This window comes from Coenobita brevimanus, chromosome 30, assembly GCF_032717465.1.
Source record: "Coenobita brevimanus isolate Jiangsu-jjx chromosome 30, ASM3271746v2, whole genome shotgun sequence".
Lineage (NCBI taxonomy): Eukaryota > Metazoa > Arthropoda > Malacostraca > Decapoda > Coenobitidae > Coenobita > Coenobita brevimanus.
The window spans coordinates 16521011-16593099 of record NC_136983.1 but is presented as its reverse complement, the minus strand read 5'-3'; positions in this window follow the sequence as shown (position 1 = coordinate 16593099).

Genomic DNA, 72089 nt, shown 5'->3' with positions numbered 1-72089 from the left:
TCACCAGAATTTAGGAAGCAGAGTCAGAAGGAGGCTAGCGATTGAACCGACAGGTAGTGGAGAGAGTGAACAATAAAAGAGGGGCTCAACTAGACTTACTTATTATATTGTCTCTGTAAGACATACCCTTCTCAACTTAGATTTCTCTGAAGATAATAAATGAAGATCAACTCCTTGTATTCATCTTTAATTCCTACTACAAGAAATCGAAAGTGAGAACTAAACCACAAAACTTCTCTACAGTAACTACAAAGTCTTTTATGACATTTGGTGGCAGCGGTGGGATGTTTAGCATTGCTTGATTCTCGCAGACATAATACCTTCTCATCATCTGACTTCCTGCTTCTATCTGTCTCTCTATCAATCTATTTATCTATTATGATTTGTAATTATAATATGGAGACCTGACACTGCTCGGCCGCGCCACTGAAGGTCCTCTGACAGCAATTATCATTGACATATGCTAATCTATTAGTACATAATATTGATTATAATATTGTATACATATAATATTCATAGTAAATTGCATTGATCAAGTAATATTACATTTTAAACAAGTTGTATACATAATTGAACAAATGCAATGGTTGTATGACATTTTGTAAGATGTGTATGTATAACAGACATACGCATATAATTGTGCATTGGTAATACTGCTAGGTTATACATTACATATTGAGTTATCCCTTTAGTAATGTCTAATATTTCACCTAACTTGTATGATGATACTGGTAATACAGAATTGTGGTATAATTGTATGACTTATAATATTGTAGTAACATTGTGGTAATACATAATTGAAACACTGTGAATTATTACATAATTGTATTGTAATTGTTACATTGTAGTAACATTGTAGTAATATATAATTGTAACATTTTATGAATTGTTACATAATATTGTGGTAATGCATAATTGTGTTGGCCTTATAATTGTAGTTACATTTTGTTAATGCAACTGTTACATAATTGTGTTGGCCTTATAATTGTAGTTAAAGTTACATAAAAGTTACATCTTGTTAATGCAACTGTTACATAATTGTTACATATTGTTTGTAGTTACATAATTGTAGTTAAAGTTACATAAATGTTACATCTTGTTAATGCAACTGTTACATAATTGTTACATATTGTTTGTAGTTACATAATTGTAGCAAGTGTAACATAATGCAATCGTTTGTCATTACATAATTGTTACATATCGTTTGTAGTTACATAATTGTAATAATTGCAGTCCTGACATTGAATCCGGTCATGCTGCGGTCGATGATATGATGTGCCATGCCACTAGCTTGTGGAGACAACCGTTTGCTTTTTTGTTTCACTTATAGGAGTTTATGTGGTATTTTGGCATTTGTAGTAACACTTACACTTATTTTCATTTGTTTGTTATGTGATCTTACTCTATTTCTTTCTTTTTTCATTTCTTACTTTTTCTTTCTTTCTTTCTTTTTTTTTGTATGTATTGATTTTCTATAGTTTGTTTTTCTTCGCTTGTGTACGCTTTTTCTGTGTTGTTCATAGTTGCATAATTACTGGCTAATTTCCTAGGGACCTTTTTTTAAGGTTTAGTTTATATTGCACAGATATTACTGAAAATGATATTATATAGTCCCATATTTTGTTATTTTATATAAAAAATATATATACGTTATATACAGTATTAACTATATACACTGACTTGTTGTTCACTTGTACCTATCGTGGGCAATATATGTGTCAGCATTGTGTGGAAATCTTCGTCTTCACGATTGTGTTGAAGATGTTCATTCTTGCTAACGTCATCTGTGTTGGCCATTTTAATTTTTCCCTTTCTTTTCTGGTTTTCCTTGTAACTTAATTTATCTGTTTCCACTAGGTAGCTTTAATTAATAAATGTTTAATACAGTTCTTTTAATCGCTCACTGAGCAGCTGTGATAGTATATTTTCTTTATTACTTTGTGGATGTAATAATGTATAGCTGTATGTATGAAACATATATTTTATGTAGGTATAAATGGTAACACTCGTTGGTAGTAAATAACTGCTATAATAAATGAAAGAATATATACAGTGTAGAATATTTATTGTCGGTGATTATCTAGTGTTTGAGTTATGGAGATAACTGAAGTAAGAATGTGTATGTAAGTTGTAATTATACGGCAGGTTTTATATGTTTGTGCAGAAGTTTTTTGTCTATCACTGTGTATTGTATAAATGAAGTAACTCACTAATTTTTACCGTGGTGGAAATGGTGTTAGTGATGGTGCAGGTGGTGTGTTGACTGACGTGGCGTCTTTTCAGCAAGCATGCATGATGACGTCGACTTCCCACACTGGTAGCTGTGGTGAGTGAATGAGTAGCGATGAGTAACTTGAGTGAAGGTGAGTGAGTAAGACGAGTTGTGAATATGGGCTTGGTATTTGCTTCATCGTCTTGACCTCTTGACTCCTGCGTCAGCGGTGGAGGTTAGGTGGATGTAGCAGAGAGAGGAGGGTGAGGTCTGGTGGTTGTGAGTTGTGTGTCGTATCTCACTCTTCGTTTGTTTGTTTTGTTTTTTCTTTCTTGATGTATTCTTGGTCCTTTTTTCTTGTGATTTACTCGTTGTGGGATGAAGACTGCTGCTACTTGTAGGTGCATGTAGAAGATTATACAGATGACTTGTAGAGTTGTTTCTTGTAATTGATTGTAGATGGTTGTAGTTCGTTGGTTCGTCGTAGAAATTGCAATACTGTTTGTATCAGTGCTTTGTTGAACTACTGGCAAGGCGTCCTGTGACCTCTTCACCTCTACATCAGCGTGATGATCGGGGAGACGGAGGGGAGGTTGGAGAGAATACTGTCAGGAGCTGGTTGTGAGTTGTCGGTTGTGTTTTTTTTTTTGTTTTTTTTCAATCTTGATATTTTGTAGGAATTCACTGTTGATTCGTAGACGAGGTTCGTATACGTTCGCTGCTACCAAATGTCATGCAGTTGTTTTTGTCTTTATCCCGTCAAATAATAATCATTGTTTAAACACCTTCCCACAGATAGTGCCTGCCATCACAAAGTATACTTCTCCCATCCTGACCCAAACCCATGAACATACATCCCTGCTTGCCAGCCTCGTTGAATTTTGCCCCTATCCTCCTTCACTTAATTAAAAGAAATTTATATTATTTATTATTCTTTACCCATTACTCCTTCCATAATTTACCGATGACTCCGTTGACTTCTTTTCCCTCTTACCCAACCTTATGTACTCACCCTCACTTACCTACACTTTGATGTTCATGGACAAAGATTTAACCTGCTGCGTCTTTTTTCGGAGGGGATACTCTGTTTCATCCCACCCAATACCTTCTCAGCGCGTCCAGTTCACTTTTTTCCGTCTTTTTTCACAGAGAATACTCCCTCCCTTATGTCCCACCACTAACTACCTCTCAACCTGCCCTGCCAACTCCTACCTTTATATCCTGCCCCTATCATAAAAAAACATTATATATATATTGTAAACTTCGATATACCTGTACTTCAATATCTAAGACTGCAGAGTTTTTGTGCGTGAATTTACAAGCTTGATCCCCTCACTATTGCCATCCCACCCATTCCCTCCCTTCTTCATTCCTTCGCTCACCCTCATCCTTATCCTTCACCTCCCTCATTACTCACTTCACCCTTTACTCTCACTTTCATCCCTTCTCTTCTCCTCACCACTCACCCTGACCCTTCCCCCCTCACCACTCACTCTCATCATTCCCCCTCAACACTCCCCTTTTCCCTCACCCTCATCACTCATCCCGTCCCTCTACTCACCACTAACCCCTTCCCTTCTCCTCACCATTCACCCTTTCCCTGCCCCTCATCACTCACCCCTTCCCTTTCCAGTACCATCACCCCTTCCCTTCCCCACACCCTTACTCGTTCCCTCCTTTTCGTCCCTTCCCTCCCCCTCTCCACTCACTTTTTCTCTCACCCTCGATTCTCATCCCTTCCTTCTCCCTCACCACTGACCCCTTCCCCCTCACTACTCACCCTTCTCCCCTTTCCTCCTGTTCCATCTCTGCCTTGTAACTAGTAATATCAAGAATAAGACACTGGCGTTATCTATAAGAAGCTAAGCTGGTAAAGATCAATTATATTAATAATACTGTCCACGGAAACTGCCATCTTAAAAGTATGTAATAAACTAGACAGTAATGTGGATAACAGAAAAACAATCTCTGCTGTCTGTTAGTAACTTAGCTAAGTCCGTTGATAGCGTTAGCCATTAAATATTAATGCAAAACTGACTCAAGTTAAAAGGCTCATGTTAGTGCCAATATTATCTTAGTGACAGAACTCAGTCTAAGCTTTTTGGAAATACTTTACCATAAAAAACAGAAGTGTCATTTGGAGTGCCCCAATTCCTTTGCAGAGTAATTCAGTATGCCATTGAGATCTCTCAGTACGTAGCAGATTTTCTTATACAGTTTATACACACAGAAAGCATTAAAAACATACCAAACCTAGCTCTTAGGTCAGAACAGACTTTGCGCAAAGTAATGCACTTCTTTAACAAACACTCTCATTCAACTTGGGCATAAACAATGTATGTTTATTGGCACAAAAGCAGTCATATCAAAAATACCAACAGAACACAACAATACAAACTAATGTTCACATTCAACCTAGTTCCTATATGACAAACTTTGGTCATTGTTTTGACTGCCATATGTTGCTTGACATACATGATTACTGACATGAGTAACAGCCACTGAGCTCTAGGCTATAGTATGGAGAGGCTATCTCCGCCGCGAGCGTGTGATTTTGGCCGCCACATTGAGACACCTACACTCGTCGCTTATAATTCAAAAACATGTATGGATCGTGCCTTTTTTTTTTTTTCGGCCTAGTTCAGCGAATTGTATGGGGTACATTTAGCCATTGAGTATAAAACAACGCCATAGGTTGCTGCAGTACAGAATTTACCCTTTACAGCACTAAGGCTGATAAAGGTAATGGCAGAAAGAGAAAAGATAGTGTGGTATTAATGTTGAAATGATAGTGATGCTGAAGCTGTTTTACGTCAATGTAATGGTTTTGAAATGGTGTGTCCTTAGGTTATCTATGTCATGAAACCGAATGTCCAGATTGATAAAGGCCGGAAGAAACATGGAAATATCTACAAGAGAGTGTAAACAGAAAAGTAGAGGACATGGGGGGAAAGACTGGAGATAAATGGGCCCTTTTAGTGGCCTCATTCATGCAGGGATACTGGGGAAGAATCTTCCCATCTCTCCCCAGGGGGCAGTAATGTTATAGAACTAGCAACAAGATATATGTCTTACTTGTGAAATGTAACGCCATCTCCCGTCGATGAATTCCTGTGCCCATTTTTGTATCCGTAAGTTGCACAGTGAACCATGACACTATACTTTCCGGAATCATCTGCTGCTTTCAAAAACCCACAGAGCAGCTCAGTACAAAAACGCTGGCATCAGGCGTGGTGTAACATGGCTGCCGCTACACCAGCGTTGCCCTGGCGGCGGCTACATAAATTATGCGGTGCTACCCATGAGAAAGCCTCTGCATACTATAGAGCTCAGTGGTAACAACGTAGCTGTGAACCCAATGTACAGTATATAAACAATGCATAGGAAGTGTTGATAAGCAAAAAAATAATTCCAGTAGTTAGAATACTTGCTCTCAGCCTTATTATGCTATGACAATATGGGGTACAACTAATAGGAGCCCCCACAAACTCCTAAAAGTTGCCAGTGTTCGCCGGATCACTAAATAGCGTGGGGTCACTACCCGTTCACAGCTGACGTACCTTCCTTGAAAAAAATCCTATCGGGATTATTACTCATGCATAAAGCATTATACCACTATTATAATCGTCTTAGATATTTTACTGATGCTCTAAATGAGATTAATGCCGAAAAGTTCTCCACAGCGTTTATTAAAAGCCATGTAAGCTTATTGTGTGTTTTTGCATTCAGCAAATTTTTACTAAGTTTTATGATTCTCAGTTGTTCGAAAAATTTATCATACGGTTTCCAAAGACCGTAATCTTTCATTTGGCAAATCCTGACATGATTCTATCTGTTATACACTTAATAATAGTACGAATTGTACAGTTAAAATCTTACGTACCCGATATCAGCGACCATAGTTTTAAAAGGCACGGTATTCCTCTTGCTTTGAGAAAATGTCTTAGTTCTGCTACAGTCTATTTTTCCACATATACTTTAGCTGCGCAGTCGACCATGACACTTTATTTTCTGGATTTATCGGCTTATTTCAAAAGGCGCAGGCGTCAGGTGTGATGTATACTCATCATCATCGCCGCCCTGGGCCCCTGGCGGAGGTAACACAAACTCCTCCATATGAGCTCAGTGAGTTCATACGATCTTCGATTGTTTAAGTACCATATTTCCTTCATTTGTTATGTAAGATAGAAAATCATTATATTCATTTACCATTTTTCCTTACAGATGTACACTCACCACCTAAAAACACGACAGTGTTCAATACTCAGGCAACATAACACTCGCAAGTAGGCTGTCCCTAAACTGAGATGGACGCAACATTAAGTTATGTTATATTTTGAAAACGAAGCCATTTTTTTCTCCAGCATTATATGCAGATAAATCAGTAAATACCCTATTTTCAGCTGAGTAACACAAAAATTGTATAACAGAGGGTAATTCAAGTTGACCCCAATTTTGCACTTGACATTAAGTAATCTGGCGAGAGGTGGCATCTTTTGCCAGTTTGTGGGGGCTCCTATTCATCGCAGCTAAGCTGAGTACAGAAAGTACAAATCTTTGCTGCAGGAACACTTGTGGATGGAATATCTAAGTCTGACCACGTTACTTTACTCTTAGGAAGACTGCAGTTGTGAAGTCTCAGAAATGTATTGTTGGGCAGTGTAGGCTATAACGATATTTAACATACTGAGAAAGGGGTTTCCTACTTTACTTCTTATGAACCAGGAATTAGTATTGGTTATGGTCAGAGATCTGTATTAGTCAGAGGTCCAAAATTATGTAATGCCCTACTCTTATGTATATAGGAGGCGAGCAGTATGCATACATTTTAGAAAAATCTGATGAGGTAACTCCTCATTCACAACATAGCTGTATAATGGTTGCTTTAAAGAAAAACCTGATTAGTTATCTACTCAGAAATGAAATAGTTTTGAAAATAGTTACTCAAATTTCACAAGACTCGGGGCGGACTACTAGTACATTTTTCATGTTTATGTTTTACATATGAGGTTAATTAATTAATTACAATTTATACCGTTACTAAGTATTGTGAGAATCTTTGTATTTTTTTTTTTTTATAGTTTGATTTGTAGGCAGATGTCCGCTTGCACTGCACGTACATACAATGATGTAAGTTAGTACGAGAAACGCAAGTTTAAAAAATCGGAAAACAATTTGATTTCATTTGGTTTTGTATTATCAGTCGTCCCTTCAAAACACTCTCCATATCTTACTTCCCCAGTTTTGTTTCTTTCTCGTTCCCTCCACTTTCTCTTCTCTCCATCCTTCCTTCCCTGTTATTCTACTTCCCTCCATCCTATCCATCACCATCCTCACCATGTCACTTACTGTACCTCACACCCTCGCTCTAGTTCCCTCTCCTTTCCTGTTTTACTCTCCATTTCCCTTTCTCACTCCTCTCATCCTTCCCCTTTTCGCCCATGCCTACTCCTCTCCTCCTTCCTATCATCTCTTGTCCTCTCTCCTTCTCGCTCCTTCTTCTTGCTAAATCTTTCTGCAACTCTTCCACTCTGTTCCTGCCCCTCTTTCCCTCCTTCTTCTTCTTCTTCTCTCTGCTCATTCTTCCTTCACCCTTCCTCTCTCTCCTCTCCTTGCTCATCTTGTGTCAGCTGTGCCTTGTAACTGCTTATATCAGCATGTAGGACAGGTGGAGCTCGAATGCTGTATGATATTAAATGCCACGACACACTATATTACCCAGTTTGGTATCAGTGACTCTCTCTCCCTCTCCACTTCAGTATTATGGTTGTATGCTTGTGCGTTCTCGCTAATTCTCTCATATTGCACTGAAGTACCCTCTTCCCCACTCATTCACTGCAACTCATCCCTGCCACTCTTATCATTCTCTTTTCCTCTCCTTTACTGCCGTTGATTCTGAGTACAAGAGGTCCTTTCTAAACAGAATAAAGATGCCTGGCGGTAACCAGAATAAAATACATATGTTTCTTGTTAGTGAAGGAGTTTGCTGTAATGTAAGTATTAACCTTATCATTATATCGACGCTTTTTTTTTTTTCCTATCTCCAGACGTTTTCATTCATCTTAGTGGGAAACTTTGGTAACGATTGGGTTAACGAAGACTGTATCAGGCCCTTCCTGTCCAATGTCTCCCATAACAGAAAGCAATGATCTGGAGGAAGCAAGAAAATAATTCAAATAACAAGGTTTTATGAAGAGACTAATTACAAATAACTGAATGACAGGTGAAGATGATACCTGACTTTGGAGACTAATACTTCATGAAAATAGTAAATGATCGGTAAACATACAAGATATAAGATCAGCTCTCCACCATAAAGTATGATGAAAACATTAAATTACAATGTGAGGTGCCCGACAAACACAACTTCAGATGTCAAGACCAAGTGATAGCCTCTCCTGGCATGCACGAACGGTTTTATTATGAAAGAATATGAAAGAACTGGCTGAACCGTGATTAATACCAAGAAAAGTTTGTGCAAGCTGGGAGCAATGTAAATTAAGTACGAATTTTGAAGAATGAAACACGATTTAACATTTAATCGAGTTCAAAGGAAAGCTATAAATTTATTAATTACAACAAAATGAATGCTTACTTTACAAAGAAACTAATCAAGTAAATTCACTCACTTATGCAATCGAGCAACCTAACACTTTTAAATTTAGAAAACAAAAAGAAAATATTGGTAAATAGTGGGACATGGAGTCAGAACTGCGAAGAGGCTAAGTGAGCCACTGCTCACTCACTGGTCACTGCTCTTCCTATTGTTCTCGACGTCCGTCTCTCAGGCCTGCCGATCTCCAGCTCGGGGGAGAGATAAGGAGTCAACTGTAAGAAGACTGGGTAATGTAGCCACGAAGGCACCAGGAGTAGTCTTCGGTGATCACTGCTACTTGCACTGCTCTGTCGAAAACGTCAGTCTTTCGTGGTCTGTCAGCCTGTCAGGCACTAAAGTCCCTGTCACACATACGCGACTCAAGGCCCGACCGCGGCGCAACTCAAGGTCGTAACGGCTTTTGTCATCGGTCGTCCCTTGATTCTCTGATAAAGCCCGGACTCTGGAGGGCGGTCGTGAGCATCTTGGACGACTCTTCGAGCCTCACGAATTTTTAACGCGTGCGTTAAAAAATCGTGGCCGCCTCACGACTTGCCAAAAGTCTGGTCACAGTTGCATCGTAGTCGGGAGTGTCGTATGTCGGTTGTGAAGCAGTCTTAGCTCAAATGGATGTGTCGTGATATGGTTGCTGCATGTCGTGATGCTATCGCTGACAAAAAATCCGTTATGAATGCGTGTACCTCATCAACTGACTAGACACAGGAGAAGTTCATGGTGATGCGCTGGGTGTCAATGGTGGTCTGGGTGTGATGCCCCGCCCCTCAGTGGGTGTCACTGGTGGTTCAGGTGTGATGCCCCGCCCCACGCTGGGTGTCAATGGTGGTCTAGGTGTGATGCCCCACCCCACAGTGGGTGTCATTGGTGGTTCAGGTGTCATGCCCTGTCCCACGCTGGGTGTCACTGGTGGTCTAGGTGTGATGCCCTGCCCCTCGCTGGATGTCATTGGTGGTCTAGGTGTGATACCCCGCCCCATGGGTCGGTCGTGGGGGGACGTGGGGTTGTTGTGGGGGGTTGGGGTGGATTCCCCAAATGCGTCACGCAGTCGTCTTGTGTTAGTGGACGGTCGTATCATGGTCGTGGCTGACAAAAATTCGTTAAATTTCAGTTTGAAGACTCGTAGCTCCGTCGCCTCGCGGTCGCCTCGTGATCATGTCGCGTTCTTGAGGACGTCACGACAGGTTGTGCAGCAGTCCTGACGTGGTCGTTAGGCAGTCATGAGCAGAGCAGATTTGGGGCCAGTCGGGAGGCATGGGAGCCAACTAGGACAGGACCTTGAGTCTCGCTGCGGTCGGCCCTTGAGTCGCATATGTGTGACAGGGGCTTAACTGATGTGTTCTCACGCCTGCAGGCTTGCCCGTGAGAAGAAAAGGGGGCGAAGCTTCACTCTCGGCGGTTCCAGAGGTAGGGCAAACGGTATACACACACTGATTTCGCTCAGTGATACACTAAAGTCTGTGCATAAAGACAGTCACTCCTGTAACAATGACAAATGTTTTGAAAATCTATTCCACTCGGAGTGCATATGCGGACGGTTAGAGATGAGCAAACTTTTCTAGGATTTCCCACTGCCTTCGTGGACCCACATAATAGTATGATGTCGTGATTTTGTCACACCATGTCGTAAAAAAAAAAATCATTGTTTAATCTTAAAGGCAAACATAATGCCAAGGCTTACTTATCAATAAAACCAACATGTAATAAACATCCACACTCAAAGTGTGGAATGTGTTCAAGAGAGCGAGAAAGCAAGTCAGATAGTGCTGAATTTTGTCTCCTGGCCTTTCTTCCTCTGATTTCCTGACCAGAAAATAGTAAAAAGAAGTTATTTGATTACACCAAAAATATTCCCTCACACTTCCTAAAACCAATACACTTCTTTTATTAATTTTAGGTCTAGGGCTTGGGACCTAGCAGGTTAATAATGACTTTGCTTTTTGTTCACTCACAAAATTACTTTCACCAAATCTCTTGGTGAGCTCCGATTCGACCCAGAAATAAGAAATTCAGAGTTTCTTTCGTCGATCACGGTACTGTATTAGTCTGATTCGGATTCAGTCAAAAACTTCCAAAAAAGAGCCAAACAGAAGATATTATTTGTTTTGAGAAGGAAAAACCTGCCAGGTTGCTCTCAGCAATTGTCGTAAAATATTGCTGCCCTGCTCACGCAACTTTAGACCGTTACTTCTTGCGCAGCCGGCTGTTACGCTAATCTGCCTCATAAAAAATCGTTTCCTCGATTTACGGAAAAACTTTTGGGAATTACGGGTTGTCAATGAAATGAAAATAATTGAGGATTTTTATGCGATTTCCAAATTGGTGTCTATCTTCTTTGTAACTTCAAAATTGGCTGAGCTATCCAAAAAAGTTCGCTACTGTACAACATTTTTCCTCCTGATACGTGCCCCCATTTCTTGCTGATGCGATAAATATTTTCTCTCGGGTACATGTGTTGGGCGTCCAAACTGTGACTAAGTTTGGTGTTCTCCCTCGCTTCGCTCGTTCGAACAATTAATCAGGGCACATTCCACTTCCTACAACTTTCACATGTGAAGAAACAAAGAAAAACAAAAAACTTCAGAATGATAGATGAACATACATTACCGTACGTACATAGACAGTTAACAAAAAAAAAAGATGGTATCGATGGATAAATTACTGGACTAAGATACAGAGATGTTACATAGCCTGATAGACAGACAGATAGATAGATAAATAGATAGACAGACAGATAGACAGATAGACAAAATAGAAATGCAGACAATAGAGACAGACATTACATACAAGTTTGTAAAGAAACCTAGAGGCTGCCCATGACGCCACCATCTATCTGGCGATGCATCTTTCCACTGAGTCAGATGAAGGGGTCCTTTTTAGTACGAAGTTCCAATAGGGTGCAAAGGCAGATTTTCGGCATGCCGAGGGATGTAGTTTTTTCACTCCTATATACTCGGTTGAGAATGAACTGTATCGTTCTGTCCACAGGTTTGCTGGTAAAAAGACTTTCGACGTTCAAAGAAGCGATGACATAGTCATCTGCAGGGGGTGTATCCTTCAAAATCTCGAGGAACTGACTAGCTGATGTCAGGCTGTAGTCGTCAGGTACGTAAGGTGTGAGCATTTCATTCAATTTCTTTGCTATGGAGTAGGTAGCAGTTGGGATCTGCAAGATGATGGGACGAAGGGGGTTGCCTGGCTTATGTGTCTTGACGTTGCCATATGCATAGCCAGGGGAACATTCAACTGTCAGTTTAGGGAAGTGGAGGCCGTTTGTAGTGGCGTTCATTGTTTCAGTCACAACGTTAACTTGTTCCTTATTTTTTTCTGTAGAATTGCGATTAAATCTCGTGAACTTGGAGTGTAAGAGAGGATGTTGTCCAATTATTGGAGGTGGTCCAACAAAAGCTGCGGTCGTGTCTGCTCTCCTGACGACAATGTTCTCATTTGATCGAAGTTTTTTGGTTACTTGCAGGTGTCGTTTGAGGACGAGGTTGCTTTGAAGGCATCCCTTGTTATAGAAGCTTCAACAATAAAGGAGGCTTGGATTTCTCTTGTTGTTTCGACTTTACTTTCTCTATCCAATTTCTGAATATCATCTAGGAGAACTTCAATCTCGAACCTCTTGCGGTGGGGTCGGGGTTTAATCATGAAGTGGCAGTTGAGTCCCATATTTATTTATTTTATTTATTTTTTTTTGTTCCTTCGTCAGTTCAGGGATGGGGACACGGATAATAAATCCTATGTTGAGGGAATTTAATATCGTTGCCATACATCCTGGAAAGCTTGGCAATATTTCTAGCTTCCACGCCTTGATAGTGTTGCTACTTGTTTTGGTGTGACTCATATGCTACGGATTCTCGTATATATTCGGATATATAAGCTTCTTTCCATCTTGCTCGAACTTCACAAAAGACTTCTTTACTCTGAGTGTCAGTTGCTGCTTCTCTTGCAGCATGCCTTCCACAAGTTCTTTCCTAAGCCTGCGGGTTATACCAGTATCCCTGGTGTCCTCGTCACAGAGTTTTATATTAAATTTGTATAGCCAGGTAAGATATTATCTTGTAAGCAGACGAGGTTAAATGCGACTGCTGTCTCTGCATTAAGCAGAAATTAAACATTGCACAAACAACAGTTGCATTCAACTTAGATTGCTAATATATATATATATATATATATATATATATATATATATATATATATATATATATATATATATATATATATATATATATATATATATATATATATATATATATATATATATATATATATATATATATATATATATATATATATAAATCCGGTACGGCCTGTGGAAACGTCGCCTGTGGCATTTTGGAGCCGCGGACTGGGAGGCCCTCAGGCAGTACTTCTTTGATTTTCCCTGGAATGATTATTGCTTCCATGGCTGGGAGCCATCTGAGTGTGCCTTCCGCATTACGGAGGTTATTCTCTCAGGCATGGAAGCATACATTCCTTTCTCATATCCTTTATCTAACGCAAGAAAGCCTTGGTTTAATCACGCTTGTTCTAATGCTGTCCGCAACAAGGACAGGGCCTACAAAAGGTACCGGAGCCAACCCACCCCTGAATCACATCATCTTTACGTTTCTGCATCACATCAGCTTTACGTTTCTGCCCGGAATCATGCTAAGTCTGTTCTTCGCTCTGCTAAAAATAATTTCATCCGTACTAAATGCTCTCAACTCTCCAACTCGAAATCTTCCCGCTCCTTCTGGCACCTTGCCAAAAACCTTTCTAACAACTTTACCTCATCATCCTTCCCTCCTCTTTTCTACTCTGATGGTTCTGTAGCTATTTCTTCTACTGATAAAGTAGATCTCTTTGCACAGACTTTCTCCTCCAATTCCACCTTTGACGATTCCGGTGCTGTTCCTCCATCACTTCCCCCCTCTGACTTCCTCATGGCTGACATTAAAATTTCTTCAGCTGATGTATTTTCTGCTATCACTGGCCTCAATACTAAGGCATATGGGCCTGTTGTTCTCAAGAACTGTGCTTTTGTGCTTACACCCTGCCTAGGCAAACACTTTTGCCTTTGTCTGTCTGCTTGTACCTTTCCTTCTTGCTGGAAGTTTACTCTCATTCAGCCAGTCCCAAAGAAGGGTGACCACTCCCAACCCTCCAACTATCGTCCAATTGTTTTAACGTCCTGTATTTCAAAAGTTTTCGAGTCAATTCTCAATAGAAAATTTAATGCATCTTTACTATTACAACCTTCTTTCTGATCGTTAGTACGGGTTCCGTCAGGGACGGTCCACTGGCGATCTTCTCACCTACCTTTCAGAGTCCTGGTCATCCTCCTTTCGGGACTTTGGTGAAAGCTTTGCCATTGCACTTGACATCTCAAAGGCTTTCGATCGAGTCTGGCATATATCTTTAATTTCCAAACTGCCCTCTTGCTGTTTCTATCCTTCTATCTGTGCCTTCATCTCTAGCTTCCTTTCTGGTCGTTCTATAGCCGCTGTTGTAGACGGCCATCGTTCTTCTCCTATAACTATCAACAGTGGTGTTCCTCAGGGCTCTGTCCATATCACCAACTCTCTTCCTTTTACTCATCAATGACCTTCTAAGCTGTACATCTAACCCTATCCACTCATATGCTGATGACTACACCCTTCACCTTTCCATTCGGTTCCCGCAACGCCCATCTCAGCAGTTACTTCAACAAACAAGAGATGAGGCTATGGCACACCTAATGTCTGACTTGGCTCGTATCTCTGACTGGGGTAAAAATAATCTGGTTGTTTTTAATGCATCTAAGACTCAGTTATTACACCTATCAACCCGACAAAATCTTCCACAGGTATATCCACTAATGTTTAATAATATTCAGCTTAATCCTGCATCATCCTTGAACATGCTTGGGGTTTCATTTACTCTGGACTTATCTTGGAAAGATCATATTACATCTCTCATAAAGTCTGCTTCCAAGAGATTGGGTGTGCTAAGCTGACTCCGTTCTTTCTTTACCCCTGCACAATTGTTGACTCTATACGGTGGTTTTATTCGCCCCTGTGTGGAGTACAACTCTCACGTGTGGGGAGGCTCCCCACATACAGCTCTTCTCAATAGGGTGGAGTCAAAGGCTTTTTGTCTCATTAACTCTCCTCCTCTTACTGACTCCCTTCAATCTCTGTCTCTTCGCCGCAGTGTTGCATCTTTATCTCTTTTCTATCGCTACTTCAATGGTCACTGCTCCTCTGAACTGTCTGCATGCATTCCTCCACCTCTACGATGGGCGCGTAGCACCCGTCTAGTAGCAAAATCTCATCCCTTTTTTGTCCAACTCTCTAATGGAAAAGTTAACCGTTACTCCCAGTCCTTCATGTATGCAACAGGTCAACTCTGGAACTGTCTCCCTCTGTCTGTATTTCCTGCTGCCTATGATCTCCAGTCTTTAAAACGCAGTGTGTCCAGGCATCTCGAAATGATCGGATCTTGAATTTGGCTCTCTATTGTATTTTGTTTATCTCTTGGAGGGAACTGTTATTGCGGGCTCGTCGCCTTTGGTTCCTTCCTCCTAGCATTAAAAAAAAAAAAAAAAAAACAGATTACAGGTGTCCCCCATTCATAAAATATTTGTAACTATTGCAAAGCCAATGGAAGAGATTGTAGGCCTTGTCGAAAAGAAACTGAAAAGCGATGCAAAGGAGGAGGTGAGAATATTTTATGCAGTGACATACATAGGACGGTCTTTGTGTGACAGACAGACAGACAGACGGTGAGGGTGATGGCGATGGTGACGGGTAGGCCATATGCATTTCTTCGCCTTTGTTTGTTTCCTAACTTCCTGTCATTCCATTGCTTTGATGGGACTTAGGGTAGGACTGGGGATGAGGAGAAGGATGCTGCCCACGTGTGTGTGTGTGTGTGTGTGTGTGTGTGTGTAATTCACCGGGTCGGTCAGGATCACCGGGTGGTCGTGATCGTCAGCTTTTATCCTCCCGGAAGGGAGCTTAGAGCTCATATAGTCCGATCTAAGGGCAAGGCTGTGACCTTCACACACGCACACACCCGTCCCCTTGCTCAAGGGGGACAGTAACCACCCACTTCGTCAGTGAAACTTTTCGCAACCTGAGCGAGGCGCGAACTCCCGTCTACCAGATGGCAAGCGAGAACGTTACCACTGCACCAGCGAGCGGTGTGTGTGTGTGTGTGTGTGTGTGTGTGTGTGTGTGTGTGTGTGTGTGTGTGTGTGTGTGTGTGTGTGTGTGTGTGTGTGTGTGTGTGTGTGTGTGTGTGTGTGTGTACATAATTTTTGCGTGAGAGTTAATATATGTGACTGCACTGTTGCGTATGTGCGAACATGAGGCGCAAAATAAGATCAGCATTATCATACCTTTCCTTTTGATATAGTTTTAATGCTTGAATTTGGAAGGCCAGACGAAATAAACAGATAATTCGTTCGCTTTTCAAGGCTCAAACACTTCATCTCTCTTTCCCTGGGTAATCGCATCTTGATCCTCTCGCCTTTATCTACTAATCTGCTTTTCTGTGTTGGCATTTGTCTAGTGCTTCTAAAGATAGTTTTTTTTCTTTCTTTTTAATATTTCTTAATCAGCAGCTTTGACAATAAGTCTCTTTATCATAACGTTTCAGAGCCAGATTATAAAACCTGATCCCACACACACACACACACACACACACACACACACACACACACACACACACACACACACACACACACACACACACACACACACACACACACGAGTAGAGGCATTTCCATCTGCGCATTAGAGTAAAAGTGATCGATTGAGAACAGGGTGGATGTGAGGGAAGGGTGAAGTTGGCGTGTCATGAGAAATGGAACTGTTACTGAGGAGGGAAGGAAATTCCTTGAGGACTCTTTCGAAGCTTCCCTTCACGGGGCATGGTAAGAGGCAGTACATACAGAATGTTTAGGTTGATGATCATTATGATGCTGCTGCTGATGATGATAATGGTGTCATGCACTCTTCTCTTAGGGTATTGTCCCTGTGTAGAGGATTTTATTGAAATGTACACACCTTTGCGAGCGGATGCCCTTCTTGGCATCAACAAATAGCCATGGAGTGAAATGAAACGCATTGTTGATGGCATGTGTCGAAGCTTACCACACCAAGGCGGATGAGACGAGGTTATTTAAGATGGTATAAATATCATATGGCAATTTCTTACTTCAGCTGAATCCGCAGAAGAATACCAAGAATACCACAGAGATTTCATATCCTCTGTACCCTATATTAGGTACCGGATCCCATGCTGCCTCATTAAGCAGTTTGATGATTGTAAATATCGTAAACCTGGACCACTGATTTTGTACAAGATCCACTGACATGGCAAAAAAACCCACTCTTGCTTATGCCCTCACACCAGTCCTGAATGATGCAGCCCTGGTATATATGAAAGGTGGGGATTAACGCTGAATTTGTGGTATGTGGAAGAGTATGGCATATAGATGGATGGCTGCACCTCAGGGACAGCAACCGTCAAATCTATAGCCAGAGTCAGACCATTAAAAACGAAAAGAAGCTACTGATCCTGAACACCGCCATCAAGTCATCCATCTTAAGCCAATAAAAAAAAAGTTATTAGGACTCCACTGAAGTATGGGAAAGCTACCGTGGAAATATTGTAAAAAGGGACGAATTTAAATGATACTTAAAATGCATTATTAACTCCACCAAGGAGGTTATGTTTTACCCTGTGTTGGTTTCTTCTATTTGCCTGTCAGCAGATTAATCCAAAAGTTATGAACGGAGTTTGATGAAACTTTGTGTGAGGGTGGGCACTGGGTCAAGGAAAAAAATGATTAAATTTTGGAGCCGATCCGGATCCAGATACGGCGCATCCAGCACAATATCTCCAAAAGTTTTCATTGAATTTCAATTAAATATTGTGAAAAGGTGGGACATGGACCAATAGAGAATTGATTAAATTTGAGGGAGAATCCGGATCAGGATCCTATACCCACGGATCCGGATCCGGATCCTATTTTAATGACAGTGGCATTGGCATTGGCGCGCTCTGAGCTCTCTCAAGTTTAAATATGTAGATGAAAGTATCGATGACCGCACAACAGTGTTTCTTCCTGCGATTTGCTATTTCATTCGTGATCTGCATGACAGATCCACAGTTTTAGATGCACTTTTTCATTATTCAGACGTGAAATTGCTTAGCTGGGGATTTGAAACTGGATACTTGTCCAACAAACATTCTAAATTTTGTGTCTTGTTAGTTTAGTCGTGGGTGGAAATTATTGTTTTTTTTTTTTTCTATGTTTGCTAATAAAAAAAACGCCCTGCTTCAATCGACTGAAAACGTTTTGGCTAATAATTTGACCGATCATCTGTTTTGAAACATTTTTCAATTGCAATAATATCACCACCTTTATAATGAAATAAATAAGCATCACTGAACATTGCCTCTTACATGAATACAGTGACATTAAAGAAGAAGTGTATTTTTTATTTTCCAGTGACTATAATCCTTTCGTAATTATCCAGTGACCATGAACTTTATCGTAATCTGACCACGTCCACAATATTTTCCACTGCCATATTTTCATGGGCTTTGGAAATTTTATACAGTATATTTGACAGTACAACAGGGAAGAAGGGTTGCTGGTTCCTTGAAAGCGGTGATCAGTAACAGGAAAGTGAGCACGGAAGTGAAAAAGCTACTACATGATAGTATTGTGATTCCAGCTCTAACGTATGGAAGTGAAGCTTGGCCCTTGTGGGAATGACAAAAGTCAAGAGAGAGACTAGTGGAAATGAGTTATTTGAGAGGAGCATGTTGAGTCACATGGAGAGACAGGCTGACAAATGAGGAAGTGAAGGACCGTTGTGGTGTGGATGTAGATAGGAAGCGTTAGGAGAAACACGCGGAGGTGGTTTGGCCATGTGGAGAGGATGGAGAGTGAGAGACTGAAGAGGAGAGTGTATGTGAGTGAGGTGGAAGGGGGGAGAGGGAGGGGGAGGCCAAGGATGAGATGGAGGGATGAAGTGGAGAGGTATATGAGGGGGGGGGGGGTTGTGAGCTGGGAGCAGGGCAATGAAATGGCGGGGGAAAGTGCGACATGGAGGCGATTTGTTTGTGGCCACCCCTTACGTGATTAAGGCGTCTGGCAATAGATAGACAGATAGAAAGATTTTTGACAAAATCGTCTACTAGCCGAAATATAATGAACAGTAGATTATTAGCCGCTAAAGGCTTTACGCCATCTATTTCAAATGTAACAGACCATTATAAGAAGTAGTTTCACACTCAAGTAGGACCTCGAACAGTGCAGGCTGCAGTAAAACAATAATTCTTAAGCAGAAAATGAGCAATGCAGGTATTAATGGCATCCATCAAGGGGTTTTCAACAGCATTGCCTTTAAGTATTACAACTCAATTCTTCCTATCCCTTGTGAACCATGTATTAGTGCTTGTATGTTAGGTAATGATATAAAATCGAAATATATAGGAATGAATGATTGTATAATCATAATGGACTACTTAACCTAGTATTATGTGGAAGGTGGGGACATCATCCGTCCATTCAGTAACCTTTAGATGCCATCACTAAGTAACAAGTAACAGTTTCTTGTATTCTAGCAGATCATTTGCAACGTTGAACCTTGCTACTGTTCTTCTCATTACTTCCTCAGTCTCTAGCTATGATTTTACATAATGCATAATTGCCATTTACTCAGCAAAGCTTGTTTGAAAGGTCACGCTTTCACTTTTACTTAGAGAATAATGTGCATTTGCTCTGATGTTGAACGGCCACTGCAATATCTTCTCTGCGTTGTTGAGTAATTTTCATCATCATGTCGGGAAAATGTCGTGGTGGTGGTGGTGGTGGTGCAAGTGTTGGTGATGGTGGTGTAATACTAATTACATTTATAATGACTTTAGTAACAAATTAAAAATGACATGGAATATTTATCGGACCATTATTTTTAACCCTCCTATATCGATTTTCGTACAGTTATAGTGAATGTGAACTATTTGCGAAAGTCGAATTAGCCCAGTTTACCCACAGAAGAAGCTGAGACTCACGAGATTATATTTCATAATCACACCCGTTGCCCTGACCACCCTATACGTCACTTTATTAATCAAGTACTAACCAAACTCCCCAGCAACTATGCCGTCAAGGAAACATTGCTTATTCTGCACCAAGATCGTCCCATGTGACTCGAGTTAACAGGTAGGCTACCATCACGAACAAAAATACATCGACACTCCTCTGCCAGCACTGTGTCATAGATTCTATAGTTTTTGATTCTGTCCAAACGTCAGAATGTTTTTACTTGTTATTCAGTAGGATAGACTGGTGTAAGAATTACATGTCATCATAGTGAAGATATGTTTATAACTCTTTCATTTTAGTGTTTTAACGTCGATATAGATTGTATCATGAGGAGGTAATGATGACAGTGTAAACCTTCCAGAATTAGAGAGTTAATTATGACAGTGTAATCCTCCCAGACATTAAAAAGGTGACGGTGACAGTGTAAATTTCCCAGACATAAGAAAGAAGTGTAAGCCTCCAGTGAAAAATTTAACTGTAACAATGTAAACCTCCAAGACATGACAGAGTTAACGATGACGGTATAAACCTTCCATATTCCTGTCACCTACTCACAGCTGATAAAATAACCTAGTGTTAGCTAGAATACATTACAAGAGTTTGTTCAAATCTCTTTTAGTTTTTGAGTAATCCTGCTAACAAACAAATAAACAAATAACAAACGGGTGAAAACATACTCCCCTTGTCGGAGAGAATTAAAAAAAAAAAAATATGTCACCTGAGTCAAAGGATTAATGAATGATATATACGGAAAATAAAGTATTATCCCTCAAGCTCCAAAAATCTCCCTTATGTTTAGGATAATCATTCAGGTTTAGCGAAGGCTGTATCTATAATTCTTCCTGTTCCAAAAATTTCTACCAAGCTTAGTAAAATTGACTGAGGGCAGCAAAAATAAACTGATCAAGATGTCCTCAGGCTGAATGGTTAGTGTATGACAAGTGTGATGTTAACGTGTGTAACTTGCAATACTTTGGTGATAGAAACTCCGTGTACAAACAGCTAGGTAAGGAGTTTATTACGAGCTCTGACAAAAATAGTCTGCCCTTCTTGAGTGTCTGCTCAGAACTGACGCAGTAACGCCCTCTGCCCAGGCTTGGACTCTGGGAAAGCGTGCTAGGTCAGCAAGTTTAGTGGGGGCATGTATGCATGGGGGGGGGGCATATATACATCGGGGATAGACATATTGTAGGGGGGGTACACTACTCCCCCGGGTAGCTGAGATGGTGTCTCCTGACACCAGGAGTTATATGGTTTTTGATTATATTACTAAGGCAGGGTCGGGGAGGTTTGTACAAGGGTTAAGTATGATACAGGGGCAGTAGGGGAGACATGGCCATGTTTAGGGGAGGTAATTAGAAGGATATATACATATAAGATATACAAGGATTAATTGATAGGTATGTGCCCAGGAAGGGTCGAAGGTATACATAGACATAATGGGGATTATACAATAATATCTTGATACATGATAAACAAGGAGTAGATATGAGAGTTCTTTTGTTTTTCTTCGTTCATTTTTTTTTCTTTTGTTAGTTTCTGTAGGATACACTGTCACTCAGTAATGCATTAAAGAAATACCATCATGTTCTAATAGGAAGAGTTCTGTTCACACTTTGGTTAATTGTCAGATGGCATTGGTAGTCACTGAATGTGAGGGCACTAAGTACGGGGAGTTTCTACGTCGTGTGTAGGGCGTACTATGCCTGTAGCGACTCTGATTTCTTGGAGTCGGCGGTCCATTTTCCTGACACAACAATGCACTGCACATATGATGAGTAGAAAACCTATGAAAACGATAACCACAGGGGGAAACACAACTGTTGGATGAATCCATGAATGGCTGAAGGCCAGAGAAAATTGATCCATAATGAAGTCACTGTCATTGAGCAATGTTAGCATGCGCAAGTTAGGGGAGGCGACGGTAATGTTGGCAGATGGTAGGGTTGAAGGCATGTCGATTGTTTGAAAGATGTCATAGGAGTGTTTACGGACAGCTTGGTGATAGCGAGTGGCGTAAGTGATGGCGGACTCTGATTTGACGGTACAATAGTCTGGTGCTTTGTAGAGACCACTAGCGGGGACGGATCGAACCGAAGAACCAGGACACATGATTGTGACAGAGATGGGAACAGCAAAGAAGAAGTACTGGACATGGTGGAGGTAAGCATGGTGGACCGGGAGTTCGGGAGCTGGTACAAAGGAACAGGCCGAGTAGATGGAATGGTTGCGAACTAAAGCAGACTCTCAGGGTGTAGCGCTGCTAGGGAAGATAGCGAAAAGGTGGGCAGCACAGAGACGAGAGGTCGGAGTAAGGGAGGAACATTTCTGGAGGTCTGTGGAAGAAAGGAAGGCAACTGAAAGATGATCATGGGAGAGGAGGAAATATTCTGAAGGAACAGATACCTGTAACAAGGAGTTGTTGAGGCAGAAAGAGAATGGAATGATGTGGAAAAGGTTAAAGGTTATGGCAGAACGGAGAGGAATACAGATGATGACATATTTGGTGAGAAGAGTGGCTTCGAGAAGAGGATAGTAATATTCGAGGGAGGAGTAGGGGAGGACCTGGGATTGACCGAAGGTGGAGTGAACCTATTCCAGGACAGAACGGAGAGCTGAGACAGGTACTAAGTCGGCAGTGACACGTCCATTCATAGCATCGACCAGGATACGAACCAAGGTAGAGACTTGAGGCAGGAGAGAGACAATGGCCAGTTGGAGATTATCCATGTTGAGTTTGAGGTAGAAGAACTGAGAGATAACATTGAGATCTGAAAGGTGTTGTCATAAGATATCGGTGATTGTTTATAGTGGACGTTACTTCGTTTAGGTGGGCCGTAATCTTCTGTAATATAGTGTGTTGGATTTTGATGACTCGGCACTGGGACTCTAGGGCTGAAGCTAAATGAGCGAGATCAGATTTGAAGCCAGAAATGTCATGGGCTGTAGCAACGCCAAACAAGCCACTTAGAATCTCAACTCCGAAGTCAAAGGATCTCGTTTCACACGTTACGACCAACAGGTGTCTGAATGGAAAATGTGTCATTGAGCTCAGTGAATTTGTTACTTCTGTATTGCAATTGCCAGAAGAGTGGTAGGAAAAGGTTATAGAGATACTGATTTGGGTTGTGTGTCCCCATGATGGCCGTGAGATGGGTCTTGATTCCGTGGAGCTGGTGCACGTAGGCAGGTAGGGCAATGGCTACGTCGGCCAGGGGTGCAAGGTCGTAGCGCAGGGAGACTACCTCGCCTCCTGAGCTGACCAAGGCCCCGGGACGTACTCCACCATCGTCCTGACCCGACCCAGACCCCAAGAGGGTCAGCACTGCCAGCAGGTAGATCGCTAACATCGTACCTAGAAAATCAGGGTAGAGTTAATGGGAGAGGCCCTGAAGAGGTTGATGGGCAGAGCGCAGTTTGGACCGATATTGATTGGTTGATGAATGAGTAGGTGTAGGTGGAGATGAAGGAGACTGAGGGATAGGTGGAGATGGAGGAGATTGAAGGATGTGTGGAGGGGAAGGGGGGTCAGGAGGTTGTGTAAGTGACTCTTCCAACACGAGGCCATGGGGTGCTCACTTTAAGTCATCGATGTGGACCCATTTGGTGTCCTTAGTGGACAGGTCCTGGAGGTGAAATTTGTTGCCTTGTTGAGTGAGGACGCGGTGGGGCCCTGTAAATTTGTCATCCAACTTAGAGGAACCCGTATGGGAATGGGCAAGAACAAGATCGCCTACATTGATAGTGATAGGAGAGGCAGATTTATGTTGGCGCTGCAGCATGTCCTCCTGAGAGGAAGCCAAAGTGGATTGGACATACTGGTGGATTGTCTGGAAGTTGGCCAATTTTAGTTTAACATAATCATCCATGTTGTAGATGGGTTCTGGCTTTAAGGATAAGAGAGAGTATGGGAGGTCCTTGTCAAAACCAAAGAGGACGAGGAAGGGAGATTCGGCAATGGATGCATTGATGGAGCTATTGATTGAGGATGCCACTTGGGGAATCCAGTCATCCCAGGATGAACTATGGGAGCCTAGATGTCTAAGGCACTCTAAGATTTTTCAGTTGTGGCATTCTACAAGGCCATTGGAAGCCGGATGGTTAGGAACGACATTGCACTTACTGATATGAAAGCGGCGATAGACCTCATCTAGAAGGCTATTGTTGAACTCTGTACTGTTGTCAGTAAGGATGGTATGTGGGGTACTGAATGGGCAAATTACGTGATCTACAAAGACACGTGCAACGCTCTTCGCGGTCTTGTTGGAGAGGGGTACGAGGACACAGTAGCGGGAGAAGTGGTCGACCGCTACGAACAAGTACTCAGCACCGGATTTCCTGAGAGGTAGTTTTAAGAGATCGATTGAGACAGTTTCCCATGGTCGTGACGGGATTGGATATTGTAAGAGCGGTGCAGGTAAGCCAGTTGATCCTTTGTGGCGGTGGCAGGAGAGGCAAGAGTCACAGTGGGCATTGATATCGCGGCGCATGGTTGGCCAATAGTATTTGAGAGGTGCTTGGCGCAAGCATCGGTCTTTACCTGGATGGGAAGCTTGAGGGGTATTATGAACAATGTGAAGTACCGTTGCTATCAGGGCAATGGGAACAACAAGTTGGCATACTTCGCGATTGGGCATGTCTTTGCCTGTTAGTAGTGTTTTCCTGTACAAGAGATCATCATCTAGCATGAACTCATCTAGTGATACTGGCAGAGTAGGTAAGGTCGAGGCTTCGCCAGATTCTAGGAAATAAATGACTTTGGACCATATGGGGTCTTGGCGCTGAAAGTTTCGAACAACTTCTGACGTTAGTGTAGTGTTTTCAGTTACTTCGGGCTGCAGTGATGTTATAGCTGCTGCTACGTGATGTGAGAGTGCATCTGCGACTACATTCAACTTGCCTGGTACATATTGAAAAGTGGGATTGAAGTCCTGGATGATGACGGACGATTTATCTAGCCTACCTGTTAGGTTGCGGTTCTTGAACAAATCACATAGTGGAAGGTGGTCTGTTTGGATATGCACTGGATAACCATAGACTATATCTCTGAAATGTTTCAAAGACCAGACTACCGCTAGCGCTTCGAGATCTGTGACACTGCAGTTACATTCAGCGGTTGTAAGGGTGCGACTAGCATACGCTATTACGTGCTTCCTTGATGCTTCATCGAGTTGCATCAAAACGGCACCAAGTCCAATGCCTGAGGCGTCTGTGCAGAGAAGGAAGGGTTTGGTATAATCAGGGAATGCTAGAACAGGGGCATTTACAAGAGCTGTCTTTAGCTTTTGGCAAGCCTGTGACTGGTCGTTAGTCCAAACAAAGGGCACATTCTGCTTGAGTAAGTGGATTAGAGGAGCGGCGATCTTTGCATAATCTTGTATGAATCTACGATAATAGCCACTGAGGCCCAGGAAACTTCGTACAGCTTCGGTAGTGGTAGGTTCTGGGAAGTTAATAATCGCTTTAGTATTATCTTCATTAGTATGAATGCCTTGTGCATCTACGACATGGCCTAGGAATTTGATTTTCTTTTGCAGGAAGTCACATTAACTGAGATTGATTTTCAGGCCTGCGAGCTGGAGGCGTTCAAAGACTTACTGGAACTTAGTAAAATGGTCAGGGATGGATTTACCTACAACAATGATATCATCTAGGTAAGCAAAAAGAAAGTGTCCCATCATACCACTGAAGACTGAATGGATAAGTTGCATGAACACGGAAGGAGCATTTCTCAGACCAAAAGGGAGTCAAACTGAAAATGTCCGGAAGGGGTGCTGAAGGCTGTAACTGGGCGAGAGGACTCCTCCATTTCGACCTGCCAGTAACCGCTGAGGAGGTCAAAAGATGAAAAGACTATGTTATTTTCACCAAGGGATTCTAGCAAATCAGTGAGGACGGGTAACGGGAAACGGTCTGGAACGGTGAAAGAATTGACCTTACGATAGTTGATTACTGGTCTAAAATTGCCGTCCTTCTTTGGTACTAAGAAAAGTGGGCTATTCCATGGACTGACGGAGGGTTCAATAATATCCTGGTCTAACATGTTCTGTACCATTTGATCTGTCTGCTTTCTCTGGCTATGAGGAAATCGATACTCTGATATGTAAATCGGCTGAGTTCCTGGTAGTAGTTCAATTGCATGTTTGACAAGGTCTGTTCTGCCCATCGGTTCACCGGGTAAGGCAACCACGTTTCTGTACGAAATTAAACGGTCGAGGAGTTGAAGCGTATTTTCTGGGAAATCCGTGCAAGTGAGATGTGAGAGCATATCGGGTGAATATGTCGGCGCAGATCCTGTAGAGTTAATAGTGCATACACCGATTGGCGTACTATCATCAGTCTGAATAGTAGGAATTGAGGAATCCTGGCGCACCTTTATGGCCGCTGGGTATACTAGGAGGTCTCCAATCTTTACACCACTTTTACATTTTAGTGGAGCATTTGTGACATTGAGCAAGTACAGGTAGCATAAACTGTCCTCTAAGACTGTACACCACGCTGTTTCATAAGTCAAGCCATTCGCACAGCACGTCTCAGGTAGTGTTAGTACATCCACTCTTTCTTTCGCACCGGCAACACAAACAGAGACTTTGGTGAACTCATGCGGTAACAAAATTGTGCACGTATTCGTTACTGCACGTTTCGTCCCTGCTTGTTGGAGAAGATCATTTTTACACGGGGGGGGGGGCGGAGGGACGTTGGTTACAAGATTGTGACAACGTGAGTTAACCTTTACCTGGTCGTGGTGTAGTGGTATGGTGCCTGGCTCTCACCTGAGAGTCCTGGGTTCGATTCCTGGCATATTGGTAATTTCTCTGATGATTTTTCCTGTGTAAAAATACAGGTTCTCTCTTCATTCTGACTTGCCATAAGTGCCTGGGATAGATTAAAAGGATCTACTTGCCCGAGTGCCAGGGGGTTAACTCTCCCTCTTCAGGCCCACAGTGGGGGGGTGGAGGGACGTTGGTTACAAGATTGTGACAACGTGAGTTAACTTTTACCTGGTCGTGGTATACTGGTATGCTGCCTGGCTCTCACCTAAGAGTCCTGGGTTCGATTCCCAGCATATTGGTAATTTCTCTGATTAATGCAATGGAGTGTTGTGCCATGGTGGAGAAACCAATAAGAGCATCTGCGGGATACTGCAAGTCATTTGTGACATGAAAGTCAATTGGGATACGGGGCAAATCTCTGTGTAGTTTGACTTCTAGGGTGACTCTTCCCTTAACCTTAAACTCTGAGCCTTCGACACCACATAGGCGAATGTCTGGTGGTTCTAGGAAACTGATGTGGTTGTGATGTCGTTGAATAATATGTAAGGAATTGTCGGAGATCAGATTTACTATAGATCCTGTGTCCAAGAAGAATGACGTTGGTATGTCATTACTGCATCCGAGAATGACTAAACCCGAGGATGTTATGGGACCAACATGGCGAATGGGGAGCTGGTTTTCTGGTTCTACGTGATATTGGGCCAATACGGGCGTGGCGCTTCCCCCGACTGGTGGCGGTTGAGGTAACGACATTCCTCAGTGGTGTGAGTCGTGCTGGGTTTGTGATATTTCCATTGTGGACGACGGGAGTGGGAAGGCGTACGCTGTCTGGTTTGGGAGTGAGAACGTCTGTATTTACGGTCCCAACTGGATTCTCAATGTCCAGGATGACCACAGTGCCAGCATAGAATCGAAGATTGTCTGTTCCGTTAGACGTTAGATTGATCACGACCTGCGATAGGAGAACGATGCGTGGCAGGTCTGCCACGTGTGGTGGGACGGGAGCGAGATTGGTGTGGGGTAGTGGAGGTGTGACAGACTGAGGAGGCCAAGGGTTGGGTGGTGTCCTGAGGCGTGTAGTTCGAATGGCTTTAGTGATCTGAATAATTTTTTCTCCTGGACTGAAACCTATTTCCAAGGCTAACTCTCGCTATGTAGGAGTAAGCCAGTGAAGGAATCTCTGGTAACCGATTAAGTCAGCAAAGTTGGTGAGCGAAACCACTGGAGCGCCATTTTTGTGTTTAACCATTTCGTGCCTACCAGTAATTGGAGCATTTCGCTACTAGTTGTTTTCATGGCGGCAGCTGCTTCGTGGAGCTTGGCATGTTGTGCTGGGACCCTCAAGTCCTCATCCATTTGGTTTAGGAGATTAATGAATCCCATGAGAGACGCAGTATTTGAATGCTGGCAACAAAGGCTGATGAGTTCCGTACGAAAATCAGCATAGGTATTAATGCTATCGAAATGGCCTGCATGGATCGCGGATCCGATGTCCGATTTGCTGTGGTGCAAGCGACCCATGAGGTAGGCTACTTTGAGCGATTCATCGGTAATCTGCTGATTGCGGATGTCGGTTTCGAGTTCTCTGAGGAAATCATAGACAGACCAAGTTGGGTCCTGGCCGGTAAATTTGGGACGATTGGCATCGTCGAGATAGATAGACTGTGGAGGGGTGGCCATGGCTGGAAGTGCGGAAGTGGCGGAAGGAGAGGAGTGGGAGAGAGAGAAGGCAGTGGTAGTTAAGGGCGAGCAAGACGGGGTATGAAGTGAGACAGGAGAGTGAAACGATAAGGGAAGGAGTAGAGGAAGAAGAAGAGAGTGTAGAGGTAGAGGTAGAGGAAGAGGTATCTGGATTTACGAGTGTAGGATGGGTAGTAAGTGGTTCCGCAGGAAGTGAAACGGGAGTCTGAGGTACAGGTCGGTGGTACTCTTTGCCACTTCTTAAGTGAGTGATCGTGTTAGAGTCGGCAGACGGTGTATGATCAGGTGATGTTTCCGGGTCGAGAGGGCTGGTGTTAAGCGGTTGATGTTGAAAGTATGACATTTAATGCGGCAATGGAAGATGAGATGAAGGATGAAGATGGATATGTAGGTGGAAATGTATAATATGAAGATGAGAGAATGTAATACATGAGTAGGTGTGAAAAAGAATGAAGGTGGGGGGATGGAGGGTTTAAATAAAAGGTGAAGGATGAGATGGATAATAAATAACGTGTGAAGATGAAAACGGGGTAACGGAAGTGAGATGGAATATTTACAAAATATCCAATCTGTAGAGAAAATCGAGGATAATCTCTATAGAAAGGTAAGGTATACTATAGTTACACAGTAGAGACGGGATTGACGAGATGTATTATGTGCAGGTGTGGCTGGGCGTAGCGGGGCTGGGGCGGGGCGGGGCGGGTCGGCGCTGGAGGGACAGCTGGTCGGAGATGAGGGTGGGTGGGGACGAGACTGGAGCTATATGTTGGATGAGTCTTAGAAGAGGCGGAACTTCTCGCTGTGCTTAAGTCGAGACAGGAAGAGATGCTCCGATGAGTCACCGGCAGGGAGTTGCGGTCCTAGGAGGCTCACTTAATGCAGACTACATGTGAGGGCAGGGTGTGGCGGCGTCGGGGCCTGTGGTGAGGGTGAGGGCAAATGTTGGTACAATGTAGGTGTAGAGCTGTTGAGTTGCAAATTCAGAGAATGGCGGTGGGCAGACAGTGATAAGTGGCACCGTGGGGGCAGGATTTATGATGAGTTCGGAACAGGTGCTGGGAACAGGTGAAACAGGTGCGTAGGTCGGCGATGGTGACACTTGCGGTCAGGAACAAGGTATGTGGGTGGGGTTGTTTGAGAGGTGAGCACTGGTGAGAGAAATTGTACACCCGGAAGCACAGCTGGTTATTACACCATGAGAGACACTGAGGAGGGGTGAGACTGTGAGATGCGAGACGTCGTGTATCTGTTGGTGTCACTAAATAGTGTAGGAGGCGGTCAGAATCTGATGGTCCGAAACACCGCTGCTACCAAATGTAACTTGCAATACTTTGGTGATAGAAACTCCGTGTACAAACAGCTAGTTAAGGAGTTTATTACGATCTCTGACAAAAATAGTCTGCCCTTCTTGAGTGTCTGCTCAGAACTGACGCAGTAACGCCCTCTGCCCAGGCTTGGACTCTGGGAAAGCGTGCTAGGTCAGCAAGTTTAGTGGGGGAATGTATGCATTGGGGGGGGGGGCATATATACATCGGGGGTAGACATATTGTAGGGGGGGTACACGTGGATGTGTTGGAAAGTATGACAAGTATGATATTGACAGGGATGTGTTGGAAAGTATGACAAGTATGATGTTGATGGAGATGAGCTAGAAAGTATGACAAGTATGATGTTGAAGTGGATGTGCTGGAAACTATGAAAAGTATGATGTTGACGGGAATATGTTTGAAAGTATGACAGGTATGATGTTGACGTGGATGACCTGGAAAATATGGTAAGTATGATGTTGATGAGGATGTGAGGGAAAGTATGACTAGTATGATGTTGACGGGAATGAGCTGGAAAGTATGACAAGTATGATGTTGATATGGATGTTATGGTGACAAGTATGATGACGTAGATATGTTGGAAAGTATGACAAGTATGATGTTGACGTGGATGTGTTAGAAAGCATGACAAGTATGATGTTGACGTGGATGTGTTGGAAGGTATGAAAAGCATGATGTTGAAGTGGATGTGCTAGAAAGTATGACAAGTATGATGATGACGTGGATGTGTTGGAAAGGATGACAAGTATGATGTTGATGTGCATGTGTTGGAAAGTATGACAAGTATGATGTTGATATGGATGTGCTGGAAAGTATGAGAAGAATGATGTTGATGAGGATGTGAGGGAAAGTATGACAAGTATGATGTTGACGGGAATGAGCTGGAAAGTATGACAAGTATGATGTTGACATGGATGTTGTGATGACAAGTGTGATGACGTAGATATGTTGGAAAGTATGACAAGTATGATGTTGACGTGGATGTGTTAGAAAGCATGACAAGTATGATGTTGACGTGGATGTGTTGGAAGGTATGAAAAGCATGATGTTGAAGTGGATGTGCTAGAAAGTATGACAAGTATGATGATGACGTGGATGTGTTGGAAAGGATGACAAGTATGATGTTGATGTGCATGTGTTGGAAAGTATGACAAGTATGATGTTGATATGGATGTGCTGAAAAGTATGAGAAGTATGATGTTGACGTGGATGTGCTGGAAAGTTTAACAAGTATGATGTTGACGGGGATTTGCGGGAAAGTGTGACAAGTATGATGTTGACGGGGATGTGTCAGAAAGTATGACAAATATGATGTTGACGAGGATGTACGGGAATGTACAACTAGTATGATGTTGCGGGGATTTGCGAGGAAGCGTGACAAGTATGATGTTGACCGGGATGTGACAGAAAGTATGACAAGTATGATGTTGACGTTTTTTTCTTGGAAAGTATGATTAGTACAGTGAGATGGTTTGCCCTTGAGCAGGAAACAGGGAAACAAACACTGAGTAGGAAATTGTATGTGAGTAGGGTAATGTACATTATGTGAGCATTATGATGCATGTGAGTAGGAGACTTTATGTGAGTAGAACACTATTTGTGAGCAAGAGAATGTTATTGCATGTGAATAGGAGAATGTACAGTATGTGAGTAGGAGCATTTTGCCGTATGTGGGTAGGAGAATGTACAGTATGTGAGTAGGAGAATGTATGTGAGTAGGAGAGTATGTGAATAGGAAAATGTATGCGAGTAAGAGAGAAGTAGGAGAATATATGGGAGTTGGAAAATGTAAGCAACTAGGAGAATGTGAGCAAGAGAATATGCGAGTAGGAGAATGTATGTGAGTAGGAGAATGTAGAGTATATGAGTATTATTATGTATGTCAGTAGGAGACTGTATGTGAGTACAACACTGTATATGAGGAGAACACTGTATGTGATTAGGAGAGTGTATTGTATGTTTGTAGGAGAATATACAGTATGTGAGTAGGAGAAGGTATGTGAGTAAGAGAATGAATGTAAGTAGGAAAATGTATGTGAGTAGGAGAATGTATATGAGTAAGAGAGTGTATGTGAGTTGGAGAATGTATGTGAGTAGGAGAATGAATGTGAGTAGGAGAATGTATGTGAGTAGGAGAATGTATGTGAGTAGGAGAATGTATATGAGTAGGAGAATGTATGTGAGTAGCAGAATGTACAGTATGTGAGTAGGAGAATGTATATGAGTAGGAGCATGGATGTGAGTAGGAGAATGTATGTGAGTAAGAGAATGTATGTAAGTAGGAAAATGTATGTGAGTGATGTGGGAGAGGAATTTAAAAGAAAAGACTAAGTAGCAGAGTGCAGGTGAATAATGATGATGATGATAAAATAAGAATGAAAGAGTATTTCAGACAGGTCATGAGAGAGTTCAGTTTTCGGTTATTGGTGGTTGAAGGCTGCCGTGGAAACGTTTCATGATAAACTCCACAGCAGCTTCCACAGCCTGCCAATAACCTGTCACTCTAATTGCCGCGTTATTTTCCTCAGGAACATCAAGACGGACGCCGAATCTCTCCCTGATACAAGCAAGATTTTTCCCCTTTTGCCCAATAAATCTATCCCTGTTTCTCCTTTCGACGTACACAAATCTCACATGTTCCCCAACGCTGGTGGGGACTGCAGAAGGGCATGGGGGTTAGGAGAGCATTTTGATATCTGACGGAATTGTATTTTGTTCTGGTGTGGCAGGAATATTTCTGGAAGAAGGGAGCCTCTCTTGGCCGGCTGAATCATTTTGCCCAGGTTGTAGAATGCCATCAAAGTTTCTGACAAAATGCGCAACTGAGGCATCTACAGCCTTCTTCTACTCAGTCAGTACTATAGGCTCACCGTTAGAATCAGGAACGTCTAAACGAATGCAGAACCCACGTACATGAATCATACAATATCTCCGAATATACCGGGGGTCGTGAGTGAAGTGGAACGGCACGGGGGCTGGGAGGGCATTGTGGAGACCGGGTGAGCCGCACTTTGGGCGGGTGGGGGCGGCATTTTGCCGGTGGAAGGGAGGTTCTGTTGGTCCACCACTTGCTTAATCAGAGTGCGTACGAGTATCTCAGCACGTACTTTATTTTCCCATTGACTCTGATAATTTGTAATTTCATTACGTATGCTTTCATATCTACTATCCAGAGATTGATCAACCTCTTGCTTAAATGGTTGCCAACCAGCGTTGTACCTGGTTTCTTGAGTTACAGCAAACCATTAGACTTGCCACACAGTGTAGAGTCATCTGAAAGGGAAAGAAGATTATTACAGGAGGCAGGAAGGATGGGAGAAATAGGAAGAGAAGAGAGCACATTCAGAAAAAATAATGATAAATGTGGAGGAAGAAGTAGGCAGCACTACATCAAATGAGTGGATGATAAGCGCTCCTACCTACTGCCTACCTTTGACAGCGAAAGGGTTTAAGTAAATAATATCTAATTCCTCCAGTAAGAAAATCTCTCCAAAGCTAAATGAATATCGTCTGATGGTAATGATAACAGAATGCAAGGAACGTCATAGGAATGAAGGCACTCTAAGATTTTTCAGTTGTGGCGTTCTACAAGGCCATTGGAAGCCGGATGGTTAGGCACGACATTACACTTACTGATATGAAAGCGGCGATAGATCTCATCTAGAAGGCTACTGTTGAACTCTGTACCGTTGTCAGTAAGAATGGTATGTGGGGTACTGAATGGGCAAATTATGTGATCTACAAAGACACGTGCAACGCTCTTCGCGGTCTTGTTGGAGAGGGGTACGAGGACACAGTAGCGGGAGAAGTGGTCGACCGCTACGAACAAGTACTCAGCACCGGATTTCCTGAGAGGTAGTTTTAAGAGATCGATTGAGACAGTTTCCCATGGTCGTGACGGGATTGGATATTGTAAGAGCGGTGCAGGTAAGCCAGTTGATCCTTTGTGGCGGTGGCAGGAGAGGCAAGAGTCACAGTGGGCATTGATATCGCGGCGCATGGTTGGCCAATAGTATTTGAGAGGTGCTTGGCGCAAGCATCGGTCTTTACCTGGATGGGAAGCTTGAGGGGTATTATGAACAATGTGAAGTACCGTTGCTATCAGGGCAATGGGAACAACAAGTTGGCATACTTCGCGATTGGGCATGTCTTTGCCTGTTAGTAGTGTTTTCCTGTACAAGAGATCATCATCTAGCATGAACTCATCTTGTGATACTGGCAGAGTAGGTAAGGTCGAGGCTTCGCCAGATTCTAGGAAATAAATGACTTTGGACCATATGGGGTCTTGGCGCTGAAAGTTTTGAACAACTCCTGACGTTAGTGTAGTGTTTTCAGTTACTTCGGGCTGCAGTGATGTTATAGCTGCTGCTACGTGACGTGAGAATGCATCTGCGACTACATTCAACTTGCCTGGTACATATTGAAAAGTGGGATTGAGGTCCTGGATGATGACGGACCATTTATCTAGCCTACCTGTTAGGTTGCAGTTCTTGAACAAATCACATAGTGGAAGGTGGTCTGTTTGGATATGCACTGGATAACCATAGACTATATCTCTGAAATGTTTCAAAGACCAGACTACCGCTAGCGCTTCGAGATCTGTGACACTGCAGTTACATTCAGCGGTTTTAAGGGTGCGACTAGCATACGTTATTACGCGCTTCCTTGATGCTTCATCAAGTTGCATCAAAACGGCACCAAGTCCAGTGCCTGAGGCGTCTGTGCAGAGAAGGAAGGGTTTGGTATAATCAGGGAATGCTAGAACAGGGGCATTTACAAGAGCTGTCTTTAGCTTTTGGCAAGCCTGTGACTGGTCGTTAGTCCAAACAAAGGGCACATTCTGCTTGAGTAAGTGGATTAGAGGAGCGGTGATCTCTACATAATCTTGTATGAATCTACAATAATAGCCACTGAGGCCCAGGAAACTTCATACAGCTTCGGTAGTGGTAGGTTCTGGGAAGTTAATAATCGCTTTAGTATTATCTTCATTAGTATGAATGCCTTGTGCATCTACGACATGGCCTAGGAATTTGATTTTCTTTTGCAGGAAGTCACATTTACTGAGATTGATTTTCAGGCCTGTGAGCTGGAGGCGTTCAAAGACTTACTGGAGATTGGTAAAATGGTCAGGGATGGATTTACTCACAACAATGATATCATCTAGGTAAGCAAAAAGAAAGTGTCCCATCATACCGCTGAAGACTGAATGGATAAGTTGCATGAACACGGAAGGAGCATTTCTCAGACCAAAAGGGAGTCTCTTAAACTGAAAATGTCCGGAAGGGGTGCTGAAGGCTGTAACTGGGTGAGAGGACTCTTCCATTTCGACCTGCCAGTAACCGCTGAGGAGGTCAAAAGATGAAAAGACTACGTTATTTTCACCAAGGGATTCTAGCAAATCAGTGAGGACGGGCAACGGGAAATGGTCTGGAACGGTGAAAGAATTGACCTTACGATAGTTGACTACTGGTCTAAAGTTGCCGTCCTTCTTTGGTACTAAGAAAAGTGGGCTATTCTATGGACTGACGGAGGGTTCAATAATATCCTGGTCTAACATGTTCTGTACCATTTGATCTGTCTGCTTTCTCTGGCTATGAGGAAATCGATACTCTGATATGTAAATCGGCTGAGTTCCTGGTAGTAGTTCAATTGCATGTTTGACAAGGTCTGTTCTGCCCATCGGTTCACCGGGTAAGGCAACCACGTTTCTGTACGAGGTCAAAAGGTCGAGGAGTTGAGGCGTATTTTCTGGGAAATCCGTGCAAGTGAGATGTGAGAGCATATCGGGTGAATATATCGGCGCAGATCCTGTAGAGTTAATAGTGCATACACCGATTGGCGTACTATCATCAGTCTGAATAGTAGGAATTGAGGAATCCTGGCACACCTTTATGGCCGCTGGGTATACTAGGAGGTCTCCAATCTTTAAACCACTTTTACATTTTAGTGGAGCATTTGTGACATTGAGCAAGTACAGGTAGCATAAACTGTCCTCTAAGACTGTACACCACGCTGTTTCATAAGTCAAGCCATTCGCACAACACGTCTCAGGTAGTGTTAGTACATCCACTCTTTCTTTCGCACCGGCAACACAAACAGAGACTTTGATGAACTCATGCGGTAACAAAATTGTGCACGTATTCGTTACTGCACGTTTCATCCCTGCGTGTTGGAGAAGATCATTTTTTCACGGGGGGGGGGGCGGAGGGATGTTGGTTACAAGATTGTGACAACATGAGTTAACTTTTACCTGGTCGTGGTATAGTGGTATGCTGCCTGGCTCTCACCTGAGAGTCCTGGGTTCGATTCCCGGCATATTGATAATTTCTCTGATGAATGCAATGGAGTGTTGTGCCATGGTGGAGAAACCAATAAGAGCATCTGCGGGATACTGCAAGTCATTTGTGACATGAAAGTCAATTGGGATAGGGGGCAAATCTCTGTGTAGTTTGACTTCTAGGGTGACTCTTCCCTTAACCTTAAACTCTGAGTCTTCGACACCACATAGGCGAATGTCTGGTGGTTCTAGGAAACTGACGAGGTTGTGATGTCGTTGAATAATATGTAAGGAATTGTCGGAGATCAGATTTGCTATAGATCCTGTGTCCAAGAAGAATGACGTTGGTATGTCATTACTGCATCTGAGAATGACTAACCTCGAGGATGTTATGGGACCAACATGGCTGATGGGGAGTTGGTTTTCTGGTTCTACGTGATATTGGGCCAATACGGGCGTGGCGCTTCCCCCGACTGGTGGCGGTTGAGGTAACGACATTCCTCAGTGGTGTGAGTCGTGTTGGATTTGTGATATTTGCATTGTGGACGACGGGAGTGGGAAAGCGTACGCTGTCTGGTTTGGGAGTGAGAACGTCTGTATTTACCGTCGCAACTGGATTCTCGATGTCCAGGATGACCACAGTGAAGAATCGAAGATTGTCTGTTCCGTCAGACGCTAGATTGATCACGACCTGCGATAGGAGAACGATGCGTGGCAGGTCTGCCACGTGTGGTGGGACGGGAGCGAGATTGGTGTGGGGTAGTGGAGGTGTGACAGACTGAGGAGGCCAAGGGTTGGGTGGTGTCCTGAGGCGTGTAGTTCGAATGGCTTTAGTGATCTGAATAATTTTTTCTCCTGGACTGAAACCTATTTCCAAGGCTAACTCTCGCTATGTAGGAGTAAGCCAGTGAAGGAATCTCTGGTAACCGATTAAGTCAGCAAAGTTGGTGAGCGAAACCACTGGAGCGCCATTTTTGTGTTTAACCATTTCGTGCCTACCAGTAATTGGAGCATTTCGCTACTAGTTGTTTTCATGGCGGCAGCAGCTTCGTGGAGCTTGGCATGTTGTGCTGGGACCCTCAAGTCCTCATCCATTTGGTTTAGGAGATTAATGAATCCCATGAGAGACGCAGTATTTGAATGCTGGCAACAAAGGCTGATGAGTTCTGTATGAAAATCAGCATAGGTATTAATGCTATCGAAATGGCCTGCATGGATCGCGGATCCGATGTCCGATTTGCTGTGGTGCAAGCGACCCATGAGGTAGGCTACTTTGAGCGATTCATCGGTAATCTGCTGATTGCGGATGTCGGTTTCGAGTTCTCTGAGGAAATCATAGACAGACCAAGTTGGGTCCTGGCCGGTAAATTTGGGACGATTGGCATCGTCGAGATAGATAGACTGTGGAGGGGTGGCCATGGCAGGAAGTGCGGAAGTGGCGGAAGGAGAGGAGTGGGAGAGAGAGAAGGCAGTGGTAGTTAAGGGCGAGCAAGACGGGGTATGAAGTGAGACAGGAGAGTGAAACGATAAGGGAAGGAGTAGAGGAAGAAGAAGAGAGTGTAGAGGAAGAGGTATCTGGATTTACGAGTGTAGGATGGGTAGTAAGTGGTTCCGCAGGAAGTGAAACGGGAGTCTGAGGTACAGGTCGGTGGTACTCTTTGCCACTTCTTAAGTGAGTGATCGTGTTAGAGTCGGCAGACGGTGTATGATCAGGTGATGTTTCCGGGTCGAGAGGGCTGGTGTTAAGCGGTTGATGTTGAAAGTATGACATTTAATGCGGCAATGGAAGATGAGATGAAGGATGAAGATGGATATGTAGGTGGAAATGTATAATATAAAGATGAGAGAATGTAATACATGAGTAGGTGTGAAAAAGAATGAAGGTGAGGGGATGGAGGGTTTAAATAAAAGGTGAAGGATGAGATGGATAATAAATAACGTGTGAAGATGAAAACGGGGTAACGGAAGTGAGATGGAATATTTACAAAATATCCAATCTGTAGAGAAAATCGTGGATAATCTCTATAGAAAGGTAAGGTATACTATAGTTACACAGTAGAGACGGGATTGACGAGATGTATTATGTGCAGGTGTGGCTGGGCGTAGCGGGGCTGGGGCGGGGCGGGGCGGGTCGGCGCTGGAGGGACAGCTGGTCGGAGATGAGGGTGGCTGGGGACGAGACTGGAGCGATATGTTGGATGAGTCTTAGAAGAGGCGGAACTTCTCGCTGTGCTTAAGTCGAGACAGGAAGAGATGCTCCGATGAGTCACCGGCAGGGAGTTGCGGTCCTAGGAGGCTCACTTAATGCAGACTAAATGTGAGGGCAGGGTGTGGCGGCGTCGGGGCTGGTGGCGGGGGTGAGGGCAAATGTTGGTACAATGTAGGTGTAGAGCTGTTGAGTTGGAAATTCAGAGAATGGCGGTGGGCAGACAGTGATAAGTGGCACCGTGGGGGCAGGATTTATGATGAGTTCGGAACAGGTGCTGGGAACAGGTGAAACAGGTGCGTAGGTCGGCGATGGTGACACTTGCGGTCAGGAACAAGGTGTGTGGGTGGGGTTGTTTGAGAGGTGAGCACTGGTGAGAGAAATTGTACACCCGGAAGCAAAGCTGGTTATTACACCATGAGAGACACTGAGGAGGGGTGAGACTGTGAGATGCGAGACGTCGTGTATCTGTTGGTGTCACTAAATAGTGTAGGAGGCGGTCAGAATCTGATGGTCCGAAACACTGCTGCTACCAAATGTAACTTGCAATACTTTGGTGATAGAAACTCCGTGTACAAACAGCTAGTTAAGGAGTTTATTACGATCTCTGACAAAAATAGTCTGCCCTTCTTGAGTGTCTGCTCAGAACTGACGCAGTAACGCCCTCTGCCCAGGCTTGGACTCTGGGAAAGCGTGCTAGGTCAGCAAGTTTAGTGGGGGAATGTATGCATTGGGGGGGGGGGCATATATACATCGGGGGTAGACATATTGTAGGGGAGGTACACGTGGATGTGTTGGAAAGTATGACAAGTATGATGTTGACGGTGATGTGTTGGAAAGTATGACAAGTATGATGTTGACGGAGATGAGCTAGAAAGTATGACAAGTATGATGTTGAAGTGGATGTACTGGAAACTATGAAAGTATGATATTGACGGGAATATGTTTGAAAGTATGACAGGTATGATGTTGACGTGGATGTGGTGGAAAGTATGAAAAGCATGATGTTGAAGTGGATGTGCTAGAAAGTATGACAAGTATGATGATGACGTGGATGTGTTGGAAAGGATGACAAGTATGATGTTGATGTGCATGTGTTGGAAAGTATGACAAGTATGATGTTGATATGGATGTGTTGGAAAGTATGAGAAGTATGATGTTGACGTGGATGTGCTGGAAAGTTTAACAAGTATGATGTTGACGGGGATTTGCGGGAAAGTGTGACAAGTATGATGTTGACGGGGATGTGTCAGAAAGTATAACAAATATGATGTTGACGAGGATGTACGGGAAGGTACAAGTAGTATGATGTTGCGGGGATTTGCGAGGAAGTGTGTCAAGTATGATGTTGACCGGGATGTGACAGAAAGTATGACAAGTATGATGTTGACGTTTTTTTCTTGGAAAGTATGACTAGTACAGTGAGATGGTTTGCCCTTGAGCAGGAAACAGAGAAACAAATACTGAGTAGGAAATTGTGTGTGAGTAGGGTAATGTACATTATGTGAGCATTATGATGCATGTGAGTAGGAGACTGTATGTGAGTAGAACACTATTTGTGAGCAGAGAATGTATTGCATGTGAATAGGAGAATGTACAGTATGTGAGTAGGAGCATTTTGACGTATGTGGGAAGGAGAATGTACAGTATGTGAGTAGGAGAATGTACAGTATGTGAGTAGCAGCATTTTGCCGTATGTGGGTAGGAGAATGTACAGTATGTGAGTAGGAGAATGTATGTGAGTAGGAGAGTATGTGAATAGGAAAATGTATGCGAGTAAGAGAGAAGTAGGAGAATATATGGGAGTTGGAAAATGTATGTAACTAGGAGAATGTGAGCAAGAGAATATGCGAGTAGGAGAATGTATGTGAGTAGGAGAATGTAGAGTATATGAGTATTATTATGTATGTCAGTAGGAGACTGTATGTGAGTACAACACTGTATATGAGGAGAACACTGTATGTGATTAGGAGAGTGTATTGTATGTTTGTAGGAGAATATACAGTATGTGAGTAGGAGAAGGTATGTGAGTAAGAGAATGTATGTGAGTAAGGGAGTGAATGTAAGTAGGAAAATGTATGCGAGTAGGAGAATGTATATGAGTAAGAGAGTGTATGTGAGTTGGAGAATGTATGTGAGTTGGAGAATGAATGCGAGTAGGAGAATGTATATTATGTGAGCAGGAGAATGCATATGAGTAAGAGAGTGTATATGAGTAGGAGAGTGTATGTGAGTAGGAGAATGAATGTGAGTAGGAGAATGTATGTGAGTAGGAGAATGAATGTGAGTAAAAGAATGTATGTGAGTAGCAGAATGTACAGTATGTGAGTAGGAGAATGTAAATGAGTAGGAGCATGGATGTGAGTAGGAGCATGGATGTGAGTAAGAGAATGTATGTAAGTAGGAAAATGTATGAGTGATGTGGGAGAGGAATCTGTAATAGAAGACTAAGTAGCAGAGTGCAGGTGAATAATGATGATGATGATGATAAAATAAGAATGAAAGAGTATTTCAGACAGGTCATGAGAGAGTTCAGTTTTCGGTTATTGGTGGTTGAAGGCTGCCGTGGAAACGTTTCATGATAAACTCCACAGCAGCTTCCACAGCCTGCCAATATCCTGTCACTCTAATTGCAGCGTTATTTTCCTCAGGAACATCAAGACGGACGCCGAATCTCTCCCTGATACATGCAAGATTTTTCCCCTTTTGCCCAATAAATCTATCCCTTTTTCTCCTATTGATGTACACAAATCTCACATGTTCCCCAACGCTGGTGGGACTGCAGAAGGGCATGGGGGTTAGGAGAGCATTTTGATATCTGACGGAATTGTATTTTGTTCTGGTGTGGCAGGAATATTTCTGGAAGGAGGGAGCCTCTCTTGGCCGGCTGAATCATTTTGCCCAGGTTGTAGAATGCCATCAAAGTTTCTGACAAAATGCACAACTGCGGCATCTACAGCCTTCTTCTACCCAGTCAGTACTATAGGCTCACCGTTAGAATCAGGAACGTCTAAACGAATGCAGAACCCACGTACATGAATTGTACAATATCTCCGAATATACCGGGGGTCGTGAGTGAAGTGGAACGGCACGGGGGCTGGGAGGGCATTGTGGAGACCTGGTGAGCCGCACTTTGGGCGGGTGGGGGCGGCATTTTGCCGGTGGAAGGGAGGTTCTGTTGGTCCACCACTTGCTTAATCAGAGTGCGTACGAGTATCTCAGCACGTACTTTATTTTCCCATTGACTCTGATAATTTGTAATTTCATTACGTATGCTTTCATATCTACTATCCAGATATTGATCAACCTCTTGCTTAAATGGTTGCCAACCAGCGTTGTACCTGGTTTCTTGAGTTACAGCAAACCATTAGACTTGCCACACAGTGTAGAGTCATCTGAAAGGGAAAGAAGATTATTACAGGAGGCAGGAAGGATGGGAGAAATAGGAAGAGAAGAGAGCACATTCAGAAAAAATAATGATAAATGTGGAGGAAGAAGTGGGCAGCACTACATCAAATGAGTGGATGATAGGCGCTCCTACCTACTGCCTGCCTTTGACAGCGAAAGGGTTTAAGTAAATAATATCTAATTCCTCCAGTAAGAAAATCTCTCCAAAGCTAAATGAATATCGTCTGATGGTAATGATAACAGAATTCAAGGAACGTCATAGGAATGAAGTGGTTATCCCTATCTTCTTGTGTATTATATCCATGCTGATACCAGAGGATTTTTTAAATATTAAATAAGGGAAATTTTGCGGTCAGAGATAAGTGAGGTAAATTTTGACACTTTCTTTCCCATGAAGTAATTTCCTTTTTGATTAAGCTTCCACCGGACAATTTTATTCAACCATTTCATTCAAATGTGGTAGTATAGGGCTTAAATAGGGCTATATCTAACCCCTCTAATTCCAAAAGCTTGTCCTAAGCTGAATAACGATAGCAATAATTATATAAACGAAAAAAAAGTCATCGAATTGTAGGGGTTAACCTTCTTAATGCTAAAATTTCCATTATCGGAACAAACCCGTCTGATATGAGCCTGAATAAAATAGCCAAGGGCTGTTGGATTAACGCTCATGGTCGGCAGAATTCTAGAATTCTACAAGAGCTTCGTGGTCCAAACTGGTTGCTCAGCATTTGTCCAAATTAGAGCTATTTTTGAATCACGTTTTGCTTTGGAGAAGGCACTTGCCCAGATGAGAGACATTTTTGAACAGCTACCATCACCACAGCTACCACCACCACCATCATCGTCCCAGATATCAAAAACACTACCACCTTCATCACAGGTAGCAAAGCAACATTATCTCAGGTAAGACAGTGCCCACCATGGCAGCCACCACCATAGCTACCACCTCCACCACCATCATCATCATCACAAGTACCTTCATCCATCACCACCGCCACCATCATCATTGCAGCTACCATCACCACCATAACAGCTACCACCATCATCATCACAGCTACAACCACTACAACTACAACCACCACAGCTACAACCATCACCACCAACATTAAAACTACAGTACCATTACCACCATCATCATAGGTACCATAATTTTCTACCGAATAAAACTGTGTGCTCATATCATCAGTGAAGTAACATCTCAGTGGAGATGCACAACATTATCTCTCTCTCTCTCTCTCTCTCTCTCTCATTCTCCAACGACGTATGAAACTCCACAAATTCTCTGTTGCAAATTCCACGAGCGCGTATTGCAACAGCAATGGTGGCAATTGTTAGGGTCCAAAACACCCATTCAGAAAATATCAGTCAAGTTCAAGTTCAAACTGATGCATCTGGGACAAAGTTTCAGCCATCCTGCCAAGTTTCATTAAAATCGTTTTTCCAGTTTTGGCTGTGCTTCCCCCTCCCCCCCACACGCACACAAAAGCGCGTGCGCGCGAGATCATAGTACATTAAATTCAACACCAGACAATTTTTTCGGTTTAAGAAAAAAATGTATATATATACACAAGTAGCTAACTAGTGTCAGTGCTGTCTTCATTAATGTTAATGATCGAAAAAACTGTAGTACTGTATTTCACCCTGAGAGTGATAATACAATCACATTAACACTCCCATGGTCGGGACAGTTCTATGTAAAACGTCTTTAATATTTCACCAGGCATAAGCCCGTCTCCAGCTACAATCTCTAGTCAGTCCCCATGAACCTAGTTTACCCCAGGAACCTGTTGCCATGTCGACCATTTTCCCAATGGACATGTTTTTCTTCATTGGCCTGTTACTCTGTTTCCCTCCACGGACCTATTTTTCCTAATGGATGTAATATCTCCAGGGGCCTATCTTTCTCATTAACTTTCTTCCCAGGGGCCTAGTTTTCCCAATGCCCAATTTTCTGCCATTAACTTACGTTTCCCAGTGGACCTGTCTTGTCATGGACCAACTTTTCTTGATGGATATATTTTACACAGTGACCGATTTTCCCATATGAACCTCTTTTTACCACTGACCTATTTGATGAACGATTCTGTGTTCTAGTAGACCTATTTTTCCCATGGATTTGATATTCTTCGTGGATGTAATTTTCCTCACGAGCCTGGTCTGCCCATAGACCTATTTACCATCATGGGCTTCCTTTCCCCGTGGATGTATTTTCCTTCAAAGACTTGTTGCACTGGCAAGGATCAGTTATCACCCTTGGACCTGTTTTATTCAAGGACCTACATAATACCCTCCATGAATCTATCACCCTTGGGGCTATTTTTCACAAGAACCCATTCACTCGTTTGACCCTTTTTCCTCCATGCGTCTCTTCCCATCCACTCACTATATGCTTTATTCTGTTGTGCCACGCTTGTCTCACCTCTTCATTCCACCATGCTGTTCCTTGCTCCTCCCTTTTGTTTTCTCTTCACCCCACACACCACCTTGCATGCTGAACAGATTTCTTCTGTGAATATCTTGCACCCAACTTCCACCTCCCTCATGTGTTCCACATCATATTTACCCAGTCGCACCTCCACTTCACTCATATATTCTGCCTTTTTCCCATCTGCTTGCAACCTTTCCATCCTTCTTGTATGGACTACTTCCTCCTGTCCTTCCCTCCTTCTGTTCATCCATTGCATTTGTACCTTGACTTTCACCACCAGCAAATGGTGGTCAGAAAGTCCACTCCCCCAACCTCTGTATGCTCTTGCATCCATTACATACCTTCTCATTCTCTTACCCACACACACAATCAATCATTGGCTTTCGTTCATTCAGTTCACCACCCACCCTTCTCATCACTCGTCACGTATACCTGTGGATCATTTTGTGCCTAAAGAGGGCACTGGCTGTCACTAATTCCTTCCCAGCACAAATGTCCACTAGAGAACTACCATTCTCATCCACTTCTGAAGGCACACCCCACTCATCAACTACTCCATCCACCTTCACATTCCCTACTTTTCCGTTGATATCTCCAATAGAAAACACTCTCTCATTCCTCTCAAACTTTTCCATGCACACCTTCACATTTGTCCAAAACTTTTCTTTCACACTGCTTGCACAATCTTGTGTCGGTGCATACATACACGCAATCGCCCACGTTTGTATTCCTACTTTCAGTCTTACTCACACGATCCTTGAGCCAAACGAACCATACTATCTAATACTCTACTTCCACCTTTAGCAAATAACAGTACATTCACCCTCTTTTGCCCTCTCATTCTCGCCTACTCTTGTGCCAAAACCCCATCCATCCTCCCGCTCTCTCACACTCTCACTTTACCATTTAGTCTCAGTGGTTGGTCAGTGGCGTGTGCCAGCTGACATAGATGGGAATGGAAGTACTTTGGTGGACATCTGTGCTTGTAAGGGGTTGGCAATAGCCAACACCTACTTTCGACATAAGATGATCCACCGGTATACATGGAGAGTAATGAGGAGGATGGATGGTGAACTTGTTGAACGAAAGGCAATGATAGACTACGTGTGTGTGGATGAGCGAATGAGAAGACAAGTGTTGGATGCAAGAGTGTGGAGAGGGTGGGGGAATGGAGTCTTGGACCATCACTTAGTGATGGCCAAGGTGGAGCTGCAAAGAAAGTGGTTGAGGAGACGAAGAGGAAGACAGGAGGATGCTCCTTTGAGAAGAGTGGAGAAATTGCAAGATAGTGAGAAAATAATAGAGTATAAGAGCATAGTGGAAGAAAGATTGGGAAGGTATGAGCTAGAGCAGATGGAAGGGGTGGAAGACGTATGTAAGATATTCACGGAAGAGATAGGCGCAGCGTGTGAGGCGGTTTGTGGAGTGAGGAGGAGATGTAAGGGTGTGCAAGGGACAGCATGGTGGAATGATGAGGTGAAACGACTTGTGGAACAAAAGAAGAAGGCATATCGTGAATGGTTAGCGAGTAGAGGTAGGGGAGAAGATGAGAGAGAGAAGAGAGAGGTATATGTGAGCAGGAGAAGGGAGGTTAAGAGACTGGTGAAGGAGAGTAAGAAGAAAGTGGATGAAGAGTTTGGGAGGAATCTGAGTGTGAAATGGAGGGAGAGTAAGAAATTGTTTTGGAAGGAGGTAAAGAAAGTAAGGCAGTGTGAAAGGGGAAATAGTAGGGGAGTGAAAGATAGGAATAATAGATTGTTGGTGGAGAAGAGAGAGAAATTGAGGAGATGGAAGGAGCACTTTGAGGATTTGTTGAATGTAGAGAATGAGAGCAGTGCGAGTATAAGTGGTTGGGGAATGGCTGGGAGAAGAAGAGATGAGAGGAGGCAGGAAGAGATCAGTAGGACGGAAGTAGTGGAAGCGATGAAGAAGATTAAGTTGGGAAAGGCCCCAGGAATTGATGAACTGTGTGGTGAAATGCTTAGGTATAGGGGTGAGATTGTTGTGGAGTGGATATGGAAGTTGTGTAGATTGGCTTGGGAAGAGGGAAGGGTTCCAGAGGACTGGAAATCAGGTATAATTGTTCCTTTATACAAAGGAAAAGGGGAGAGAGAAGTATGTGGTAACCATAGGGGTATTTGCCTTATTAGTGTGGCTGGTATATTATATGGTAGAATACTCATTGATAGGGTTAGGCATATGACAGAGGAGCTAGTTGGAGAAGAACAAGGGGGATTTAGGAAGGGAAACGGGTGTGTAGATCAGATATTTGTTCTAAGATGTTTAGTGGAGATGTATCTAGAGAAGGGAAGGAAAGTGTATGTTGCCTTCATGGACTTGGAGAAAGCTTATGACAGAATAGATAGGCAAGGTATGTGGAAGGTATTAAGAATATATGGAGTGGAGGGGAAATTGCTGAGTGCTGTGAAGAGTATGTACGAGGGAGCTAGGGCTACGGTGCGAGTGGATGGTGAGCTGAGTGAGTTCTTTGATCTCAATGTGGAACTGAAACAGGGTTGTGTGATGTCTCCATGGCTGTTTAATATATATATGGATGGGGTTATAAAGGAGGTGCAGGGTAGGGCAGTGGATGTGGGGGTGGCTCTAATGAATGAGGGTGAGATATGGAAGCTTCCGGGGTTGCTGTGCTAATGATACAGTACTGTTGACTGAAGATGAATGGGAGTTGCAAGGTTTGGTGAATGAATTTGGGACAGTGTGTAGGAGGAGGAATCTGAAAGTTAATGTAAACAAAAGTAAAGTTATGATGTTTGAGAGGAATGAAGTCACAGAGTGTGCAGTGAGGTTGGATGGTGAGGATATGGAGAATGTGAGTGCATTCAAGTACTTGGGTAGTGTGATGAGTAAGGATGGAACTTTGGGGGATGAAGTGAGTGAAAGGGTACAGCAGGGAAGGAAGGTTGTTGATACACTGAAAGCAGTGATGAGAAATAGGGAGGTGAGTATGGAAGTTAAGAAGTCACTGCGTGATAGTATTGTGATCCCTACCCTGACGTATGGAAGCGAGGCATGGACCTTGCAAGAGGGGAACAAGTCAAGAGTGAGAGCAGTGGAAATGAGTTACTTGAGAGGAGCATGTGGAGTGACGTAGAGGGACAGGTTGACGATTGAAGAAGTGAAGGAACGCTGTGGGGTGGATGTGGATGTGGTTGAGAAGATTAGGAGAAATACACTGAGGTGGTTTGGACATGTGAAGAGAAAGGAGAATGAAAGCCTGACTAAGAGGGTGTATGTAGGTGAGGTGGAGGGAAGGAGAGGGAGAGGTAGACCGAGGATGAGGTGGAGGGATGGAGTTGGGAGGTGTATGAGGGAGGGGGGGATGAGTTGGGGGGAGGGTAGTCAAATGGTGGGTGATAGAGCGACTTGGAGGCGTTTTGTCTGCGCCACCCTTTGCGGGATTAGGGCGTCGGGCTATAGATAGATAGATACACATTCCATATATGTCCACTCTTGCACCCTCAAGCGCCTGGACACATCTCTTTTTCACTTCATCATTCACATCCCTTACTTTCCATGCTGCAGTCCATACCATGTCCTCTGTTGGGTCCTTGGTCGTCACCTATTGGTCTGTCCTGGTCCGAGGTATTATGTTAGCATTTTCAGTTGTGTTCCGGGAAGGGGCACTAACCCTCTGCCAACCCACTTGCTGACACTTAGAGAAACGTGTTGGTTGGTTATAAGGTTACCTCTCAGCATATTAAATGATTTCTTGGTTTACAAGAAGATAATTTGGCTTGTCATTCAGTGTAGAGTTACACTGAAACAGAGTATCACTACTCTGAGTGAGTGGATGACGGGCGCACACACCGACCACAGTTTTGTGTATAGAGGAAGAGGGGGATGTAAAGATAAGTAAGAGAGAGTAAGAATAGAAGGGGTGAGGAATTTGGAATGAATTTGAGTGTAATGTGGAGGGGATGTAGAATAATGTTTCGGAAAGAAGTAAACAGAGTTAGACAGGGTGATAAAGAAGTTAGTAGGGGAGTGATGGATAAAAATGGTAGATTGATGGTGACGAGAGGAGAAAAAGTGGGCAGATGGAGAGACCGTTTTAAGGAAATGTTAAACATAGAGAATGAAAGTCATGCGAGTATAAGTGGCTGGGGAATGGCTGGGAGATGGAGGTAGATGAGAAGGGAGGAAGAGATCAGCTGGCTCGAAGTGGTGGAAGCAATAAAGAAAGTCATAATGAAGAAAACCCCCATGAACTGATGGAGTGTGTAGTGAAATGTTGAAGCATGTGGGACATAGTAGTAGAATGGATATGGAAGATGTGCTGATTTGCCTGGGAAGAAAGTACAATCCCGGAGGATTGGAAGTCAGGTATAATTATTCCCCTGTACAAAGGAAAAGGGGAAAAAGAAGTGTGTGATAATCATATGGTAATATGTCTTATTAGCGTAACAGGAAAAGTATATTGTAGGATACTTATATACAGAGTTAGGGAAATAACAGAGGAATTAGTACGAGAAGAACAGGGAGGTTTTAGGAAGGAAAGAGGTTGTGTAGATCAGATATTCATCCTTAAGTCTTTGGTGAAAAAGTTTCTAGAGGAGGAAAAGAAGTTGTGTGCGGCCATCATGGATTTGGAGAAACAATATAACAGAGCGGATAGACAGAGAATGTGGAAAATATTAAGAATATATTGAGTAAACTGGAAGCTGTTAAAGTGAAGAGTGTGTATGAGGGTGTTAAGGCTACAGTGCGCGTGGATGGTGAACTAAGTGAATTTTTCTATTTGAGTGTTTGATTGAAACAGGATGTCATGTCTCCATGGTTGTTGAATTTATACAGTATATGGATGGGGTTATAAAAGGCATACAAGGTAGGGCAGTGGATGTTGGAGCGGCCCTAATGGGAGAGGGCAGTGTTTGGAAACTTCCTGTGTTGTTGTTTCCAGATAGGCTACTGTACTGTTAAGTGAAGACGAAGGGAAACGGCAAGGCTTGGTGAATGTGTGTTGGAGAGTGTGTAAGGGATGGATTATAATGGTGAATGCAGGGAAGAGTAAAGTTATGGTCTTAGAGAGAAATGAAGTCACTGAATGTACAGTAAGGTTGATTAATGAGGAAATGGAAAATGTGAGTGCATTTACTGTAAGTACGTGTGCAGTGTGATGAATAAGGATGGAAGTTTAGAGGATGAAGTGCTGGAAAGGGTACAAGAAGGAAGAAAGGTTGCTGGTTCATTGAAAGCAGTGATAAGCAATTGGGAAGTAAGCATGGAAGTAAAAAAGTCGCTGCATGATAGTATTGTGATACCAACTCTAACGTATGGAAGTGAAGCTTGCAGCTTGTTGGAAGGACACAAACCCAGAATGAGAGTAGTAGAAATGAATTATTTGAGAGGAGCGAGAGGAGCCTGTGGAGTTACATGGAGAGACGGACTCACAAATGAGGAAGCGAAGGAGCGTTGTGTTGTGGATATGGATGTGATAGAAAGCATTAGGAGAAATACACTAAGGTGGTTTGGCCTTGTGGTGAGGATAGAAAGTGAGAGACTAATGAGGAGAATGTACGTGAGTGAGGACGAGGGGGGGAGAGGGAAGGGGAGGCCAAGTATGAGCTGGAGGGATGGAGTGGAGAGGTATATGAGAGAAGGGGGTGTGGGTTTGAGGGAGGGCAGTTAAATGGCATGAAAGAGAGCGACATGGAGGCGATTTATTTATGGCCACCCCTTACTGGATTAAGGTGTCTGGCAATAAATAGATAGATAAGCCCTTTTTCCCCATGGGCCAACTTTCCATCAAGGATATATTTTCCCTTCACAGACCTACTGTCACTTCCTTAAGAAGCAATGAATCCCTTCAGGGACCTATGTTTTCCTCGAAGGACCTATATTGATTCACTGGACATACTTTTGTACTTTGGCCCAATACCTGAAGAATTTATTGCTCCATGGAACATTTGCAGCCATATAACTATTGTCCAAATGGACTTGTTCCCCATAGACCTATGTTTCCCCATCCATCCACCTGCCCACTCCAACATCAGCCACCCCAACCTTCCCACAATGTCCACCCACTCACCTGTTCATGGTGTCACCCGACAAACTCATACCCACCCTGCCCTTAAAAACTAATTTAACCTATCTTTGATTTTTCCAAACCTAAACAGTTCTAACCGAACCTCTGCCTTGCTGGGAAAAAAAAAAAAAAAAAAAGGCCGAATCGACTAAAAAAAAAAAAATCACTTTGCTACCCGCAATATAACGTAGGCAAGCATAACTTAAACTAGGTAACTTATCCATACCTAACCTAATGTAACCAACCTAATAGCCTAGCCTAACTTACCCTAACTTAACTAACTCATCCTAACGTAACTTTACCTAACTTAACAAACTCTGTACTAACCTAAGCCAGTCGAACGTATCTTGACCTAATCCAACCTAAATACTCCAAGAAAAGGAAAAAATGCCCAACTCCACAACGCTTCGAAAATTTGCCACCATGCCGCCTGTTGCCGAGAAAAATCGACATCACTTGCAACCACTCACACACTCACGACTCAAAGTCCCCATCCAACCCAAACAAAACTGAACGGCTAACTCAAACCTCAGGGGATCTGCGGTGGAGATGTCTCTCACCTCGAAGCCTATCCCTGGCTGAAAAGGACAAGAATGGAGTTTGGGCGTCACACCGAAATGCGATTTGTTTTTGGTAATTTGAAACTTTTGCAGATGGTACCTTAACGTTGGACAACAGGTCTTCTTTCGGTGTGAAACTATGACTACGACTTGTCGCTAGCCAGGGAGTGTGGCAGAGGATGAACAGAAACTCTATCTACAATTGAACTAAAGTGAATGATTTAAAAAGACCTTGATAAACTATTCAGTTGGTGTCAGTCATGGCTAATAGTTTTTAAAAATGGTGTATGCAAATTTGTAAAACGAAGTAAACATGAACAGATGCACAACACTACAGATAACGCTCAATTCGAGAATGTAAATCAGGAGAGAGAAATGGGACTAATCACTGCAGACACATTAATATCAAAACAACAATTCCCAGACGCAGCAAGGAAACTATCTAATTAGCTTCACAGGTACAGCAGAGGAATTGAATCATAGACTATTATCCTCACCTCGGAGTACTGTGTTCACTTTTGGACACCAAATCACAACAAAGATAAAGTTGAGAGGGTATAGCAAAAGTTATAGAAATTTTACCCAGACTGAGGTAAGAACCATACAACCACTGTTTAAAATGAAACACTGAGAACTCGGGCCCCGAGCTGCCAATTTAAAGTGTCGCTCTGTATGCCTCTGCCAAACTTTGCACGCGGACTCTCCATACAACGTCCATGAAAGGGTTCATCGTGGGTTAAAATGAGACTAAAGATAGAATAAATCAACCTCATATGACCTTTACCTTTTACCACTTGACCTGGCTAACCTACTCAGTTCTTCGTCCTTTCAGACTGTATGACGGACAAAAGTTTGATCGATATCCGTCGTGGGGTTCAGAAGATACTGCGCCCACACCCATATGACATTGACCATTGACTCCTTGACATTGGTGACCTAAACAGTTCATTGTCCCTTCATACTGTATCATGGGCACAAGTTTGGTCGAAGTCTGTGAAGGGATTCAGAAGATATTGTGCGCACAATGCCAAACTAAGTCGACCCTAATGACCTTGACCTTTGATCCTTTGCATAGCTGACCTAATCAGTTCATCATCTCTTTCTAGTGCATCACAGACAAAAGTTTGGTGGAAATCTGTATATTGGTTCAAGAGATATCACACCCACAACAAAGTTACCAAAGCATGCCCACAAGGGTAAACTAAGTCGACCCCATATGACCCCGACTTTTGACCCCTTGACTTTGCTGACCTAATCAATTCACCGTCCCTTAACACTCTGTCACTGACAAAAGTTTGGTCGAATTCTTCGAGGGGTTCAGGAAATATCTCACCCAGAAGGATAACTAAGTCGACCCCGTATGAACTTGACTTTTGACCCCTTGACCTAGCTGACCAAATCAGTTCATCACTTCCTCATATTGCATCACTGAAAGAAGCTTGGTGGAAAACCTGATGATGAAGACATGAGATATCGCGCCCAAAATAGTGTAACGAAAGCAAGCACGCACCCACGGACCAATCACTTGATGCCTCCCTCACCTTAGGTGAGCGGAGGCACAATAAGCTCAGTCAGTTTAACTGTTATATGCGTTGACAGAGTGGGAACCTGCTTCAGTTATAACTGTTTTCGAAGGACATGTTAGCCTAGTAATCTAAAAGTCATTCGCAACATACTCGTCGAATTGCACCAGAGTTCAGACTCATAAAGTTATTGACAAACATCCAATAAATAAAAGCAATATTTCTACGGCAGGGCTGTAAGTATTTAGGAAAAATGCCTGTGACAGCGGTTGACTTCGATACTGTCCTGACATTTAAAATTCCCTTTGTTAAGTTTCCCTCTTCCAGTTCCCAGTTAAATACTTTCATAGGAGGATAATATTAAAATCATACCCCCATCCAGCTCACGGAGAACACAGCATCCGTGTTACTGAGTATCCCTTTTCCCTCAGAGATTAAAACAGCGAAGAATGGAGTCCGGTCATTATTTCCAATAAAATTTCCTTGACCGTTTAATAATAGTGAAGGTTGATCCTCCTCACTTTTGTTTGCCGACTTCGGGTAGAGGGAATGATGTGTAGGTGAAGCCTTTATATTTTATTTTTATATTCAACCCTTTAAGAAGCATCTCGAAGGAACCATTAAATCGGTTGCCGATTGCATTTTTTCTTTCCTTTACTCATATGTATTCCCATATCATCTCCATTCCTTCCTCCGCCTCTTCTCTCATGCAGTCCCTCCCACATTCCCATTTCTCTCTATCATAATCTCTCATGAACCAACAATCACATTCACTTCTCCATATCCCACCATTTCTCACTCACCATCTCCCACACTCTTTGTTCACTCTTCCTCCCCCACACCCTCTCCTCTTCCTTCCCTCTGCCACAGTTTTTCATGTACTCTTCCCACACCTCCTGCTCCCTCTTCCATTCCCTGTATTCTCTGACAATCTCACATCCCTGTATATGCATCCCACAATCTCTGATATTTTCCTTTCCATTTTAAACCCATCACTTTCTTACCTTTCCACAGCTTCTCATTAACTCCTCCCACAATATCTCATACTTTCTCTCATTCTCACTTATCTCCCACTCTCTCTCCTTCCCACAATCAGTCATGCATCCCTCCCACACTTCTTTCTCCCCCCCCCCCAACAGCCTACTCCTCACTTCCACAGTGTCTAATCCCTAACCACATTCCTTCCCCCAAACAGTTTTCCTTCCCTTTCCTACACTCCCTACTTCCTCCCTTCCACGGTCCCCCTCTTCTCTCTCAACACCCGGGAGAAAATGTCGCCACAAATATCGTGAATGGCGGGTCATTTTCCTGGCCAGCCTCGAGGACACACGCTCTTTCTTCCGTCCTCACCATACATCACTCTAACCCAGCTTCATCCTCCACATGACCCCACTCCTACGTATCCCCCACTTCCTCCACAAACCCTCCATCATGGGTGGTTATCTCCCTCTCATTCCCCTTGTACTCTAATTCCCAGCCTTGGATTTTTCTTTCACCTTTCTTTCCCTCATTTATCCCTTCTCACGCTCTCTCTCTCTCTCTCTCTCTCTCTCTCTCTCTCAAATCCCTACCCTTCAAGGCGTCGCTAACGCTTACTATTCTCAGGCCGCTCTTTCACATCTCTTTCTCTCCGTTTCATTCGTTTTATTTTTCATTCCATTCCTTTCATCTTTTATTTCATCCCTCCTCACGCAGCCACACACTCACCTCTCCCTCATATCCCCGTCACACCCCACAACTTCTCTCACCAAACCTTATCAATCCTAATCCATCAGCTCTTCTTCCTCTTAATATCACCGTTTCCTTTTTCATCTCGTTTCCTCTTAATCTTGTCTTTTTTTTTCCCTCTCACTGGTACTCGTGCACCCCTCCTATAACCCCATAGCCCCTTACTCTGATATTTCTCTCGTTTTCCTTTATCTCTCTTTTGTTCTTTCATTCTCCCTTTTGGAATCCCACCTCTCGGTCTCTTTCTCTTTCATTCCTTCTCCATCTCTCTCCTCTTCCACATACCCTTTCATTCCCCTCTCATTTTCATTCACTCCACTCTACCTGCTCCTTCCTTCCTTCCTCCAACCCTTCTTCCTTTTTCCGTACATTCATCCACTCGATTAACAAACATTTTCCCAGTTCATCCCTCCTTATCATCTTATACTTTTCCTTTTGTTCTCAACCTCTTTCTCATTCCCTCTTACGTTCAGTCCCCCTCCTTCTTATGTTTATCTCCTCACAGCTCCCTTCAGTCCCCTTCCCTCGTATCCATCCTCCGTTCTTCTTCTTCAGCTTCCTTCCATATTGGGTTCCCTTACCTGTTCACCCCTCTTCTCCTCCCATTCATCCTTGCTCATTCCATCTCACAGCTCCTCAGACCTCCAATCTCCTCACCCTGATTCTTATATTTCCTCCTCTCACCTTCCGTCCTCTCTTCTAATTCTTGCCTCTCTCTTGTGCCTTTATTCTTTCATCCTGTCTCTCCTTCACTCTCATATACGTATGCTTTTTGAAGACATACAGATCTTCTTTGGTTATAGGCTGTTCTCTTTTTTGCTCTCAACTTTCCCATTTCTCTCTTCATTCCCCTTACTCATCTTCTTTTTCATCCATCCCTCATATATTATCTTTCCATTCCCCCCTTCCCTCCACAGCCTCCCTCACTCATATTCCTTCCCGTCTCCTCATTCCTCTTTTACTCTTTTCATTCTTCTTCCCTCTTTCTCTTTACCTTTCTTCTTATATTTTTATTTTTCCTTCCTCGTATGGTATATTCCCTCTTGTTCGTACTAATTCTTTCTTAAACTCTCTCTCTCTCTCTCTCTCTCTCTGTTCTTCACATTATTCTCGTGTCCTCCTTCACTTCTCTCCCTCATTTTATTCCTCCAGCTTATTATCTTTTTATCCTCTTTTTCACCTTTACTTCCTCCCCTTCCACCCTCCCTTCCTCTCACTCCCTCCACCCCTCTTCTTTCAACATTTTTCTTCTTAATTCTCCCCCATCTCATTCCTGCTGTATTTCTCTTCCCCTCCTATCGCTTCCTTCAGTCTTCTGTACTGTACATGCTTTTTCCCTTCTTTCTCAACTCTTTTAGGCCTCCCTATCCCTCAGAGTTCCTACTTAACTTTCTACCCTTTTCCTCCTCTCTCTCTCTCTCTCTCTCTCTCTCTCTCTCTCTCTCTCTCTCTCTCTCTCTCTCTCTCTCTCTCTCTCTCTCAGTATTTGTTCGTCTCCCTCTCCCTCTTCGCTTATTCTTTTTCTAACGATTTCCTTCCTCCTTCCCTCAATTTCTCTCAGACTTGTTTCTTCCGTCTCCCATCCTCTCTCCCTTCTTTCCTCTGTTTACCTTCCACGACTTCTTTCCTTCATCCATCATTCCATCATATTCATTTGTTTCTCTCTCGGTATTTCTTCCTTCTCTCCTCCCTTTACATCCTCCTTCACTGCCTGTTTCTCTTCATTCCCCTTCCAGCCTCCTCTTCCTGGTCCACTCATTCATTCCTAGAGACCCTTTACAGAAAGATAGACTGGACAGCCAGTATTTTTCAGCTGCTCCCTGATTGGTCGGCCGACATGGCGTCATTTTTGTGCAGACGCCTCACAGCCTGGGTGCTGGCTGACCACACATTCGTCTAAAAACACATCTCGTCACATGCTGTGATACATGATTTGTTGATGAATCAAATGTCACTATAACTGTAGCATTTTGTAATTTGGGGATTCTGAAGATTTCCGTTTTTATCTTCATCTCTACACATGGATTTTACTTCAGAGAATATGTTAACACCGAGATAATCGCCGAATTATGTCAAACCAAACTATTGGTAGTTGCAAAACGTGGGGTGCTGTGTTCATTTACTGGTGCTGTTTTGCCCTTATTAATGGTTTTAGGAAATTGTGATATTAAGGTGAAGAGAGCAAGCTGGTCTGGACGTCAGCAACGTCGGCTTTGCGGTAAATTTTTACAAGTTGCCAGTACAACCCCCCCCCCCCAGGAAGTGCAATATATTTTTCTGGTAGTTTTTGATGCGATTCGAATGTTTCTGACCATTTTTGTCGGAAATGCCTCATTTCCCCTCTTTTTCAATCACGAACTTTGATTGGACAAGTAGGTTAAATTATGCATTTTCTGAAAAAAGAAGAAGAAACAACTCAAATCTCATCAAAAAGCACTTTTAAAATATACTGCACCACCCGTTAATGTAACTGAAAAGACCAGACCTAAACACCTAACCATACAGACCTAACCAAACCTAACCAAACAGACCTAACGTAACCTCACTAAACACACTAAACCTAACCAAACAGACCTAACGTAACCTCACTAAACACACTAAACCTAACCAAATTTAACCCAACAAACCTAACCTATCTTAGGGAAGTGCTTACCCTAAAGATACGATGGTCCAGGATGAGGGTTGTCTGGGTCATCGTCGTCTTCCTGGGGTAGGCCTAGTGGGACAGCGGCAACAGCACCAGGTCGTTCACGTAGCCAAGTCTGACTGTGGCAGGTATAGTGCAGCTGCAGCAATGAGGAAGTGGTGTGGTGTCTGCTCAGCGTTCGCGTGAAGAAACATACCTAGAGAAGTACTGTTCAAAATATTCAGTCCATAGTCCAGGACACTTAGACCACTCCTTTACGTCACGCCATAGTCTTTCAATGATCTGCGTATTGATGGTCAGGTCGTCTGCGTCCACAAATGCCTCCTCGTGGTTTATCATGCGATGCGTGTACCCCTCATCCACCAACATCGATTGACAGACCAACCATCACTGTTAATGATGATACCTGGCAGAATGAATTTTTCGATAATTGGTACAAGGGTTGCAGCACTCCTATCAAGTACTTGATCCCCTTTCACTAAAGGCACCAAGAAAAACTTTTTTATCCGACCCTTTCAATCCCTCCGAAAAGCCACACGTCCCTTAGGCTTCTTCCACGATCATATTTTTCCCTCACAAAAAATGTCTCGTCAATATCAATGACAACGCCAGGTCCCCTGATGGGTGGCTGGTTCTGTAGCCACGAAAGGGTCGCTTCTGAGCAAAAGCTTTGCCAGTCCACACTTGTCTTTGTTGACCACTTCAAACATGTGATAATAACGTCGTGGCTCCAGAACTTCTGAATCCAGTGGTTTATGAACAATATAATTTGCCAAGCAGGAAGGTGTGTGTTGTCCAAGAAAGTTCCTTTGTAGTCAGAAACACAAAACTTACACTGGACCTGTTTCTTGGTTTTTGCATATTTTTTGTACCGACCACAGTACCACTGATGTTTGTCAGTTCTAAATTTATATGGTTCCTGACCATCTGGGCAATAAACTTCTGAAGGTATTACACCATGTCTTCTAAAAAACTCAATAGCCTCCTCAGGTTCTGAGTGGAAACGCTTAACCACCCATAAATAATCAATATCACTCCCTGGACACACAGCACGTCTTTTTTTTTTTTTTCAGAGGCCATACCGAGAAGCATTTGAATTGTCCATCCGGAATGAATCAAAGACCGTGCTTTAAATTGATTGGTAGAATACCATCATGTGACCTAAAGTAGGCCTATGAGTGGGTGATACAGACTTACCCAAGGCATGCGCAGTCGAAGAGAAGAGAAACACATGTACGAAAGCACACATTTTTTACAAGGAGTGGCTGAGTAAAGATCCAAGGTAGGTTTTTTTTAAATTTTATATTAAATTCATTATCTCTGAAAATACCAATTTCCGAATGGGGTTATGGGGTTCATTATCATCTTTAGGGAATATTGTATACGTTAATGGTGCTAATATTCCTGAACCACGTATTGTCCACTTGTAAAATAATACCGGCTTTGCTAGGCACGTCTTATTTATTTTACATGTATTTCGCCCACATCATCACCGGGAGGTACGCCTTGATAATATCCCAATGGAAACCACTTTACCACAGTAATGGATATCAGGAAGAACAACAATCTTTAAATTCAACCAAAACTCCATCAGACTTAAAAACTGCACACAAAATAAGTAAACACTGCTGGTGTTAATCGATCTTATGTCGTCTGCCACCCCGTCCCAGATCGTTATACGTGTAATGAGCTAGTCCCAGTTTCTCTCGGCTTTGGGCTCACCTTCCAGCCCACTCAGAGAAAATGCACAGGAAAAAACAAACAAAAACAAGGAACACTTTCCCTACTGAACCTGTTTAGGTTAACATTAACTCTGCCAAGCAATAATTCTCCAAATAATGTTGATCCATATACTCAACTGAACATAAACAAAACAAAAATACAGAAATGCATCCATTCCCTAACCAGTTAGCCCGCAGTGTCACAGCACTGCCCTATGTGCACTGTAAGTATTACACCCCCGTCTCTCTCACCTGCAGGCTATGCCTCCGCATAGTAGCTTCACAGCTTCCCACTATGAACACACTGTAGCACCAACTGTGGCCCCCCCGTCAGGGCTCCATTGCACCTATGTCAGTGTGATATGGTCCCACGGTGTATTGCTCTCCCCACCCAAGTAGCAACGTCCCCTAATGTCCATTACACCAGTGAGAAGCCAATCCATGCCAGCTCAATGGACTATGCTCCATCCCAGGCAGCTTCTGGAGGCACAAGATACCTGGAAGCCGTTTCCAAGCATTCAGCGATAAAAATCCCCATAGCCAAGGGGACGCCTCAGCTCAACCACACATCTGCCAATCCCACGTCTGCTTCGCCAGTCCCAGAGACTACTTATATTTGGCAGAGTCACCCACTATACCACAATCGACCACACATGGCGGACGCTGTTTACATTTTCTTTTGCCAGAAGGCAACGCCTTGAGTCTTACCATGATAGCCCGCGAGTTTCCACAGCACGCTCAATTCAAATCCTCACATATTCATTGAAATTAGCCTAGCCTATACGTAGAGAAATTTTTTTTTTTTTATACAGCTTTACCTTTTAAGAAAGTATCATTTGTTAAAACATAGCATAACAGATATTCAAAACCGAGCCATAATATGTGAAGAGCAGTTAAAAGGTCTGGTGTAATCTAGAAGTGATCACTGATCTTTATCCATACTCGAGTAGTGCCCAGTAAACATCCATTCGCTACACCAACATGCCGGCTGTCCAGTCTCTATAGGGGTCTCTGTTCCTTCTTGTCTCTCCTCCTTTCCTCTCTCCTTCCCTGCCTCATTCCTGATCCTCATCCACTCATCCTCTTGCTTCTTCCTCCTCCTCCTTCTTCCTTCACTTCCTCACCCTCCTCTCGCCTCTTATTTCCTGTATTCCCATTCGTCCTTTCCATTCTTTTACCCCTTTCCTTCTTCCTTCACTACCCTCCTCTCTTCTTCCCTCTCATCACCCTTCGTCTTTCACACACATCCTTCCTTCCTCTTCCCCCTCCTCCATTGCTTCTCTCTCTCTCTTTTGTTCTTCTTCCTCCTCCTCTCTCCCGCTCTTCCTCTCCCTTCCTCCCTCTCTCTTCCTCTCTTCCTCCTCCATCCTTTCTTTCCATGTTCTCTCCTCTCCTTTATCTTCTCCTTGTTTCCTTAGTGTCTTTCTCCTTGTCTCCTGAACATTAACTTTGCCTCATCCTTCCCCCAAATTATAGCAACTCATCATCATCATGTCTGGTCATTATACACGCCTTATTTTTCACTACAGCCCAAGCACACAAGTTTTCGAATAAGATTTTTTTTTTCCTTGGGGTAACTCGCTTGTTGCTTCTAATCGCCATGTTTGGTAACATATTAGCGCCATCTGGGTACGAACGGATTAATATGAGGCCTCGTCGCCATCATCATCAACTACATTATTGAAATCATCAACAGCATCAACATCGTTGTCATAATCATCATCGTCAATATCATGATCAAATCCCAGTTTCCTAAGCGGTATAAGAAATGGGTAGAATCCAAAATTGTAAAGAAGAATATACTAGAATGAAAATTTATTAGTAAATACTCAGCGAAATAAACCACATCTCCTTTATACTTGCGTTTGCACACTGGTTAGCACATCTAGATCCCAGCTGGATAAACCCAGATTTGATTTTCTTGCTCCCCAGATGCAACTGAGTTTGTTTCCCCCTTGTCCTTGTTTACCCAGCAGTACAGTTGGGGATCTGGCTGACACCAACTGTTAATGGATGGTGATGGCTGCAGAAATCTGTTGCCTACATAACTGAACCCCGTCCTGTTGTCAGACATTATTACCAAGCCTTCTTCTTTTTCCTTTTTTCACAATCATTCGGTCAGATGATCTACCTCCACCTCACGCAAAACTAAGCATAAGAACGGCAAGCAACAATTTTATAGTATTCAGTTGTACTCATTTGTAATCATAATAATAAATATAGTCCCAGGTATATCTGAATGCGATCCCCGTGGACCACAAGCTGAAGTTGGCTCTTTCTTGCAAACCTCCATCTTCCTTTGGGAGGACAGGGAGGGAGTTGTGGAGCGCCTGTATCACAAGAAGCAGCATTCAGAGAATAAAACATCCGCGTCGTGCAACTGGTCTAAATGCCTATCCAAACAATTAGTAGGCACCTGTAGTGCTGGAGAATGATCATGGAAGAAAAAGGTTGGAAAATAATCGTGCTGACGTGATGTACTGTAGCACCTTCCTCGCTTATGATCTATTGAGTACTAGGTGATTCGTCTCCATGGTTGAAACTAGTGAGAAACATGCTATGGAATGTCAGGTGGCCACCAATCAACAGAGTACTGTACAAAGGAACACAAATAGTAAAACCTAATGGTCCATTTGGGGATGTTTGCGACAAGGAAGACTATTATCATATCTGATACTATTAGCAGAAGATAAGGGTACCAAAGCTCCCCTCCCCTCACCAAACCTTCCAACTGAAACCGTCAAGAAAACGAAAGAATATCATGCAGCATACAAAAAATTGCAATGGAATCATCTTAGGAAAGACTGAAAAAAATATATAAATATAGTCTGCACTAACATAATCTGTAAGTTAAATTTGTTTTACAGAGAGGTTAAGGCTGAACATACGACCTTTCCCTGTGCCTATGACCTTTGACCGGTTGCCCCCCAAATCGAATTACTTCGTTCTTACCTGACCCTTAATCCACTCAATAAGTTTCGTTCAAAATGGATCAAGATATTAAGTTGATCATATCAAGCGGCCTTGAAAACAGAATAATTACATCATTGGTTAACCTTAAACCCTTTTATCAAGCTTGATTAAAATCGAATTGTAACATTATGAATTAAAGGGTCGCACGTTTGGCCTTGCTCTTCGACCTTTACGTCTAACGGATGGTTCTTAAGGCTGAATCACCTCACCCTTTACTGTCCTCAATCCTCTGACCAAGTTTAATCAAAATTGGATCAAAACTATTTGAGTTTATTTGGTCCTTGATCTTATTACCTTCCTCGCTCCAAAATTAATGACCTGCCCCTCTGATGGTCCTCAGTAATTAGGCCAAATTTGCTGCAGTTCGATTCAGTATTTTTTCACAAACGTGTTAACGAACTGAAAAAGAAACAATACGACAGACAAACCTGGACAAACGCTTGTCGGTGCAAATAGTCAAAACGGCAGCCTGACTACATCAGTACTACCCTGTACTGGCGTCACTGTCCAGCACCATCTCTTTCTGTGAAGAATATACTGTATATATATATATATATATATATATATATATATATATATATATATATATATATATATATATATATATATATATATATTGCCAGACGCCTCAATCCCGTTTGGGGTGGCCACAAACAAATCGCCTCCAAGTCGCCCTGTCCCCGGCCATTTCACTCCCCTGCTCCCAACTCACACCCCCCTCGCTCATATACCTCTCCACCCCATCGCTCCATCTCATCCTCGGCCTCCCCCTCCCTCTTTCCCCCTCCACCTCACTCACATACACTCTCTTCGTCAGTCTTTCACCCTCCATCCTCTCCACATGGCCAAACCACCTCAGTGTGTTCCTCATAACGCTTCCTATCACATCCACATCAACACCACAACGCTCCTTTATATCCTCATTCGTCAGCCTGTCTCTCCATGTGACTCCACAGGCTCCTCTTAAATAACTCATTTCCACGGCTCTCACTCTTGACTTGTGTCCTTCCAACAACGTCCAAGCTTCACTTCCGTACGTTAGAGTTGGTATCACAATACTGTCATGTAGTAACTTTTTCACTTCCATGCTCACTTCCCTGTTTCTTATCACTGCTTTCAAAGAACCAGCAACCTTTCTTCCCTGCTGTACCCTTTCAAGCACTTCACCCTCCAAACCTCCATCCTTACTCATCACACTACCCAAGTACTTAAACGTACTCACATTTTCCAATTCCTCACCATCCAACCTCGCTGTACATTCACTGACTTCACCTCTCTCAAAGACCATCACTTTACTCTTCCCTACATTCACCTTTAGATTCCGTTTCTTACACACTCTCTCGAACTCATCCACCAAGCCTTGCAGCTCCCCTTCGTCTTCACTCAACAACACAGCATCATCTGCAAACAACAGTACAGGGAGTTTCCAAACACTATCCTCTCTCACCAGGGCCACTCCAACATCCACTACCCTACCTTGTACCTCTTTTATTACCCCATCCATGTACAGATTGAACAACCATGGTGACATGACACATCCCTGTTTCAACCCAACTTTCAAAGAGAAAAATTCACTTAGTTCACCATCCACACGCACTGCAGCCTTCGCACCATCGTACATACTCTTCACAGCATTCAACAACTTCCCATCTACTCCATATATTCTTAACACTTTCCACAATCCTAGTCTATCCACCCTGTCATATGCTTTCTCCAAATCCATGAAAGCAGCATACAACTTCTTTCCCTTCCCTATGAAACTTTTCCACTAAAGATCTGAGAATGAATATCTGATCTACACAACCTCTTCCCTTCCTGAAGCCTCCCTATTCTTCTCCAACTAATTCCTCTGTTCTTTCTCTAACTCTGTCAATAAGAATCCTACCATACACTTTTCCTATTATACTAAGAAGACAAATGCCCCTATGATTACCACACACTTCTTTTTCCCCTTTTCCTTTGTACAAGGGAATAATTATACCTGACTTCCAATCCTCCGGGACTCTACCTTCCTCCCAGGTCAATCTGCACATCTTCCACATCCATTCTACTACTGTCTTTCCCCCATGCTTCAGCATTTCACCACACACTCCATCAATTCCTGGGGCTTTCCCTGATTTAACTTTCTTCATTGCTTCCACAACTTCTATCCTACTGAAGAGAGAACCTGTATTTTTTACACAGGAAAAATCATCAGAGAAATTACCACTATGCCGGGAATCGAACCCGGGACTCTCAGGTGAGAGCCAGGCAGCATACCACTACACCACGACCAGGTAAAAGTTAACTCACGTTGTCACAATCTTGTAACCAACGTTACAAAGGGACGTTGGTTACAAGATTGTGACAACGTGAGTTAACTTTTACCTGGTCGTGGTGTAGTGGTATGCTGCCTGGCTCTCACCTGAGAGTCCCGGGTTCGATTCCCGGCATAGTGGTAATTTCTCTGATGATTCTATCCTACTGATTTCTTCCTGTCTTCTCACCTCCCTCCTTCTCCCAGCCATTCCCCAGCCACTTATACTCGCATTACTTCCATCCTCCACGTTCAACAATTCCTTAAAGTGTTCTCTCCATCTGCTCACTTTTTCTCCCTTCTCCACTAGTAATCTACCATTTTTATCTTTCACTCCCCTGCTAACTTCACTTCCACCCTGTCTTACTCTTTTCACCTCTTTCCAGAACATTTTCTTACAGTCCCTCCACTTTACACTCAAATTCCTTCCAAATTCCTCATCCACTCTCTTCTTACTCTCTCTTACTAATCTTTTCACCTCTCTCTTTCTTTCTACATATAACTCTCTCTTCCGCCTCTCAACTTCTTCCACGCCCCTATTTCTCATCCATTCATTGTATGCTTTCTTCTTTTGTGCCACAGCCCGTTTCACCTCTTCAGTCCACCACGCTGTTCCTTGCACCCCCTCCGTCTTCTCTTCCTTCCACACACCACATCACATGCTGCACATATTTCTTCTGTAAATATTCTACACACACCTTCCACGTCCCCCATCTGCTCCAATTCATATTTGCCCAATCGTTCCTCCACTTCTCTCTTATACTCTGCCTTTTTCTCATCCTCTTGTAACCTTTCCACTCTCCTTGCAACTACTCCTTCCTCTCGTCTTTCCCTTCTTCTATTCCTTCATCTTACTTGAACTTTAATTCTGGCCACCACCAAGTAGTGGTCAGAAAGTCCACTCCCCCAACCTCTATAAACTCTTGCATCCAATATACATCTTCGCATCCTTTCATCCACACACACATAATCAATCATTGCCTTCCTTTCACTCAGTTCACCACCCACCCTTCTCATCACTCGCCATGTATACCTGTGGATCATTTTATGCCTGAAGAGGGTATTGGCTATCACCAACCACCTCCCAGCACAAATGTCCACTAACGCACTCCCATTCTCATCTACCTCAGCAGGCACACCCCACTCACCAACTATTCCATCCACCTATATATATATATATATATATATATATATATATATATATATATATATATATATATATATATATATATATATATATATATATCATCATACTTTGTCTTTTTCTTCGGGTCATCTGGTGTCTTTGTATTGTAAGAAATTTGTGTCGTTAGTCGGTGTACAAAAGAAAGTTCCCATATCGCGACCAAAAGGTTGTGTTTTATAAGATGCTTTGTCCGTCGGTCTGCTGGCTATAGACGCCTTCATATTTCAAGAGTTCATGGGAGTTTTTGTGGCCATACCTGACAACTGGGTTGTCTACTGTCGAATGTGTCATCCCTTGCACACTTCATTACGATGTCGTTATTTATATCTTTTTCTTGCTACCTCTTGACGATTTCGTATAGTTTAGGAGACTCTATTATGGCTATATATAAAACTTCTATTTCGGATAGTATAATCCTAACAGAGAACAATAATGTGTTTTCAAATGCCAAATATAAGATTATGATCTGTTCTTGAGTTCAAAAGTTTATGGAATCGGAAAATGATCATGGAAGTCTTTGTATGTGTTGACTTCCTGACAGCCTGGCATTTAATTAGTGTGTGTGTGTGTGTGTGTGTGTGTGTGTGTGTGTGTGTGTGTGTGTGTGTGTGTGTGTGTGTGTGGCGGGAACTTGCAACTGTGTTATATAGAAATCTTCCCACTTCATTATAACGTTCTGTTTGTATGGTTCATTTTTGCCACCTCGAAAGGAATTTATTCAACTGAGGGATCTCTATTACTGAATGGGTAACAGAAGGTTGTATCTATCCTCTTCCAGTGGGAAGAGTCTCTCCTAGTCTAAACAGAATCGATGTAAAAAATAAAGAAGAAATCGTTGAGAAAGAATTATGTTAAATAAATTACATATATATATATATATATATATATATATATATATATATATATATATATATATATATATATATATATATATATATATATATATATATATATATATATATATATATATATATATATATATATATATATATATATATTAATGTGTCCGACTCTGGGCATAGGCTGCACAGCCTGCAATCAAGGCCCAGCAGGCCTCCTACATACCATACACCTCTACATGTCACCACTTCGGCGCTAACACCCACCGTCCATATTGAATACGTGCTAGGGCTGTCTCATACAGGACTGGTGTATTAGTATTAGCGGGGGTATTTTTACGACATGTCGGCTGGTCTTCTGGTAGATTCATAAAGCCTGATTTAATGAAATTCAGATCCTTAAACTGTTCCCTGCCCCAGCTATATATATATATATATATATATATATATATATATATATATATATATATATATATATATATATATATATATATACCTGTACTAAGTCGGAATATACAGAGTGGTTCATATATTGCACTCGTATGATGCGGGAATAGCTCAGTCTGCCTGTGTGGGTGTGATGGATGATTAGTAATGAATGTTGAATGGCGCAGAGAGTGACATGTCATTACTGTTGTTGGTACTGTGGTGGTGTTAGTGGTGATGGTGGACTAAAGACTGAGGAAAACCTTCTCGTGCAGATCACCGTCCTCCTTACCGGGAATAGGCGAAGGTTATATCGGTGTCACCACGGGAAGGACATCCTTCTCCAGCACCAGATTTACTTTGCTAATCATAAAATAAATGTGTCAGTGAGAATATTTTTGGTATTTTATGAAGGGTAGACAATTATGAAGCTCAAGTAACTATTCAGTGTTGGCAAGGGGCAGCAGTATAAGAACCACCCTGTAAATGGCCTTGAAATTGAGTATGATGGTCTTTATGGACTTGCTTGGTGATGGCATTTTATTCAGGAACTTTTTCTTCCTCTGTCGCGTGTTTCCCTTGTGGTGACATGAGTACCGCAGATCATGCTGTCCCTTATGCGGTTTGTCACTGTAACTTTCTCTTCAGTTTAGCCATGCAACCTCCTGATTTTATTCAAATTAGGACAACCCGCTTTTAGGGAAGGGGCAGATGATGGCTGCAGTGTAGCCTACAAGCTCGAAATTCCACCCAAAGCTTAATAAAATCGTCTGGAGATAGCATAAATAATGATATAAAGAAGTTCTCATGGTGAAAGTATTAATTCATTCAGTCGGGTGAATTTTCTTTTTAAGTCTATTTCTTTTTATTTTCAAACGCTTTCATTCAGTTTCAGAGAGCATTACGAATGGAATGGGGGGGAGGGAGGACATGTTGCCTTCTTATACCCACTTCACTACAAGAAATATCCCATAATCCGAATAAAATCATTTGGGGGCAGCAAGAATGAACTATGGTATAAAATATGTCATCGAACAGAAGAGGATAAGATACACAAAATATAGATACAGAGACATTATATACGCCTTACAGAAGTGTGTGTGTGTGTGTGTGTGTGTGTGTGTGTGTGTGTGTGTGTGTGTGTGTGTGTGTGTCGATTCCTTGTTATGATATCTAATTCATGTGACATTTGTGGTGAACCCAAAGCAATATTGTAACCTCGATTTTTTTTTTTTTTTTTTTTTTGACATGTACCCACTTTTCAACTGTCACTTAGCCTTTCTGACCCAATACAGTGTTATTTAATTTGACATTTCACATTACAGGATTTGTGGTGAAGCCTTGCAATACTGTATTGCTGACTTTTATTTACTTGTCCTTTCCTTTTCAAATAGGCACATTACCCCCTTTAGTGCGATGAAATTTTTGTTCTTCCTACCTCTACGTGATTTTGCACAGCTTGGAAGAGAACTCCTGTAGGTAAGAAGATAATCGAGTACCCCTGACTCCTTCAGATCGACAAACCTCTAGCAGCCTGAGCCAGGATTCTCAAATAAACCTGTCAATAGTTTCCTGTCACAACTGCGCAACTGAATTTTTTTTCGGGAACGATAAGGTATCTGTACAATTTTCTCTTTTTTCTACTCTTCTCAAAACAATATTAGTTACAGTAAAAACAATTTTATTATATTTAGTTTGTAGGAAGGAAAGGGAAGAGACTGCAAAATCTTCACGTCTAGTTTTTCCTGTCTAAGGAAATACAAGTTTAGATAGGTAATTGATCGTAACAGTGCTCTAGAATTCCTGTCCTTATTCGTTGTGACTCGACATTTCATTCATGGAATTTTTTTGTGGAGTACCTCATATTCCAAGTTCCATAAGGTACCTTTTATCCCAAAACACGCAATAGAAAGAGTGCAAATAATGCTGTTCACTGAAAAGTTTTACCTTATCCTGCCGCTTTGGTCCTCTCATTTGCACGACCAAAATATGATGAATGAAACTAAATATAGTAAAATTATAAAGATAAATGAATTCCCAGATACAGAGCCAACCTAAATAGGTAAGAGTCACTAGGTATTCTCTGCAAAATTTCATACATGTTTTTTGAAATTACATTGGAGTGCAACACTGTGCAGTTTCCGATGAAGCATGTCTTTTCTGCCCTTCTTTATTTTTACTGTTTTATAAAGGAAAGAGTATTTGTATCAAAGTAAAATCTTAAAATATCATGCCATGGTTATGCATGTTTTTCGGGTGTGAGTAAATGCATGTTCGTGCCAACCCCTGTGAGTAAACGGAAAAAACGTTCAGAACCCATAGAAGTGACCATAAAAAGGAAATAGTTCAGGCAAGCCAAGAAGAAAATAAGTAAAATGCAAAGAAAACGAAAGGAAAACTAGTGGGCCGAAAAAAAAGGAAATGGAAAGAGCCGAGTTTGAAGAGGAAGAGGGAGAAGAAAGAACTGAGGAGAAAATGAAGAGGATAGAGAGAAAAAGAGGAAGGGAGGCAAAAGAGAGGGAATGGAGAATACAGAAAAAAAGGACAATCGAAGAAAGAACAAAGAAACGTTAAAAAAGGAAAGAAGGGAATAGGAAAGTGGAGCAGAAGGAAAAAGGATGACAAACACGAAGAAAAGAATAGGAGTGTGAAGGGCGACTGAAGATGAAGAAACAAGAAGGAAACGAAAGAGAAAATAAAGAAAAACATCAAAAAGAAAAACCAGGATGAGAAGAAGCAAGGACACAAAAAGAAATGAGAAGAAAAACTGAGCAAGGGAGGAATAAAGGATGTAGATGAAAAGAAAAAATGAGTTGGAAGGGACGGGGGGTTAAAGAAAAAAGAGAAAATATATATCAGAAAGGGAAAGAGGAAAGATGACATAGGAGTAGATGTAAGAAGTAAACAATGAAAGAACAACAAAGCGTGGGAGAAAAGAGTTGGAAGCAAACAAGAGGAAGAGAAAATGGAAGTAGAAAGCCGGGAGAGATATTAGCAAAGATTTTACAGAAGGTAAATCTAGGCTACCGCGAATAAAGGTGAAAGAGTGTAGAACATGTAAGATGAATAGCAGAATATAAAGAGGTACTGAACAGTTCGGTTGGTGCTGTCTGCTCTATCTGCACTCAAACCTCTCCTCACGACCTCTCCCCCCGCCTACTCCACCTGCCGCTCAGAATGAACACTTCCCCCTCCTCACGACCACACCCTTCCCTTTAGCCAACATACCCCCTTCTAACCTACTTTCCCACACAACCCCCCTACCTACTCTCTCACCCCACCTACTCTAATTGTTATCCGTAGAGAGAAGACAAACAGAGAGCCAGCCAGACAAACATACGGAGCTGACCAACATACTTGCCTAATCTTTCGATACCGGCAAGCAGTGAAGACAGGAAAACGGCATGACAGGCACACAGAGGGACAAATACGAGTAGACAGACACTGGCATACACAGAGAGGCAGAGAGACAGGAACACACTCAAATATACAGGCAGACGGTATGACAGGCACGCGGACAGAGAGATAGATGATAGGCAGACAGACAGGCTGAGAAGATGACAAAGTGAGACACTGATCATGATGGACCGATCAATAAGTAGACAGATATATAATTTATTTTCAGTGTGTCTATCTAACTATATGTGTGTGTGATTGTCTGTCGCTATCAATTTATTCATCTATCTGCTTGTCTGTCTATCTTATATCTATCTATCTGTTTGTCTGTCTGTCCATCTATCTGTCATGTATGCCCCATCAAGAGCATAGGGACCCAGGGCAAGGGTACTCAGGCCTGACATTCAAGGCGAGGGTAACCATTAAGGCGAGGGTAACCAGTCGCTTTTCCCCGGATGGCATGTTGAACAATGTATCCCACCCACCCCTTGGATGTAAACCCTCATGGACCACATCCGATATGAAAGCCTTAACCCACCAATCCACCAGGCGCCAAGTTTATTTTTACATTAATTAAACCCTTACAAGCAAACAGTATCCTTTCGTTTTACATGTACTTAACCATCATGAGCACAAAAGCCAGTTCTCCATGGCCTGAATGAGACATGAATTTGGATAAAGGAAATACGAGGGCAGGTTATATGTGGTGCACGCCAGCCATTGCTCCCTGGAACGTGATACAGTTTGCCTTGATGACACTTCCATGCTGGGATATCATTATGGCCAAGTGGCAGTTGTTACCTCCTTCTCTCCCTTGAGGTTTCCTGACCATTTCTTACGTTTCTCTCATCGTCTTAAATGGATGGCCACAGCGCCGTCCGTTCACAAACACTTCTGTTTGTATATTCTTCTACCTGTCTATCTATCTGTCCAACCATTTGCTTGTCTATATCTCTATTTCTATATTTTTTCTACCTGTTTGTCTATCTGCCCATCTGTCTGTCTATAACTGTTTAAATCTTTATCTATATCTCTCCGTCCATCTCTCTATATCTATCTACAGTATCTAGCTATCTGCCTATAACCAGATGCTTGAATAAAAGAAGAGGTGGCCACAAGCAAATCACATTTGCCACCCTGTCCTCTGCGATCTGGCTGCCCTCCCTCCAACTTAAACCACTCTATGTTCTCATCCTCGGCCTCCCCCTCCACCTCCTCCTTCTCCATTTAAGTGTCCTGACACACACACACACACACACACACACACACACACATATATATATATATATATATATATATATATATACATACAGTATATCAGCATGATCAACATGCTATATGCAGAAACAGACCAATAAGAGTAAGGTGCTAGGTACCCTCCTAAGCTAACGAAACATGAACCCAAACACCAATCGCAGGTCAAAATGCTTTCTCTAATTGAGGCCCAAAGTGAAAACACTTACTACGCAAAATAATAAAGGAGAGTCAAGTCCAAAGGCCGCGTTATCAAAACTAAGAGTTAGGTGCAAGCAAGTCCCTACTTCTAGACGGCCTTTAAAGGAACACTTGTAATTTCCTCCGCCAACGAAGCTGGATAGAGGTTATGTATTAACCAGTGTATGTTTGTCCACTTGTTTACTTGTTTGTGTATAAGATATAAAAAATATTCTCTGATCTCAATAAAAACTGGAGGATTGGTGAGTGGTGGGTCAAGAATGAGATTGTACAATTTTGAGGTGGCTCGTAATCCGAATGTACGAATAAATAATAAATGTTATTGACATTGGCAGAGGTATGCGCTCTTTGAGTCTGCGCAGCAAGAAAAAATAAAAGTGTCGAATTACTGTGTACAACAGTAAAAGCGTTCGTCTGATAGGAAAGAGGAAATAAAGTAGGTTTTAAATGTTACTGACGTTGGCGGAGGTGTGCGCTCTCTGAATGCTTTCTGCTTGTTAGAAGTGATGACTCTGCATTCTATATTACACTAAAATCATCAATGAAACGAATTAGTCAGGAATGTCCTGTCAACACATACTTCAGAATCTATCGTATAAAATTAGTTGCGTGCTTACACAGTCACGCTATGAGCTTTAATAAATATAATATACCATAATAGTGTGTGTGTGTGTGTGTGTGTGTGTGTGTGTGTGTGTGTGTGTGTGTGTGTGTGTGTGTGGCTAAAGTTGGAGAAATGATTTTGATGAAACTTGGCAGGATGGGGAGAATTGGGTCCAAGATGGGCCAGTTTCAGTTTCATGTCCATTGATATTTTCTGAAGGGGAGGTTTGGAGACTAGTAATTGTCCCCATTGCTATTACAATACGTCCACGTGGAAAAGATGCATTTCCGTCGAAATTCATACGTCTTTAGAGAGGGGGGGGGGAGTGTTGTACAGCTACTGTTCGATGTCACTGATGGTACAAAAGAAGCTTTTATTCTGCAGAAAATAGCGCTAGCTTCGGTGCTGGTGATGGCAACTGTGATGATGGAGGTGGTGGTTGTAGCTGTGATGGTGATGACGGTGGTAATAGCTGTTATTGTTCTGCTGGTAGCTGTGATGGTGCTGGTGGTTGTAACTGTTATGATGAGGATGGTGGTGGTGGCAACTGTGATATGGTAGTAGCTGTGACGGTGATGGTGGTTGTGGTAGTTGTGGTGGTGGTGGTGGTGGTGGTGATGGTTGCAGATGTGATGGAGGTATTGATTGCTG